This window comes from Cricetulus griseus, chromosome 7 (genome assembly GCF_003668045.3).
Source record: "Cricetulus griseus strain 17A/GY chromosome 7, alternate assembly CriGri-PICRH-1.0, whole genome shotgun sequence".
Lineage (NCBI taxonomy): Eukaryota > Metazoa > Chordata > Mammalia > Rodentia > Cricetidae > Cricetulus > Cricetulus griseus.
In genome coordinates, this window is record NC_048600.1 from 69,377,693 (window position 1) to 69,441,823 (window position 64,131).

A 64,131-nucleotide genomic window follows, 5' to 3' on the forward strand; every position below is an offset into this window, starting at 1 on the left:
TTGGTTTTGGTTTTCAGTCTCTCTTTCCTAAGAGTTTCACCCCAGGCTGGGAGATCTCATCAGTAAAGGTGCCTGCTGTCAAGCCTGATAACCAGAGATTGATCCCTGGGGCCCACTCGGTGAAAAGAGAAAACTGACTCCTGGAAGTTGTCCTCTGGCCTCCACATGCCCCATCACAGCAACAAATAGATAAACAAATGTAATTTTAAAAACTACAAAGAGGAGGTTCACCCAACCCCTTACTGCTCCATCCTCCCCGTGGAATGTGCCAGGCTCCATAGAGCCTGGGGATCATTGTTGTTTGTTTTTTGGAAATTGAGGCTCTAAAAGACAAAGGACAGTTCCACAGAGGTCACATCCCTTGGCAGAGTCCCTGCTGTACCCCAGCCAGGTCCTTGCATGTCTACTGCCTGTAGCTTTGATCATCACACAGACCCTTGGTTGAATGCTGGCCCCACCCTTCATATTCTTGCCCTGAGTCAACTGTGGCCCTGGCTGTGGTTTGCAAAATGTCCTTTCTTCCTTTGTCTGGCATCATCACACCATGCTATTCCTGGTCTGTGGAGTGGCAGGCTGTATTCCGGGGCCTGCAATTGAAATTCCACAGTTTGATTCTAATTTTAGATTTCATCTTGCTAATAGAGCTCGGCTCCCTCCAGGCGAATGAGGTCTGTAAATCCAGAGTGTCAGGGGCTTGGGGGTGAAATCGGTTTAGCTTTCCTCTCCAGATTGATTAAGAATCTGTGGTTAATCTTCAGATCTTTTGGATAGGGGTAACTGGAATACTGGTGTTTGACTCAGGACCCTTCATGTACATCACAGCCCAAAGTAGCCTTGTTGGGTGGGGCGAAGGTATATAGTCTTAACTTGCAACACCACTGGTCAGACAAGAGGGTGAGGACTCCAATATAAGTCACTGGGAGCCAGGCATTTGCAGAGCTGAATTTCAATATGGCACCACCACAAAGCCATTGGGACCATGGACACTGTCCCTCTCTGAGCCTCATCCCACCCTGAAGTAGATACCAGAGTCACATGACTTCTAAAGGCCTGAGGACCAGAGGGACATGGGCGGAGGTTTTGTTTTGTTTTGTTTTTTGTTTTTTGTTTTTTGTTTTTGTTTTTTGTAAATCTGACCAACAGGCCTAGCTCCTTGTGGTGGGACCTGTGCATCCTGTGTGAGAACAGTGGAACCAGCTGAGAGCTAAGTAGAGGGTGGGCTAAGTGAATGCAACTTAGTTACACTTTAAAAAAGTGTGTGTGTGTGTGTGTGTGTGTGTAGGAATGTGCCGTGGCCTAAGTGTGGAGGTGAGGACAGCTTTCAGGAATTGGTTCTCTCTTTCCATATGTGGGTTCTGGACTACCACTCTTGTCTACTAGCTTGGTGGCAGGTGCTGACCCCAAGTGTGACTTAAATGATGATAATATATTTTTTGTGACACTGTAGAATTGAGGTGGGGTGGGTGGGCTTCTTTCATTCTCTGAGGCATAAGGTCTTGGGGTATACCAAATAGTCTAGGGCAATATTAAGGAATGCAGGCATGGAGGCTTGAAGGGATTGAGGATATGGACTGTGTGTGTGTCTCCTAAATTCACTGGACTATTTTGAACCTGGCCTTGGAGTTGCATGTCCGGGCAAGAGTCATCTCTCTTCCTTTTAAACTAATGTAACGGTACATCTTCATGGGCACACTGTGGTGTTCTGGGATATGTATAGACTCTATATTGAACAACTCAGGGCACTTAGATTGTTCATCATTTCAAACATCTATTATTTCTTTGTGACAAGACATTAGAAGTATTCTCTGGCCAAGTGTGATGAAACACACCTTTAGTGCCAGCACCTAGGGGTGCAGAGGCAGGTGATCTCTGAGCTGGAGGCCAGCCTGCTCTATAGAGGGAGTCCCAGGCTAGCTAGGGTTACCTAATGAGACCCTGTCAAACTTTTTTTTTTAAGAATCCTTTTGTAACTATTTTATATAATATAAGATGGCTGATCATAAATAGCCTTCAGTAACAGTCAGAAGTATATTCCTCTGCAGGTACATCGTTACCTTTTGTAATTCTCTGCTGTTACATTGTTACCTTTTGTAATTCTCTGCTGTTACATTGTTACCTTTTGTATCTCTCTGCTGTTACATTGTTACCTGCTGTATTCTCCTGCAGTTACCTTGTTACCTGCTGTATTTCTCTGCTGTTACATTGTTAACAGTTAACCAATATCTCTCCCTTGCCTAGCCTCTCTACCCTTCCTGGCATCCAATGACATCTCCTCTGCTCTCTAGTTTAGGATCCAGGGGTATTTATCTTTCTGTGTCTGATTTGTTTTACTTAACATTAAGATCTCTATGTTGCCACAAATGACACAATCTCATTTCTTTTAATGGCTGAATGGTATTTCACCGTGTCTGTGGCCATATCTATAAATCTGTCCATTCATTCATTCGTCACCTTCCATGACTCCATAACTTGCCTGTTGTGAACAATGCTACAGAGAGTAGCTTCTTAGTGGATTAGGAAACAGAGATGAGGAACTGGGATGGATGCACACAGCAGAAGCACAGATACATACACAGACATATAAATAAAAATAATCCCAGCATGCTGGTACAAGCCTGTAATCTCTTGGGAATTAGGGGTTTTAGGGGGCGGCTCAACTGAGGTCATATAATCTGGACCAAACATTAGTACTCCTTTGTCTTACAAGTTGGTGACTTCTACCTGAAAGGGAATTCATCACCCCACTCATATTCCAGCAGGAACTTCCTCTGGCCTGTGGCTGAGTGTAGCTGCCCTTCACCCCCGTACCAGAATAACAATAATAATCTTGTATATTGGCTTCATCTTATAACCCAAGTTCCAGACCAAGGGTTTCACTTGAGTAGGTGGTATCATCACCTCCCATTTGACAGATGAGAAAACTGAGTCTCAGAGGAGTTATTTTATGGTTAAAGGGACCAAGTTGGGACTCCAGGTGGTACTTTGGTGTGAGTACAGAACTCTTGAGATTTGTCTCGGAAGCAGCTGTTTTATTATCTTTATGTCTACCTGACACTTTGTAGAAACTCAGCAATAACTAAAACCCCTCCTGCAAGCATAGCCTATGTGGTCCAATGCTTGGGAGTTTTGGGTATCACTCAATTCTCCAAATAAAATGTAAGGGCAGCAGAGATGGCCAATTCTCATTTCTTTCTCTAAGGACCCTTCCATTATTTCTTTTGTTTTTCCTCCTTCTCCCATCTCCTTTTCTTCCTCTTCTTCCTCTTCTTGTCCTTCACATGATTTTGTGTAGCCGAGGCTGGCCTCCATTTTGCTATGTAGCCAATCCCGGCCTTTGAACACCTGGTCCTATCACTTCCAACTCCCAAGAGATTATAATAGGCTTGTACCCACCATGCTGGGCTTATTTTTTTTATTTCTATCTTTGTATGTGTGTGTATCTGTGTGTCTGGGTGCCCATGAAGGCCAGAAGAGTGGGTTGGATTCCTTGGAACTGGGGTTATAGTTTGTTATTAGCTGCCTTTGGTGTTGGGAAAGGAACCCTGGAAGAGCAGCCAGAGCTCTCAACTGCTGAGCCATCTCTTCAGTCTCACTATTAGTTCTTAAAAGAAGGCTCTTTCAGTCTCCCAGAGCTGGGTAGAAGAGGGAGGCATAAGGAAGGAGAATTGACATGAAAGAATGATACTCTTAGCCAGTGGTGTTCCTCCCTTTGAGGGTCACCACTGTGCCGTGTATCCATCAGTTATAAAGTAATGATGGGTGAGTCTGTCAGCAGGTGTGAGCCCCGTGTGAGACTGGGTGAGAAAAGGAGCAGGTACTGTTCCTGGGTCACAGTCCTGCCCAGAGAGGCCATCAAGGTTTTCTTGTTTGTTTATTGATTTATTTTTCTGTGTGTGTGTGTGTGTGTGTGTGTGTGTGTGTGTGTGTAATGTGTATATGTGTATACATGTTTGCTTGTGTGTATGCACACAGAGGTCTGAGATTGATGTCAGAAATCAGCCTTGATCACTCTTCCACCTTATTCATTAAGGCAGGGTCTCTCCATTTAACCTGGAGCTGGTCAGTATGGCTAGTCTCCACAGTCAGCTTGCTCTGGTGATCTCCTATCTCTGCCCTTTTTAGCTGGAATCATAGGAGGGCCTCCATGCCCAGCTGGCATTTATGTGGTTTCTACAGATCAATCTTCACGCTTACACAGCCCAGGTTTAACCACTGAGCTACACCCTTATCCAGCAACAGATGTATGAGATCACTTGCAACTGGAGAGAACTTGGGGTCATTTTGCTGAATTGAACTGTGTTGGGGAAACTGAGGCCCAGAGACAGGAAGGGGCACAGTAACTGAAGAGTGGACTTCATGGAGTATCACAAGTGACTGGGATGGAGACAGCTCATGGCAACAGTTGTCAGCCGTGTTCTTTTCAGAGGCCTCCATACAGTCCAGATAAGGGTTTGTGCCTTTGATGAGAAGAACTCAAAGGATGGCCAAACAAAGCAGAGTTAGGTTTTGTTAAGAATAGAGAGAAGGGGTCTCAGAAAAGAAAAGAGGCCCCCAAGAACACAGGTGTCATGGTTGTAGTCTCTCAAGAGAGAGTTACAATGAGGTATCTCTGTGTTTTAAAAATCATTTATTTTTATTTCATGTTCATTGGTGTTTTACCTGCATGTATGTCTGTGTGAAGGTGTTGAATCCCCTGGAACTGGAGTCACAGACAGTGGTGAGCTGAACTGCCATGTGGGTTCTGGGAATTGAACTCAGGTCCTCTGGAAGAATATCCAGCGCTCTCAACCACTGATCCACCTCTCTAGCCCCATGAAGTCTCCTTATGATGGGTTTTTGGTATCTCTTACCTTTCCAGAGGTGACTAAGTATTCCCCCTCCTCTCTTTTAATTGAAAGTAGGCCAAGGCAGTGGTGGCGCACACCTTTAATCCCAGCACCTGGGAGGCAGAGGCAGTAGAATCTCTGTGAGTTTGAGGCCAGCCTGGTCTACAAAGTTACACGGAGAAACCCTGTCTTGAAAAACAACAACAACAACAAAAAACAAAAAACAAACAAAAAATAGATTCTTCTCTCACACAATATATCCAGACCACAATTTCCTCGCCCCCTCTACTCCTCCCCCCTCCCCCCACTCTCCTCCTCTTTCCCTTCAGAAAAGAGCAGGCCTCCAAGAGAAAATAACCAAACCTGACAAAACAAGATACAATAAAACAAGGCAAAAATCCCTCATATCAAGGCTGGACAAGGCAACCCAATAGGAGGAAAAGAGTCCCAAAAGCAGGTAAAAGAGTCGGAGACACACTGGTTGCCATAAAAGGAGTTAGGAGTTATGAGTCCCACATAAACAGTCAGAACATATACACAGAGGACCTGGTGCAGAGCTTTGCAGGCCCTGTGCTTGCTGCTTTAGTCCCAGTGAGACCATGTGAGCCATGCATAGCTGATTCAGTGGGCCATATTCTACTGGTGTCCCCCATCCCCTCTGACTCCTACAATCTTCCCTCCCCCTCTTCTATGGGGTCTCCCTAAGCTCTGAGGGGAGGGACCTGGTAGAGACTTCCCATTTAGACTATCTATCTATCTATCTATCTATCTATCTATCTATCTATCTCTGGCTGTGGCTCTCTGCACTTGCTCCCATCTGAAAGCACTTCCTTTTGTAGACTATGTCTTAAGGTGAATTTATTGGGGGACATTGTTTAGGTTTAGGGAAGGGCTAGCAGCTCAGGGTTCTACATCATTTAGGCACCATGTGGGTTCATTTTATTTATTGCCTTAGACAAGATGTCTTCTGGGAAACATACACTATGTCCTTGGGTAATTAAGGCATTATCAGTAGCATCCAAAGCCTCCTGCCTTTCACAGCAGAAAAGCCCCATGGGGATGAAGGTCTCTTATCTTTCCCATGCTTTCCTTCTCATGTCCATAGGGTTTTCCTGTCTTTCTACCCTGGCAGTTGTGACCCAGCCCTGGGCCCATTCCTACTACCCAAGTGAATGAGGATGGTTGCCTTGTTACTTGTAGGGCTGGGAGGATATCCTCATCCATTCAGCTAGTACTGACTGAGTCTCCCTCAGCTTGGGGTGGGGGAAAGGAGTTGTATGGACATTTCTTCTTGCTTTCTTCAATTTAGCTTTTCATATTACTTATGTTGGATACTAGGTCACTGACATTACCTGGTTTCCTCAAGTCTGGTGAGGGTAGTTTGGGGGCAGGGATAGGGTTCTGTGGGGAAAGATTGCTGGAGGAGGGGCCTGCGCTGTGTCCATCTTGTTCTGCTTCTCCTCCTTGGTGTTCTGCATTGATGTACATTGTCTACTCTCATGGGTAGACGCTGATGATGCTGTGCTGTTGGGCCAGGGTTCCAGAACAACCAATCCGGAGGGAATGTCTGTGTGCTCAAAACCAGGTCTGAAAGCTCATCCCAAAGAAAAGCCAGTGCCCAATGTCCAAGGGACAAGTGCTGAGCTCAAAAAGTCCTTTATTTGGCAGCCAAAGAAAGGAGAAGCAGGAGACTTGCTCAGGAGGTAACCTCTGAGTCAGCAGGTTGGGGAGTTACAGAGAGGGAAGAAGAGGGCCAGGCTAGTAAAGGCAGGGGACATGTATGCTCCTTCTGGGAAGAGTTGGAGACCTTTCAGGAAGTGAACACTATTTCTCCTTGCTTCTCTTCTGCTGTTTACAGCCATGGTGGCCCGTAAATAGTTTAAGCCTTGGAGGGAAGGAGGGAAGATGTTAGACAAGTCTAGGTGGAGTTAACCCTGCATTATACTTAGGGACAAAATATTTCTCAAGTGTCTGCAGTCAGGGCTGAATAGGCTCTGATATGAAGTGTAAGGTCAATGAGACAGATACAATATGATATATGTGCTTTTTTCTTGTCCTGTTTCCTCACTAGGCTTCTGAAGACTAAAATGTAAAGTTGCTATTTAAACAAAAATGGCCTTTGAGACTCTGAAAAGCAAGTAGATAGTTGTTATTGCCATATGCTACATGGCAGGGTTTGTGAGATGCCTCACTGGATAAAGTTGCTTGTGGCCAAGCCCCAAGACCTCTGATTTGCAAGATGGCTCAGCAAATAAATGGGCTCTCCATGCCATCCTGACAAGCTGAGTTTGATCTCCAGAGCCCAAATAAAGGTGGAAGGAAGAGAATCAATTCTGTAAAGCTGTCCTCTGACCTGCACACACACACACACACACACACACACACACACACACACACACACACACCACACACAAACAAAAAAATCATACACATGAATAATCACCAGCTCAATACAAACATACACTGGTGTATCAATTGCACGCATATATGTGCCAATGTATCAATTGTGCACATGTACACACTAGTTTATCAATTATGTACTTATACACACACAGTGTGTCAGTTATGTACATATACCCACCAGTGTATCAATTACACACATGCATATACACACTGGAGAAGCAAGAGAGTTAGGATGAAATTCACATTAACTTTTGAAGCCACATAGAGTTTTTTGTTACACAACCAAAAACTTTAAAGGGCAGATTAAGAATTCAGGAAGACCCAACAAAAGACTGTTAGAAAAAGAGGGGCTAGGATGGCCCCTGTTCTCAGGCCTTCCTGGGGGAGCCACTAATGTTTGTAGGAGGTGAGATATGTTTTTGATGACCTCTGCTTGCTTCTTTTGCCACCTCCTCCTCCTCTCCAGGCCTCTCTTCTTTCCCACCCTTTCCCTTTTGAGACTGGGTTTCACTTAGCCCAGGTTACCTTGAACTCCCCTGCAGTGGAGGATGACTTAAGTTTCTGGTCCTCCTGCCTCAGCCTCCCTGCCTCGTGGAAGGTTTTTAGGGAGCTGGGCATCATGTGTGCTAGGCAGACACTACCCACTGAGCTCCACCCTGCTCTCTTTTTCTCTCTCAGTGCTGTGTCTGGCACACACTGAGTGCCTTTAATGCACTGTATTATTTTCCTGAATCAACTCTTTCAAGAACTGGATGTCTTCTGAAATTTGCAATTGGAATGTCAAGCACTAAAGCCCAGATTTGAGCCCCACCCTCCCACCCACTCACAGAGACAAAGATGGAAGCAGTTCAGAAAATCCTCCCACGTCTGAGTTCAAGGCTGAGAAGCATGTTCTTAGCCAGAGAGCTCCATGAAATGAAGTAAGGGATAGGCAGTTGGAGGCATTTCCCCCTCAGCTTTAAGCATAGATGAATATTCCTTTTTACTTTTGAGTTTCCTTGTTCAAAGGTGCAGACCAATTAAGAGTTGGGGGTAGGCAGGAAGAGGTGCTGTTTGGGATCTAAGGAAAATGGCAGACAGGGTGTGCCTATGGGTGCAGGGCTACTTCAGTCTCCAGTGTTTCCAGGTGTGTAACTCACCCAGAATCCCATGGACATCCACCCTAGGAGGACAAAAGGTAGGGAGTGTAGTGTTCCCAATACGGATGAAGTCCATGAAGTCAGACAGGTGTGATACCATGCCCAAGAGAGGTGCAGAATACCTGGGAAATGAGTCCCTCTGACTCAGGATGCTGTCCAGGTGAGAGATGCTGTGGCATTGCACTTATGACATCTTCAGCCAGGTTGCCAATATTCCCCTTAAGAAGCTAGCTCTTGGGGCTAAGAAGTGTCCGAGACTAGAAGAGCAGAGGTAGTGGGACACACCCACCCACCCACACACACACACACACACACACACACACATGCACTCACATGCGCATGTATATACACACAAACAAATAAATGTAAAAAAAAATAAAGGAAAAACAACTCCAATTGTGCAAGCCTCCTTGCAGGGGTTGCACTTTGTGCTAAGTCCAGCAGGGGGAGCACCATCAGGGTGGAGAGGAGACTATCTTGGCCACCAGAATATATAACATCTCCCCATCAAAGCATGGGAAAGCAGTAGAGACTACACTAGCCCCAAGACTGAAGAAAACGCTACAGTCCTTATTTATGGTGTTGACTGTTTAGAAAACTTACCAAGATCATCTTTCTTCCAGGATGCCTGCCATCTGTGTACAAGTTCCTGAGAGATGGCATGTAACATGACTCTGACTGACACTCTGTGACCAACGGGGGACCAAAAAGAAGCTGTTGGAAAGGGACATGGGAGGGCGAGGGGGACTGACGCTATACAACACTTTCCACACATGCATGAGGCCCTAGGTTCAGTCCCCAGCCTGGCCTTCGAGGGAGTGAGAAAAGAATGTGTGAGGAGCTGCCAGGGTAGCCAGACAGTGGGACTGTAAGCCCTAGTTTTGGAACTGAACAGCTTTGTTGTCTTAGACCGTGCATTGCTTGGAGTTATTTATTCGTGGATGGGTGACCTCCTGGGGACACAGTTCTGACACAGTGTTGCATCCCACATTCCCTATATCAGTACTCAAAGATTTCTGTATGTATTTATTTTAATCCATTGAGTCCAATTAGAGCTCCTTCTGGAATGTTGACTGATCTCACACAGGTAACCAGAGATGCAATGCTGTCATGGGTGCAATGGCCTGTCATGTCCAGAAGTCAGGGTTTCATAGCACTCTTCCCCACTCTCTGGCTCTTACACACTTCCTGTTGTACATTCATTCAAAAGATTCAGGAAATAAGAAAGACTTGGAGTTGATTTTGAACTGTCTTCCAGCGATGATTTCCTAATTAACATTTTCATGCCAATGTCCACATATGCCAGTTGAAGATGCTCCAAAGTCTATAGAAACTTAATTTGAATACCACGGTACTGGAATTATCACACAGGGCCTTTTCATTCTCTTGACTCACAGATGGACAAAATGAGGACCATTAAGAAAATATTTTCCCAGCATCCCACATCCCACAGCTTTCTCTTTGTTATAAATGCTTCACTAATCATACAAGTTACTGGGGTTCACTGTCTTACATACATACATACACACATACACATACACACACACACACACACACACACACACACACACACACACACACACAAGGATATGTGGATCTTGTCCATCTATTCTTCCAGCCTCAACCCCTCTTTCTTTCTCTGTGTAGCTTTGGAGCCTATCCTGGCACTCTCTCTGGAGACCAGGCTGGCCTCAAACTCACAGAGATCTGCCTGCCTCTGCCTCACAAATGCTGGGATTAAATGCATGTGCCACCAACGCCCGGCCTCAACCTCTCTTTCCTTCCCCTCACTGCCACTGCCAGCATACTTCCTAGTCTCTAGAAGTCTGTGTTAGTTACTTTTTGCCGTTGTGATAAAATACCATATACAAACACAAGTGGCAGAGGGAAGGATAAGACCCACATGACAGATGATGTGGGATGCCCTTCTGGATGCTGCCAATATGTTTATTAACATAGGTTAATAAAGAAGCTGATTTGGCCAATAGCCAGGCAGAATAGTGCCAAGAGGGAAATCCAAGCAAAGATAAGGAAAAAAGAAGGCAGAGTCTGGGTGACACGAGCAGTCATTGGGAAGCAAGATGTGAGGTAACAAGCCATAACCCTCATGGTAAAATATAGGCTAATAGAAATGGGTTAATTTAAGTTGTAATAGCTAGTTAATAATAAGCCTGAGCCAGTAGGCCAAACAGTTTGTAATTAATATTAAGCTTCAGAGGTCTTTGCTAGCCATCCCCCATGGCGGGTGGATGAAAGGCCGAGCTAACATGGGGTTATCTTGTTAAACAACAATAAAGCCTCATGCTGTTTGCATCAAGTTTCTGCCTCTGCATGGTGATTGGGGTGGCCACGGTCCTGGGCTATGATCCTGGAAGCCTGAGCTTCCGGAGGTCTTACATTTGGGGGCTCGTCCTGGATTTTCGACCACCCCTCACCTGAGTGGAGTAGATCTTGGAGGTAAGCAGGTACCCTGTATTTTCTGTGTCTTTGTGTTTTTGTGCCAGCTGAAATCTGGATCTGTGCTTTGCAGTCGCTGTGTCTCGGGAAGAGACGAGAGCTCTGGTCTCGGGAGAAAACAGAGTGTGGTCAGCAGACGTGCTAGGAGATCACCGACTGCCACCCTGGAAGACATTCTGGGAAGTCTGTGGGAACCTCAGGGACACTTGGGAGATTCCCGTCTGGGAGCCGGTGAGGGTATGGTAGTTCTCCTGGATTGGGGGAAGTTATACACCCTCCAGGCCGTCTGTATTTCTGGAGTGGTTTTGTCTGTCTAGGTGGAGACAGACATCTGTTAGTTTTTGTCTGTGTGTCTTGGGTTTCTGTTTTTGTCTTATTTGTGACTTTGATGATGGGACCGATCGTAACCAACCCCCCTCAGTCTGACTTTTGACCACTGGATGGACGTTAAGGACTGTAGTTAGTCAGTTAAAGTTATGATACCCCCTTTTGTTGAGTCACGTGGCGCCACACTAGGTAACTTTCTTTTCCAGTCTTTGTTTCTATATGGCTTCTTTAATGCCTGGAGGGTTGGAAGGGGCTGGGTGACTGGACAGTTGTGCAGGTTTGTTATCTATGTTATCTGATCTGTTGCAGTCCCCGCCCTCCCCGCCTGCTTTTCCATGGTGTGTCAGTTCTGTTAATTTTGTAAATATGGTAGCTAGCGGCATCTGTAAGTATGCCTACAATAATTGTTTAGGGCAGAGGTTTGGATGACAGCTTCCGCAGTCTGTAGGAGTGGGACTTGGTAGGACCAAGTTGCTTTCTCCATTTGTAAGGGGACCCAAGTAAGTAGCCCAATCTGTAGGACAGGGACTTGCTGGGAGCAAGTTGCCTGCTCCATCTGTAAGGGGACCCAGGGGGGTCTCCAATCTGTAGGGGAGACTTGGTTTTGGACCAAGTTGATCTCCATGGGGCTAGTCATCTGAAATTCCGAATAGGACCCTAGTCTGTGTTACTGTACTGTCTGTCCACGTTTCACATTTGTGTTGTGTGTTTGTTAAGCATCTTTTTCTGTCCCTATTGCCCACACATGTAGCATGCATGGGTCAGGGGTCTTTTATTGCCCTGAGCACATGGCACGGGACAGGAGTTCTGCCATGTGTCACGGGTTAGAGTGTGTTGTGTTGGAGTACCCTGAGGCTGCTACTCTGAACACCAACCACTGCTGCGGCCCTCACAGCTGAGCCTTCCTGATGTAGGTGAGTCTGTTTTTCTATCTTCACCTGCCGGTCTGTGAGGCATGCGAAGTGGGGCTGTCTCTGCCCCAACTGCCATCCTGCTGTGGGTTCTGGCTTGTGGTGGGAGTTTCCCTGCTCAGAGCACATGGCTGCAAGGCCGCCATCTGCCTAGCTGCCAGGCCTTCTCTGTGCTCCACACATGTGGTATGCAGGGAAACCGTGGGGGTCTTCTTCCCACCCCTGATTTGGCTGAGGGTCTGGGATTACCAGCAGCAGCATTTTTATGTTGACTAAGAAATGAGAGAAAATGTAGAAGACTAAAGTAATAAAGAGAGAAAGGAAAAAATTGTCTAAGAATATCTAAGGAAATCAAAGAAATGAACTAAAGGTATATAGGAAGTTACAGAGGGTTAAAGCAAGTCGTAGAATGTCAGAGGAAAATTGTCAAAGGTCAGAGGAAAGGTTGTTACAAGTCAGAGAAAAATGTAAACTGTTTACTGTTGTTATAGTTTCTCATGTCTACAAATAGTAAATTTTAAAATTGGTAATATAAGTTAAGATTTTAACCATATTAAGTTAATTCTGTTTAAAAAGTCCTGTTTATTTCTCAAATAATTTATGTATGCTTGTTTTAAAATGTTCTGTTTACTGGCATAACCTAAGTTTTGTTACAAGCATACAGCTAAAAAAAATGGTGCAGGTTACCACCATTTTGCAGCCAGCTGCATGGCAAACTGGTTACATGACTGACTGGTAGCCATTTTGCTAAAGTTGAAAAAAAGATACTTAGAAATTAGTGGTACCATCTTAGAAACAAGTTTTTCAGTTTAAAATGTTAATGCTTCTATATATTACAGAAAGACATTAAGGGAATTTAAATTTCTTTTTAAAACCTGTGTTTTTAAATGTTTGTTTTTATTAATGTTTGTGCTTAAAGAGCTTCAATTTAAAATTATTTTTAAGCAAAGCCTGACAATGTTAAGTTCTTGTTTTATAAAAGATGCTAATCTATTATAAGATGTTACAGTTTATGTTTTCAAAAGTTAAGTTTAGGGCGTTGGTGGCACAAGCCTTTAATCCCACCACTTGGAGGCAGAGGCGGGTGGATCTTTGTGAGTTCAAGGCCAGCCTGGTCGGCAGAGCGAATTCCAGGACAGGTTCAAAGTCACAGAAAAACCCTGTCTCAGAAAGAAGTTAAGTTTGAACAAGCAGCTAAAATATGTACATGTAGCTACTGTTTAAGGAATATAAGGTAACTCTATGCCGTTTTAAATTCAGCTGTGCTAAGTTTCAAATATTTTACTAAGTTTAAATCCAGTTACAGTCAGACTGAAAATTAATTACAGAAATAAGACCTTACCTAGCCACCTGTGTGCTTACAAACAGACCTCTAATGCTTCAGAGACCTGCAGAATATGGCATTTAAAATGTTATCGTTAAAGTTTATAATATCAGACAGACTGCCAGTGACCCAAAGTCTCCAAAGAAGATTATGAGGCACCCCATTTCCTGCACCTGGACCAGTGAGCGAGATGCTCAGATGTGATACCTGCTGTCTTCCAGGACCTGGCCAAGACTGTGGACAAAGCTTCTGGACACTGGAAAATTGATTGTACCCCTTTGCCTAGACAAAACAAGGTCAGTCTTTTCCATGTCCCTCTTCCACAGAGAGAAAAAACCTCTCACCTTATAGGCCTGGCGAAGATTGCTGTTCTTTGAGACATCTGCCTCCAGCGATAATGGAGAGAATTGGGTATGGCTAACTGTATATGGACTGGCTTCTAACTGGATTTTGTCACTTTTTAGTAGGTTCGGATAAAATATACCCTTCTCAGATCTCTGAAATAGTAATGGTTGTCAGCTTGACAGCATCAGATAGTCAGATCCACTATAAGCTATAGTCAGTATGTTAGCTGATAAAGTAATGACTATTTACTGTTCAGGCACAAGCTCAAGGTTTTTAGGTTTATTTTGGTTGTCATCTAAGCATAAAGTTAAAGGGCTTTTCATCAGGCCAAAGGCACCTCTGTCTAATCCATATCTGGCTCTCCGGACAGAAGAAAAATGTACATGCTTCTAGACCAAATCTTTATTTTTGCTAGGACTCAAAATTATAAATATGTTCCTGCTGTTTGAACAGATATCCAGATATCTGCTTTTTTCTGCATTGTGGGCTTCAATAAATAAGTTTTAATTTCTGTTCCTAGTTTAAACATGTCTTAAACAGGTTTCTGCTTCTGGCAGATTCATCTGTGTATGAACAGGCTGTTCCTAAGTAGATTTCGAACCCTGGACTTGCTGTGGATGTGAACCAGTCCAGCTGATATGGACATCCCCTGTCTCTGCAACAGAATCTGCCAACCAGAAGCTCCTGATGGAATCCCCATTGCCTAAATTCCTGTTTTTGCCTTTGACTAGCATTTCAGCCTTTTGGGGTCCCTAACTTCGTCCCAAAGTCAGCAGGAAGTAGCTTGGAAAAGAATTCGCCGTCCATTTTCCCTGGTTAAAATGCTAAGTCATGGCATCCCCTTGCATGGGGATGCCAATATCTCTCACTCCCTGATGGGGACAAGGGAGAGACAGCAATTCCATAATTGGAATTTCCAAAAAAGAAAATGGGGGGAATGAAGGGACCAGCTACCCATTTCGGCAGCCATAACAGCCAAACACGTATTTGTCTAACCTTGTCTTAGTCACTAAGGCCAGATGTCTGCCCCTTTCGGCAGCCATGACAGTAACACGTGCTTGCCATGACCTTTACTTGGTCACTAAGAGGTTAGATGCCTGCCTCGTGGCAAGGAACAAGAAGTTAGCTGGTGGTGCTATGCTTTACGGCTCTGGGTGTGCTTTACGGACAAGTGCACAACAATGACTCACAGAGCATAGCAACCACCCTGGCTGGGCCATAACAACCAACTGGCCAATAAACATAGGGCAAGCCCTCCAAGCCTGGAGGCACACCAATCCTGAGCCTGTGGGTACCCCCTAGACATGCCCCTTACGCTGCCCTATAAGATCTCTATGCAGCCGCTTTGAACTGTCTTTACTAGCCATCCACCATGGCGGGTGGATGAAAGGCCCGAGCTAACATGGGGTTAGCTCGTTAAACAACAATAAAGCCTCATGCTGTTTGCATAAAAAAAATACTAAGCTTCAGAGTAGTCATTCAGGAACTGGTAGGCAGGAGAGAAACCTCCAGCTATAAATGTGTAAGATTGTATCCTCCTGATTACTCAACCAATGAGGAAATGGAGGAAGGGGCTTGTATTAGGGCTATATAGAAACAACTCTCTGTGCTAAATCAACACCTATCCTTCTGGCCCAGACACCTGGCCTTGCAAAGATGTATAATAAACACCCCCAGTATCAAAAAAAAAGCATCCCTGGTGTCACTTCTCTGAGTCTCCAGTGCTCTTATTATGAAGTTGGTGTCATTGTTTCTCATCATCACCACCCCTGGAAGCATATGCTCAATGCCACAACTTAGATTCTTGTCACTTAAGCTGCCCCAATCCCAAGAACTTTATGTTAGTGAGACAGTTTCTAGTGCTCTTTTTATTATTTCCGGCCTCTGTAGTACTGGAAGGGACACGGAAGGAAGTTAGAATTGGTGTTAGAGGATACCTCTCCATATCTCACATTCTGTCCCTTCTTATGGCAGATTGTGAGCAAGGACACCTCCAATCTGAGTGAGGGGACATGTGTTTTCACCTGAGCACATGAGAGAATGTGATCAGGGAACTCTGAGGTTAAAATGTGGCGTCACAGAAGGACCCTGGGTTTTGGCACATGTCAGGAAGCATGACTGTGCACAAAGGTCTTCACTGAAGGTCTGGCTTCCCTCGGGTATTGTGAATGTGGGGCAGCAGGCCGTCTGAAAGCAATTTGGAAATGTGATAGTGAGTAGTTCTGAGGCTGACCGTGGGTTCACCCCGTCACCTCCAGAGAGAGATAGTTCTGGAAGGAGGGGAAAGAAAGGCCCAGAGAGCAAGAAGCCTGAGAGAGATGAGCTTCCTTCTACTCAACTCAGAGGGAAGGGTACTGCTAGCAAGTGGAGGAGTTACGATCTGTCTTTCCCTGTGGCTCCTACATCAGTGCTTGGGTGGGACATAGAAAGTATTGCCCTCATCTAAGTGACCAGGGCCCTTTGTCACCATTGTGAGGTAATGCCAGGTCTGCCAAACCCACAGCTGGGGATTTAGAGCTTGCTCTACATTTCATAATCTGCCTGGACCCGACCCCTGGAACAGTCCTCTTCATCTGTGTGTCTTTTTCTGCTAGTTGGCCAGAAGACTGAGAATCAGGCAGCTGTGGGCTGACTAAGAGGTGAGGGAAATGGAGGGATAATGGGAGGGGCAAAACCTGTAAACATTGTCAGCTAAGGTGTGTCTAGAGCAGTGGAGATACATCTCCAATGTGTTCTTGGAGAGCCCCCCAGCACAACCTGACTTTAAAGATGTGTTTTATTATTCCTGTGTGTGTGTGTGTGTGTGTGTGTGTGTGTGTGTGTGTGTGTGTGTGTGCACATGAAGCACAAGTTTGTACGTGCACTCGAAGCACAGATGCTCTTGGACGCAGAGGAGCAAGTTGGATCCCCTGGAGTTGAGTATAGATGATTGTGAGCCACCTTACATGGGTTCTGGGACTGATCCGGGGCCCTCTGCAAGGGAAGTACACACCTAAAGGCTGAGCCATCTCTCCAGCACCCAAATTTGTTTTTATAAATAGCACTTGTTTGAGTTTCCTATTCCTTCGATGGTAACTATACACAGATTTTTTAAAAATGTAAGTTTATTCACTCACAGCATTGGAGGGTGGGAGTCCCAAAACCATGGTGTCCTCAGGGCTCAGTCATTCTTTGCCATTCTTTGCTCTTCAGCTTTTAGAGGCTCCTGTAGACTCTAGCCTCATGGCTCCTCCTTCTATGCTCCCAGTTGGAGGAGACCATCTTCCTACCCCCACTCCCCCCTCCTATATACCCAGATCATCCTGGATAACCCCAGTGCAAGTTCTTTAGTTGAGTCACAACCATAAATCCCTTCTGCCATCCAAGGGACCCTTCTCACAGGTTCTGGGATTAGGAGCCATCTCTGGAGGCCATCATTTTGTCTACGTTAGAGTTTCCTAAGCTTCTTCCCAACTCTGGCCTCTTTCTGACTGAGAATTTTTTTTTGAACATGGGTGTACAGGTATCTACAATACATAAAAGCATCAAATGTTTACTAGAAACAAATCATAAATACATTTACTTTAAAACTGTTCCGTCTCTGGGCATGTGGTGCACACCTCTAATCCCAGTACTCAGGAGGCAAGGACAGGCAGATCTCTGTGTTTGAGACCTGCATGGTCTATATATCAAATTCCAAGACATCCAGGACTACACGAGCAGTGCTTCTCAGCCTGTGGGTCGAAAATCCCTCTAGGGGTCAAACAACCCTTTCATAGGGGTTGTATTTCAGATACCCTGCATATCAGATATTTACACTACAATTCATAACAGTAGCAAAATTACAGCTATGAAACAGCCACAAAAATAATGTTATGCTTGAGGGTTACTACAACATGAGGAACTGTATTAAAGTGTTGAAGCATTAGGAAGCCTGAGAACTGACACAGAGAGACTCTGTCTCAAAAAAACGAAACAAAAAATTTGTTCTTTCAGTCTTACAGTCATCAATTCTGAGAATGTTGCTTTGGATAAACACACAGTATGACATGGAAGAAATATGTGTAGGGTCCTTTCAGAAATTGTTGGGAAATTTGTCTTATCTCGTCAAGACAATGGTTTTTCAAAGTGACACACAGGTCAGCAACTAAATTACAATTTCAAAAGTTAAAAAAAAATGTATGTATTATGTATGTATGTATGTATGTATGTATGTATTATGTATGCATGTATGTGTGTGTGCCTGCTTCCTATATATGCACCACAGGTGTGCACAGGAGCCATGGAGTGTAGCAGGCATTCTTGGACTACCATCCCCCAAATTATGATATGGAGAGGACTTATTAATTATGAATGCTTGACCTTAGCTTTGGCTTGTTTTTAGCTATCTTTATTTTTTTAAAAAAACTTAAATTAGTCCATTTCTATTAATCTATGTGCTGCCCTGATATTCGTTTACCTCATCTAAGTACTGTCCATCCTGCTTTCTTGCTTCCTCCATGTCTGTCTGTCTGTCTGTCCCTGGCTGGCTGGTGCTTGTCTATCTGTCTGGCTCCTCTTTTCTCTCTGGTTGTCAACCCTGCCTATCCCTTCTCTGCCAAGCTACTAGCCATCAGCATTTTATTAGACCAATCAGGTGCCTTAGACAGGCAAGGTAAAATAGCAACACATCTTTACATAGTTAAACAATTATTCTGCAACACATCTTTACATAGTTAAACAAATATTCTCCTCCACAACAATGGAGGGCAGAAAAGAGCATGAGATTCCCTGGAACTGAAATGACTGATGGTTGTGAGCTGCTTTGTAGGTGCTGGGAACTGAGTCTGGGTTCCCTTCAAGTTCTGAAAACCCAATGTTAAAAATTAAAACCTTCTAATCCAATCCAAAGATGGACTGATTTGGCACTTACATGCTGATGATCTGAGGAAAATACTAAAAGTCTTTGTTTTTCATAACTCTGCTTTATGTTTCTGTTAAGAGTAGGAACCAAATATATTGCAGTTTATAAAATATAATGCAAAAATTTGGAATATATCTGAGGTGTTTCAGGCTACATTTGTTGGTGTTGTGCGCCATGACTGTGTACACAGTATGTGTGTTATGTGCTCAGAGCCAATCCATTTGATGCAACCATGGTGAGCACTCACAGAAATGCCCCAGATTCAGCATATCTTTGATTTTGAAGTAAATATTTTTTGTTTACTGCACATTCAGAAAACTTTGGCCAATACTAAGTTTTCACAACTCCCATAGTTAGTTACATGATGCCATACAGGGCTACGACCCACAGTTTAAGTAGCCGTGTTTTACCCCACATGATCCTGATTACCTAGGATAATTCCATTATAATCCTGATGGTCACACAGCCTCTTTGATTCTCCTGTCTCCAATTGAACATAATGTTAGAATGCTCCTCTTGCCCAGTACTTTCCCGACTTGTCAACTTCCCAGCAGGCAGAAAGTGGTAACATTTTGAAAGCTCTTGATATAAAAGAACAAGGCTGATGTTGACTAGCTATAATTGTCTCAGGGGCTCCAGGTACCTTAGGACATGTCTAGTTGTGCTAATCTTGGTTTGGTAGCAAGGACAGGATTGTGCCTCCCCTGGGTCCATGTGCTCTGACACTCCTGTCATTTGATCTTGCCTGCAGGTCAGTGCATGTTGTAAGCTGGTTGCACCCCCTTTTAGGGAGCATTTTGGTATCATGCTCCCTACCCCCAGGCCTGTGTTCCTACAGGATTCACACAAAGTGTGGGAGTGTTGGGGCTGCTGGCAGGACAGTCTGATTTAACCCCAGAATGAATGGAATCTTGAATAGTTTGCATTTTTCCTGGATCCTCAATTGCCATGTCTGTAATTTTAATAGTTTTTTTCTTTTTTAAACAACTGGAAATGGAACCCAGGTACTTCTGGTGGCACTCACCTGTGTTGCATCACATGACATGATCACACACACACACACACACACACACACACACACACACACACATCAGGCAGGTTCTCTGTCCCTGAGCTTCAGTCCCAGCCTTGGCTGTATCTTTAATACTTTGCCATAATGTATCTTCATTTTGTTGCAAAAATATTATCCGCAGTATTTTTTTTAAAGTGCGCTGTCTCCTTTCATGTTCTCAAAAACCATAAGAGTCAAAACCAGCTAGGGAAATAGCTCAGTTGAGAAAGTGTTTATTGTGCAAGCACAAAAACTCAAGTTCTGATCCCTGGCACCTATACAAAAGAGCTGGATGTGGTGGCACTGGCCATCTTCCCCAGTGCTGGGAAGGTGAAGATGGGCAGATCTCTGGGGCTCATTGGACACCCAGTCTAGTTTACTTGGTGAGCTCTAGGCCCAGAGAGGGACCCTCTCTCAAAAACAAACAAACAAACAAACAAACAAACATAAAAAACAAAAAGGTGAGGGCTGGCAGAAGGGCTGATCTGGTACTTGGGGGCAGACACCTCCAGGTCCTGCCGATCTGCCACCGGCCCTTTCCTGATGTTTGCTTCCTCAAGCCTCATTCTTGCTTCCAAGGCCATTTTCGTTTCCTCACTATGGTTGCTCACTTGCTTTGTAGCACAGTCCTTCCTGTGTCACCAGCTCATGGTGTCCTCATGGTGCCTGGTTTTCTTCATGACAATTGTATCTTTTCTCATTGGTGTTCCAATCATTTAATGTTCCAATCATTTAATGAGTTCTTGAATCATGTTGCTGTGGTTTCCAAAAATATTTGAACCTCTAGCAGTGCTGAATGCTTCTGATATAGCAAAGGTCCTTGAGTGGGAACAGTGACAATGTTCTTGGGATACTGACTAAAGGGGGCGGGATGTCTGTGTCCCAGCCACAGTGCTTACTGTCCTGCGATAGCAGCCAGAGCCTGGAAGCTGCTCTGGGAAAGTGGATGCTGGATTGGCCTCTGCCAGTGTTCTGACATGCATCTTGAAGGTCCACACGGTGACTGAATCAGTTAATGTACAAGGAAACTTTGCATGGGCCCAGGCACATTGTAAGATACAAGACCTTTAGCGGAGAGGATGGAAGCTGAGTGTACCCAAGATGGGAGGGAGAACAATGTACCTGACAAGGAGAGCAGATCTGAGCAGAATTCATACAGCATTTCAGGACCCATGACCCTTGAGGGTGGGGCATGGGTAGGGTTTAGGGGAGAACAGAAGTGAAGCCCTACTGTTAGGTGCAGAAGGAGCTATCCAAAATCTCTCTGTAGCATGACCCCTTTAGGTGACAGATCTTATGTGACTTGCAAACAACCAGGGAAGGGCAAGAACTGAGCAGTGCTTCCAACTGAGCTTTCTATTTCTAGTTGGGGAACCCAAAGGGAGCTCAGAAGCCACCCAGTGGGAGTGCTGGGGACAGCTCTGTCACGCTGCAGGAAGTGCTAGACTAATGCATAGTACATTAGGCCAGTCTGCTAATGTGGGGATCTCCGTAGGAGGGGAATCCAAATCTCCCTATGTCTTTCCAGATACCACTCCTGGGTGGGGATCTTGAACTAGCAAGTGTGGAGAGGGACTCTGGAAATTGTATTGCTTTTTCTTTTCCCTTCTTAAAAAAATGGTCTTTCACATTTATTTACTGATTACTGAGTGCGTGTGTGTGTATGTGTGTGTGTACAGAGTATATGCACATGTATATGTATGTGTCTCTTTGTGTGCTATATGGAGTATATGTATGTGTGTATATGATATATGGAGTGTATGTATGCATGTGTATCCGTGTGTGTGTGTGTGTGTGTGTGTGTGTGTGTGTGTGTGTGTGGTGTATGGAGTATATGTGTGTGTGTTGGGGTTGGGGCAGAGGGAAGTCAGATGGTGACATTTTCTCCTGGAGTTGCTCTGTCCATCTTATTTTTTTCAGACAGGGTCTCTCACTGAACCTGGAGCCCACTGTTTTGTCTAGATCAGTTAGTTGCAGAAGAGATCTGGTGATCTTTCTGCCTCTGGCCCCAAGCTCTGGTGTTATGGCATGCATTGCCATGTCTGGTTTTCTTGTGTGGGTGCTGGGAATTTTAACTCAGGCCCTTATTATACCCTGTGAACAATTTCTCCAACACACACCCCTTTAAAAAACTTAAATTGAAGCAAGGTGTCTTTAAGACACCCACGCTGACCTTGAACTCACTCAGTAACCAAACAGGCCTTGAACTTTCATTCTTCCCAGCTCTGGGATTGCAATCTTGTACCACCAGGCCTGGCTGCATGATTCCCCCCCACAAAAAAAAGATGAATATTTGTGATTATAAATGAGTACATTCTCATTGATATACGTTATAAATATGGGGACAGTCGGTGTTGTGCCCCCACCCTGTAAAAGTCGCCTTAGCTATGGTGGTCCCAGAAGTGCAGCCCTTTCTGCTGCGGCAACTGGCGGCCACCAGGTGACGCTGGAGAAAAAGGGTCTGGGAGGAGGAGCGTGGAGCGCGGCAGCACATGACTTGGGCTGGGGAGCCGGCGTCACGTGACGGGCCCGGAAGCGGCTGTCCAGGCGACTAAAAAACGATGGCTAGGGGTCGGCGCTGAGTCTGTGCGGGGTGGGTTGAGCTGGAACTGGAGCCCAGGCCGCACAGGGCCGAGCGGTGGTGAGTAGTGCACCCCCTGCGCCGCAGTCCCGAGTCACCTCCTGTTGTAGCGTCCGGCGCTGCGTCCTCCCGCTAAGCAAATGCTGCTGCTCAGGGACAGGTCACCCGTGGGGTGGGGTCTCCCGAGTCCCTTTGACAGGCGTTCAGTCCCGGTTCCCAGATGGAGAAGGTCTCACCGATGCCCAGCTCCGGTCAACACCACGTTTCCCAGTGCGGCTGGACGAGCCGTGCCCTTGCCTTCAGTCATAGGATTCCAGACTGCAAAGCCCATGCTCCGACAGAAGGGGAAACTGAGGCCCAGGGCTGTGTGGGAGCTTCCTAGATATCCCCGCGGCAGGGTGTCAGCTTCGGCAGCTGTTTGCTTTCTGCCAGTCGCCGCCTGCGGGGAAACTCGCCCTGCGAAGAGCCACTTGTCCCTTCCTCCGTGGGTCGCGTCCTTGTTTAGCTCTGCTCTGCCTGGTTCTCCGCGCCAGACTTGGACTCTGGGTGTGGTTCTGTTCACTGATGGTTTTTTCTTTTTTGCACACTCATCACTCTGTAGGCTTCGTTTCTAACCGTCATGCAGTTTTGTGTAAGTCACACGGAAATATGAAATAGGAGCTGGAACAGGCTAGAGGAGCCAGGGCGTGGAGAAGCCCTGATGTGAACTTGAAGACTGTTTGCTTTGTTTTGTTTTCCATAATTTGGCAGATTTTGGTAGCGACTGCTCATGTGGATGGATTTGTGGTGGTGTCGGGGAGCTTGTTGAAACAGAATAGCAGCATAGTGCCCTGAAAGGAACTGACACGGGAGAATCACATAGTATGTTTTAGCTTTTGCCTCTTGTTTGTCGCCTAAGGTGACTCCGAATCCTCAGCTGGATTTAACATTTTTCAGTGTATGGTAACAGGGCTGATTGAATCTCCTGGTGTCCTTTTGTTTTGACATTCTCATCATTGAGGTCTGTTTGTTTGCTTTCATTCGGAGACATTTCCTACTGCTTGTATACAAGGACTAGATCTCCTTCTGGAAGGAATTTTACCTGTCCTCATTCCCGATTGTCTTGAACGCATCCCACTCCCACCCCAGCCTCCATTATGGCTAAACTAGACACTGGCAACTTATCTTTCTCACAACTAAGAACTTTTTGGGCTCTTGTTTGCATTCTAATTTATAGTAACCAACAGGTATGTTTAGTGTATAGGTTTTTTTGTTTGTTTGTTTGTTTGGATGGATGGATGGATGGATGGATGGATGGAACCCAGGGCCTTGGGCATACTAAGCAAGCACTCTTCCATTAGACTACATCCCAGGCCTTAATTTTCATCTATGGACCATGTTTCTTTAAAGAGGTTCTTGAGGTTGAAAGTAAGAGTGGAGGCTGCAGCGCTTGGCTTCAACTTGAGGCTGTTTCTGCTCTGGTGACATATGTGCTGGCTGCAGCAGCCTCTTTGTTTTTATGTCTCTGTTCTCTCTTTAAGCCCTGTGGCTGTTTGTTTGGCCTCACCCATAGCTGTCTTTGTCTATCCCTGAGTTTAGGAGAGAGGGATTTGTTTATTCTGTTATTCTGGAGACTAATTGAGAGCAGTGCAGTAAGGGAAGTGGTTTTGAACATGAAAACTTCCAAGAAATCAGTTCTCTTTTGTGTTGGACACAGTGTGGAGTTCCTTGTCACCACATGGAATTGTCATTGGGCATTTAATTGATTACCTTGGGGGATGTTGCTGGTGAAATGGCTGTGTTAGATAGAGAGCTGAACTAAATACAGTTGTGTTTTCCTTCTCTTTCCCCCTCTTCTTTTCCCTCTTTCCAAATGTCTTTCCTCTTTCTAACCCTTCTCCTTTCCCTGTCTCCTATCTCCCTCCATTTAACTCTCTCTCTCTCTCTCTCTCTCTCTCTCTCTCTCTCTCTCTTCTGTGTGTGTGTGTGTGTGTGTGTGTGTGTGTGTGTGTGTGTAAGTCAGAGCACAACCTTAGGTGATGTTTTCCAGGCACTATCTACCTTTGCTGAGACAGTCTCTTTTGCCTTGCTGATTGGTTAGATTGGGGTGGCCATGAGTCCCACGGATTCTCCTGTCTCCACCTCTCCAGCACCAGGATTATGAGAGCATCATTGTGCTGGCATTTTCATTTGGATTTGGGAATCGAACTCAGATCCTTGTGCTTGCAAGGCAAGATTTTACTGACAGCTAGCTTGCCCACGCCCTGTTTTCTTCCTTTTTGCCCCAGCTCCCACCTCATGATCGTCTCAGCTCTTAAGCTTCCTAGCTTCCTGTTACTTCTTCCTATCTTGAAGCCAGACCCTGTGCTGGGCTGGTGAATGGCTTTGTTTCTGCTCTCATTGGCCCCAAAGCTGCTGTTGACCTTTTCTTGAACCATGTTCCTAAAGTGACTTTTCTTTTTTCCTATGAAGAAGAGTCATATTTATTCTGTTGACCTGAACTCAGGCCTTGGAGATCTCTTGCCTCCTTCCTTTGGCCAGATGCAAAATGCAGATCTCAGCCTCACAGATTGGCACAAAAGGTACATAGTGTGGAAACCACAGGATGCTGAATCTGAGGCTCAACACTTTGCTCTTGAAAATCTGGATACCCAAGCCAGGATTCAATGACCGGCTCCTGTGTATGTGTGTGTCCTCTGTGCTGCTTTTCTCCATGAATTCAGCAGTCTGTCTGTGTGGGACATTCCAGGACTTTGGCACTTAGCTTAACATATCCAAGTTAGGGACCCGTCTCAGTCTTTGTCCTAGTTTGATTTCTGTTGCTGTGACAAACATCATGGCCAAAAGCAACTTGGGGAGGAAAAGGCCTTATTACATCTTATAATGAATGGCATGAGGGCAGGAACTCAACAAGGCAGGACCTGAAGCAGAGGCCATGGAGGAACACTGCTTACTGGCTTGCTCCCCATGATTGCTCAGCCTGCTTTCTTATACCAACCAGGACCACTTGCTCATGGGTGGTACTACCTAGAGTGAACTGGGCCCTCCCACATCAATCATTAATCAAGGAAATGCTTCATAGACTTAGCTACAGGCCAATCTGATGTAGACATTTTCTAAATTGAGAGTCCTTTTTCCTGGGTGACTGTGATTATCATTCTTTCTTGTCAACTTGACTACAATTGGAATTAACCAAAACCCAAGCAGCTGGGTACACCTGTGAGGGATTTCCCCCCCCTTAATTAAATCACCTGAAATGGCAAGACCCACTTTTAATCCAGATCTTTTGAGATGGGAAGATCCACCTTTAGTCTGGGCCACACCTTCTGCTGGCAGCCTGTATAAAGGATACGGAAGAAGGAAGAGCCCTCTGCCTGCTTGCTTTTGCTAGCAAGTCCATTCCTTCACTGTAATTAGAGCCTACTTCTTCAGGGTTCCGAATACACTGAAGACCAGCTGAGATATCCAGCCTGTGGACTGAACAGCTACTGGGTTCTTGTCATTTCTGTTGCTCTAGAGAATCCCAACTAATACAGTGATACTGGCTTGAGGGGCCAAGTTGACAAAAATCTGGACAATCCAGTAGAGTTTTAACTGGGAAAAGCATTGCAAATTTTGTGTAAAGAATCTTTCTCTGGTCCAGAGTATCTCCATGGTAACAATCACTATCATCACTGAGGGTTCACTGTGTGCCAGGTAACGCGCCTGACTTTTATCTTATCTTCCTAACAATATTACAGCTTGGTGTACTAGGGACATCTATTCAGGTGAAGGAGTCCAGACAAAAGTAGAGAGAGTGGCTTAGCTGGAGTTGCCCTCCTGATACCAGCCTGTATATATCATGCAGAATACCCTCTGCCTACCCAGCTCTGGGACCAATTTGGGACTTAGGTATTTTAGATCATGTCCCATCTGGTGGTAGAAGGATATTGGTCTTGTACTGTGGTTTGCTGGCTTGGAATCTCAGGTGACCTTTCTGCATCTGGTGGCTGGCTAGGGCCATCTCTGCATATCCTTTAGTTTGCCTCTGGATGAGGAGCTGGAGTAGGCTCTTCTGAAGTCACGCCTGGCCCTGGTGTGTGTGTAAAAACTGAGCATGCTTGTCTGTCCCTTAGCCACCGTGCACTGCTGACAACAGCAGTTGTCCTGTGGCTGCCGCAGCATGGGACTCCTTTGGGCATGAGGCTGGATTGCAGAATACACCCTGGTGGCTTTGGTGGAGTGCCTCCTGATGCCTTTCTAACTGTTCTTGTAGATGTAAGAAGTTTTCACTTCCCTCCTGCTAGACCACATTGGGCAACCCAGTCTGTGTCCTCTGTTCATGTCTTTAGAATTCTAGCACCAGAGAAAAGAATTCGCTGCTTGCTCTGGATTCCAGAGTCCAACTCATGGCCTTAAAATAACAGACTGTACTTTTAGTAGTTCTCTTCATCTCTCCATGGTGGGCTGGAGAGATGGCTCAGAGTTTAAGCTTCTCAACCCAGAGGGCCAAGCTTGGTTTCCAGCACCCACATGGGAGGGACACAGCTGCATGCAACTCCAGCTCCAGGGGCTTTTGTGCCCTTTTCTGACATGTATTCACACAAAATACACACACATACACATCAATAAAATAAATCATAAAAACTATTTAAAAAAAATTACCACCACCTTGGCTGGGCGTTGGTGGCCCATGCCTTTAATACCAGTACTCGGGAAGCAGAGGCAGGTGGATCTCTGTGAGTTTAGGCCAGCTTGATCTACACAGTGAGTACCAGGATAGGTTCCAGAGCTAACAGAGAAACCCTGTCTTGAAAAACCAGAAAAGCAAACAAAAAAACAAAAACAAAAACAAAACAAAACAAAAATTGCCACCAGCTCCTGACTGTGGTGGAAGGTGAAACCTGAAGCATAGGCATCATGATAAGATTATATATTTTGAAGTACTTTATGTAAATTTCTGTGATCAGGGTCACTTAGGAAGCCCAATAAAACCCAAGCTGCTGAGTGTTGGGGTGCACATCTGTAACCCAGCACTTGAGTGGCCAACTTAGGGCAGTGGAGTTTAAGACCAGTCTGGGTTACAGAGAGAGGAGAACTTGAGTCCAAAAGAAAGTAAAATAAAATAAAATAAGGATTCCTTGCCTTGGCTGACTAGTGCCAATAGATAAAATGCACATTCTGTCTGATTTCTAAATTTAAGATAATAGCATTAAAATCTAGCAAAAAGAATACGTTTTCTTTGCAATTTCTCCATCTGATCTTAGAAGTCCAAGAAGTAATTTTTTTCCATTTTATTATTTAGCTGAATATGTTCCAAAGTAATATTACTGTAACACATAGACAACACAAATTACAAATTCATGAAGCATCGTGTCATTTTTAGTTCAGTGTTTACAGGGTTCGGCTTTGACTACTGAGTTTGCTTTGTCTCACTTTGTAGCCCATCCTGACAATTCTGACTCAGCCTTCCCCTGGGTACTGTGGGGTGGAGATTTTGCCTTGTATTGATGGACCACACAGAATCTATAAACTGTTGCTATACTCAAGAACCTGAAAGACAAGCCTGCTTCAACTTTCATATTACACAACCCTCATTTCACGTTAACAGGCCCCATTAAATCTCCCAAGGGGGCAGGGGTTGGCAGTTACTGTAGTTGGTGTGGATGCCAGGCTTCCTCAAGGGCACCTAGAGGGTGGGTGGCACAGCAGGGGAGCAGGAAGAGGAAGGGGAGGGAGGGGCCCTGTGTAGAATGGGGTGTCTGTGTCCACCCTCCCCAGTGTTCTGCTGAGAATGGGCCGCTCCCCAGCCTTGCCAGAGATGGAGTCTCTTTGTCCTGTCTCCCCCTCCCTCCTTTTTTTGTCTCTGAAACAGGGTCTCTTGTAGCCCAGGCCAGCCTTGGATGACCTTGAACTTGTGATCTTTCTTGTCTGTATTTCCTGAGTGCTAGGTTACACACCTGCACTCCCACACTGGTGCTGGTGATGGAACCAGGGTCTCGTGCATGCTAGGCAAGCCATCTACCGGCTGGGCCCCAGCCTAGCCCTGGGAAACATGTCTTCTCCCAGACTGGTCTTGTCCGTTTGGACAGCTGTGCAAATATAATAGAAGATTCTTCCCAAACAAGCAAGTACCTCCCTGGTCCTTTCCACCTGTCAGTCTCAGTGCTGACAGATCTTTAAGGTCCCAAAGAAGTCTAACATATGTGGCAGCCCTTAAAGACTGCTTCTGTCGCCTGGCCTGGGGGTATAGGCCTGTAATTCCAGCTACTTGGGAGGCCAAGGCCAGAAAATCTCAAGAGTGAGGTCAAGGGCAAGACTGTCTCAACAACAACAAAGTGGGCTGAAGGAGGGAGCCGGTGATAGAGCCCAGTGGTAGAGCACTTCCTTGTCTGTGTGATTCCGTGGATTTGATCCCCATCACAAAAAGAAAAAAACAAACAAACCAAAACAAAACAAATGTAGCTCTTAAGGCTGGATGTTCTCATTGCCTTCTTATTTATCATGTTTCTACCTTTTCTTCATGATTCTTTTCAGTGTGCTGCCTGGAACACAATGGAATGCATGTCCAAGCCACATGCTACTGTCTGCCTGCTTCTCCCCCTTGCTGGTGCAGCCCCGAATCACCTGCTTATTTAGCATGTGTTACTATGTTATTGATTTATTTTAAGTTTATCATTAACCAGTGCCTATAAATGGCATCTCCCCAGTCATCAATATGCATACAGTTGCTAAGCCACATCTCCCATATCAGTAGTCAGCCATTAGACCCGAGAACTAGAGATTTCAGTTTATTTTTGAGCAGTTAGCTTCATTCTCCTGTGGGTAACTTCATTTTTTTACATATGGCAGAGAGACCTCCTTACAGTGTCAGGGATAAATTGAGGATCTGTGCCAGAGGGGTTTCTTTAAAATAAACCTTCTGTATTTTATTATTAAATTTTATTTCATTTTTCTTTTTTTTTAGACAACGTCTCATTATGTAGCCTGGCCTAGCTGGGACTTGCTGAGCTCCACCTACCTTTGCCTCCCAAGTGCTGGGATTAAAGGCATGAGCAACCACATCTGGCTTAATTGGGTTTTTGAGACAGGGTCTTACTGTATTGCCCAGGCTGGCCTTGAATTTGTAATTTGTCCCCCAACTGCTGGGGTTATAGGGTGAGCCACCACACCCTGGCTACAGTGGTATTGTGGTGGGTTGGGGTTGGGGTATTTATCATCATCCTGTTTTGTCTCTGCCTTCAGTAACATTCACAGTTCACACACAAGGTTCTGTTTAGGCGTGTTGGGTGTGTCGGAAGAGACTAGAAATAAGATGATGTTCACATAACTAATTATATCCTTTGATTGGAACATCAGAGCTACAGAGGAGCACCCAGTCTGCACTTCCCACTCTTCTTTTTTGCATTTGCAAACTAAGATCTTAGGAAAGGAAATTGTTCAAAGTAACCAAGCAAATCGGTGACAGAGACCAGCTTCACATCCAGGCCTCCTGTCATGCTCATCAACTTATTAGCTTTCGCTTGTGTGACAACAAGGTTTTCAGCTTTCTGCATCAATGTAGGTTTTCTTTTCCTGGTCCACTGTGACCCAGATGTGCTTGAATCTCTACATCTCATGAGTAAGTGGAATCCTTAGACTCTCAGGGGAGCCTGTGGAAGTGGAGCAGGGAGGTTCCTCCCTGGGGTTGCAGGCACTGTTTGGATTGAATATGTTTTATCTACACCAAAAGTCATATTGAGGCTCCATCCCCAAGATGATGGTGTTGAGAAATGTTGGGGGTCTTTAAGAGACCCACGAGACTCTACTCTCAAGGAGGGATCGATGTAGTTTCCCAGCAAGTGGGTTACTAACAGTGGGAACAGACAGTTAGGAAGTGAGCATGGCTCCTCCCCTTGGTCTCTTCTCACCTTGTGACCTCTCCTCCTCACTCTTGTGACTTCTCTTCCTCACTTCCCCGCGGGTTTCTGGTTTTCTGCCATGCCTAAAGCAGTGTGAGACCCTTGAGGGAAGCTAGTAGATACTTGAACACCAGAACTGTGAGCTCATTTTTCTTTCCCTCTCTCTCTTCCTCCCGCCTTCCTTTTTTTTTAAAAAAAAAAGATTTATTTATTTTATGCATGAGTGTTCTATCTGCCTGTACACCTTTATGCCAGAAGAGGGCATCAGATCCCACTAGAGATGGTTGTGAGCCACCATGTAGTTGCTGGGAATTGAACTCAGGACCTCTGGAAGATCAGCTGGTGCTCTTAACCACTGAGCCATCTCTCCAGCCCCTGCTTATTTCTTAATAAAAAGTACCTAACCTCAGATAGTTTGTTATGGCGACAGAAAGTGGACTAAGACAGGCCCTTTACTGACTTTCTACTATGCAGTTCCCTTGTGGGGATGCACAGATCCTTTCCTGGCTTGCAGTTGGTAGAAGATGTGTCCCTGGATCACTCTTGTGTTGCAGGCAGAGCTACTTTTGAGGCATCCCCAGAGGGGAGCCCGGAGCAGAGAGACATCATCTGGGCAGCTGGTGTTGGGGTGGCAGTTGGAGAGCCAGCTTCTCACCCTGAGGTAGCATCTCAGAGCCAGGCTGGTGTCGACATGCTGGGGGAAAGCCTGATGGAGAAGGGATGGGTTTTCTTCATCATTTTTATTGCTAATGTACTTCCCCACCCTAATTTGACTGCAGATTCTTGAATGATAGGGAGTTGGCTCTTTTCCATTTAGTTCCCGAAGCACCTGGCACTGTAGACATTTCCACACCAATAGACAGTCAGGAGGGAGATGTGCTTCCCGCCTTGCTGCTGCTTAACAGTAGCTGAACAAGTTCCTCCATCTTTGGGGAAGAGCCTTTATCTATGCAATGAGGGACTTGAGGTGACCTGTGAAGGCTCCTGAGCACTGGGCTAGGATTTGGGTGGCTTCCACACTTTCACCTGGCTGAGAGAAGCCCTTCCCTCCTCTCTTCCCCAAAGCCATGTAGAGAGGACACATCCTCATCATCCCTCATCCGTACAGAACAGGGAGGGTACTTCTTTCACCATCTTTTAAACATGAGCAAATCTATAAAAATTTAAGAGAACTCATAGGGCAGGAAGGGTGTGACACTGTCCTCTCCATCATGAAGGTCACAGCCAACACTCTGTAACAAGGCATGTTAATGAAGGTGCAAGTGTTTATTTAGACATTTTGTGTGACCGGGAGCCTTCAGAGAAGAATATGGAAGGACCAAGGAGAACAGTGCACCTTGAACTCACATTCCCATTTGTCTGCTCTGGTTTGCTGAAGTATATATGGGCAGCTGTGTGGAAAGGCTGGTCACAGAGTGTGTGGCAGTGGAAACCAACTGAGCTACACTCCAACAGTCCGGCCACTCAGATCCTTTCTGCCTCTACATGGAACTTTCCCTCCTTCCAGGACAGAACTAAGAAGGCAAAAGGCACAGAGTGGCCATTTTAGGTTTTACGGCTGCTTTGGTTTTTGAGATTGACTTCAGGGACAAAGGTTGGCAAGGAGGCATGGGACAGGAGAAGGTCAGCAGACTTTGCTGTTGAGGCAGTCTCTGTGGACTTCATGTCTCCTTTAGTTCAAAGGGCTTGGCATGCCAAAGCTGCACTTTTTGTACTGTACTTTAGGATATCATTTTATAAGCCCCAATACAGCATTGTGGAGAGGAGCTACTGAGACAAAGATGGGGTGTCTCATGGTCTCTCCTACTCCCATTCCTCTTTGTCTGAGCTGTGGTCAGCCACCGTATTCCAGCACTCAGGCTGGTGGCAAGTAAAGGGTTCAGGGTGAGGAGATGAGCCTTCCTGATCTCTGTGTCCTAGTTTCATCCCTGTGGCTGTGGTGAAAGGCCCTGATGCCAACAAACTGAGAGCAGAAAGGGTTTATTTTAAGCTTATAATTTTAGGTTATAGTCCATTTATTTCAGGGTTGTCAAGGTGGCAGAAACTTGAAATAGTTAATTGCACCCACAGTCAAGAGCAAAAAGAAATGAATGCAGACAGGCTCACTTGCTTGTTTGTGCTCAGCTCGATTTTTCTAGGGGATGGTGTTGCCCATAGTGGGTGGTGTCTTCCCAGATCAGTTAACTTAATAAAGACAGTTCCCCCACAGACATACCCACTGGACAATCCTGATCTAGTCAGACCTTCATTGAGATCCTCTTTCTAGGTGATTGTAGGTTGGGTCAAGGTGATAATTAAAATGAATCATCCCAGCTTCCAAAAACTAGGAGATAGGCTGGGCTCATGAGCTCATGGTGGTAAAGAGGGGGTTGTTTGTGGTCTGGGACTCTGTGGAGCTGGAGCAGAATTGGGTGACCCAGAGGGGATTTCATGACTACAACCTTGCTCTCTGCTGAAGGCAGAGGATAAAAAAGGACACCCAAAGAAACATCCAGGTTCATGTCACCTGAGAGCTCGCTCTTGGGGAAGGTGTGTGATTTAACTACTGTTTGAGGTCCAAGAGATAAGGTCAGAGGAGGGGGGTGGTGAACCCAACCAGAAGGCCAGGGAAGGCTTCCTGGAAGTGCACGTTTGCATTACCCTGCCCGGCATTGCCTCACTTATTTGTTGCTCAGGTGCCCTAGGATGAATTTAGATATTTATGAGTGTGACACCATGTGGGAAGGTGGGGAGGCAGAGGCCAAGCAGGCCCAGTCTGCCCTGTGGACTTCGTGCCTCTTGCATTCTCCTGGGTTGGTACTGGGCACTCTAGTCAGACTCACTCCGTAGTGCATCTGTCACTGGGAGCAGTTGTGGCAATGGCTACCTCTGTGTCTGAGCCCTCACACTTGGAGATGAAAGCCCCAGTTCCTGGAGGTCTTAGCACTGCCTCTGTTCCCCCAGCTACCATGTCCACACAGAGACTTCGGAATGAAGACTATCATGACTACAGTTCCACTGACGTGAGCCCTGAAGAGAGCCCATCCGAAGGCCTTGGTAACTTCTCTCCTGGCTCCTACCAACGCTTAGGGGAGAACAATAGCACTACGTGAGTACTTGTGACCTCCTGCCATAGAGTGGACTTTCCTGTCTCCCTTGGAGGAGCTTGTGCCTCCATCTTCCCATTTAAATACCCTGCCTGACAGAAGAAAGCAGGCTGTCTACCAGCAGGACCAGCAAGGGACTCTGCCCCTCCCTAGTCATTTCTTATTCCAAAAGACTGGAGGCCAGGAAGAGCTTTGACTTAAAAGCCTCTAGGGGGATAATCTTTTGGGCTAGAACCAAGTGTCAGATACCTCCTGGCCCATTAGCATCTCCTTGGCAGAGTCTCCTGGGACTCCTAGCCCCATCACCAGGCTTAAGAAGTGGAGGGAAGGAGTGGCAGCTGGGTTTAAGAACCCTCTAGAGTTGGTAGGGAAGATATCCACTCTGTGTTCCTTAAGGAGGCTGCTGCTTGAACCTGGAAGCTGCAGCTGTCTCATCTTTGGCCCTCTTTGGTCTCAATTTCTCCAGATAGAAGGACCAGTTGAGAAGCCCACTGGGAAACCGAGCTGGCTGTGTGACATTTACTCCTTAAACTGCAAACTTCAGAGGGAGGCGTTCTTTTCTGAGTTTCTCAGCATGCCCCTGGCCTTTTTCAAGGTCCCAGGACCCTGTCCTTGGCAGCCCTGTCATTTATCCCCATTCTCAGCTGTCACCCTTCCTGTGTTCCCTTGTGGGTTAGCTGTGACTTACTGAGGGCTGCACTGTGTCTCAGTAAAATGGCTGCATGTGTCCACTCTCCATGTCTGCTCAAGGGAACTGTGGAAGTTGTGGGGATATCCCCTCTGCCTGCGCTCTCTCTTGGAAGGGACGTTTCCCCCTGTGAACTGAGGTGGGCATGGAAAAAGGTCTGTTCTCATGATTGGCTCCTTGCCACTACTAACACAAAGATTTTGACTTTTAGCTTATCTCCCATACAGCACACTGCTATAGATTCCTGATTTATTTGCAGATTTAGCTGGTGGAAAAGATTGCTTAAGATGCTGCTGGTAGCAGCCAGGACCTCCTCCCTTTCTTCTCTTTGGCCTCATCTGCCCCATCAATGTCTCCCAAGGAGAAGTAAATCCCTTCAGGGGTTGTGAAATACTTCTTCCAATCATCATCTTGTTTGCACAGTGCTTTCTGTGCACACTCTAAATTTTCACTTTTACAGAGACCTTTTCTGAAACGCAAGACTAGCTGGCTGGTTTTTCCAGGTCAGCCATTCAAGGATGCATGCCTGGACTGTCCTCAGGGTTGCTTTTATCACTTTCTCTGGTTTCTTGGAGATCAAGCCAGGCAGATAATTCCCTCCTTTGGCTTGAACTTGGACATTTTCTGAGGTACAGGGGCAAGTATTCATTTGGGTCTTAGAGCATTGGTCATTCTAGCCTGAGGATAGGATCTACCCAGGCATTTATTCAGGAAACATGCTAGGTGAACCAAGGCTGATTGGGGACCCTTGTTTTATCTCTCCTAAGTAGTGAGAGGGGACTTGATTTGAAGCCTTTATACTTCCTTGTTTTCTACTTTATTAAGGAGCAAAGTACCTTGGAAGAGCTGCTTAACCACACCCAACTCTTCTAGAAGTTAAAAGACCATTTAAAAGCCCAAAATAATGAGTGCAATAAAATAGAGACTTTAGGCATTTCTGTTTCAGAGTGTTGGGGATTTCCCCTGGTGCCATGGAGTTGTTGACAGCACTGACGGGCAGCCTCAGTTAATGCTGTAGGATGGGTTACACATAGGGCACTTTACACAAAGTAGGACAGTTTACACACAGTAGGGCACATTTTCCTTTTGTTGCCCTGTTGAGTACTTAGTAACAGCTCCCTATCCCACCTCAGTGCCCCCCCCCCCACCCGAGACACCAGCTAGCTACCTCTTGGTCTTTGTTGACTTGGACTAGCCATTTGCCAAATATGGTCTGCAGAGCTTTTGGGGGCCCAAGACTGTTTCTCTTCCTAAAAGCGCTAAGATGTCATTTGCCTTTCATCCTGTTCACATGTGTGTGAGGATGCAGGATCAGCGTGTGTTTGCAGCTGCCTGCCCGTCACCCCCACACATGTACATTGTCCTAGTCACGTGTGAGTAGAAGGAGGCCAGCTTCACTTAAGATTATCCTTGACAAAGGCTGGGGCTGTAGCTCAGGTGGCAGAGTGCTTGCCTAGCATGCACTATGCCCTGGGTCTCATTCCCAGTAACACACAAACTCAGTGTGGTGGCACTTGGGAGTTGGAGGCCAGAGGATCGGAAGTTCAAGGTCATTCTGGACTACACAGTTCAAGGTCAGCTTGGGTGGGATCCATGAGGCCCTGTCTCCAATAACCAAAAAGGTCCTTGATTAGATAGTGAAATTATTAATTCTTATTAAATTGCAACCCTTAGCATGAGTCTCTTAGTAGTAAAAAATACCAGATGCCAAAGTGTGAATATTGGCAGTTGCCAACTGAACTAACTGGAGTTTTCTTTTTTTTTTTTAATAGAAAAGGTTTATTTTACTAGAAAGAACAACCAGCTAACTATGTTTTGCAGACCCTAGGACTTAGCATTTCCTTTGAAAAGGAAAGAAACGAACCCATTAACTCAAGAAAACCTATCAACAATATTTTTGTGGCTCACATGCAATTTGAGCTTTCAAGCAAAATTAGAAAAATAAAACAAAACAAACAAGCAGAACATCTTGTGTCCAGCACTGTGCTCTTACAAATGCTTTCCCAGGGGTACTGACAAATGCTTTCCCATGAGGTCAAAGCTGATATAAATAAAGAGGTTAGAATTTGGAACCTCCACATATGTTAAGGAATTGTGGGTAAGGGTCCCTGAAGACAGCTGTAAGGGATCATGGGAGGTTCAGAGTCCACATTGCAGCTAACTGATAAAGAGCCCATGCATTTCATTTTGGAGTAATGTCACAGAAGAATTGCCACAGTTGAAGAGGCGGATACAGTGTTCCTTCTTTTTCCAGCTACATGTCTAGGGAGAGCACACTTTCTCATAGACTTTCACCCAGCTGTCTTCTGTTAGATGAGACATTTAGGAGATATTTTAAAAGTGATGGGAGAAATGGTGCTGGAGCGCAGGCTCAGTAGTTAAGAGTATTTGTCACCCTTACAGAGGACCTGAGTTCTGGTCCCAGCACCCACATTGGGCAGCTCACAACTACCTATAACTCCAGCTTTAGGGGATCTCATACCTTCTTTTGGCCTTTGAGCACAGTCTCACTCGTGTGCGTGTGTGTGAGTATGCATGTTTGCTCACACACATACACATAAATAATTTTTTAAAAATGAGTGGTTGGAGATCTAGATGGTTGCTACTGCTCCAGGGGACCTGAGATTGATACTCAGCCCCCACATGGTGGCTCAACTGTCCATAACTCCCGTCCCAGGAGATCCGACACTCCCTTCTGGCTTGTGAGGGCACTACACTTATGTGGTTCATGACACACATGCAGACAAAACACCCATACACATAAACTAAACAATTAATTCCCATATTTAAGTTTAATCATTAAAGTATTAGTATGTATTAGACTTACTATTATTTTAAATTATACATTTTAAAATTTGAGCTTTAGTAATATAAGGTATCTGCAGATAGACCCTACATAAGCAAATATATCAGGGGTCCTCAATTCATCAGAGAATAAAAGAGGACCTGGAATTATATAAAAAAAAAAGAAAGCCTAAAAGCTACTGACAGCACAAATGAAAACTAGAGGGACCTAGTAGGTTTCTCCCTTCTGTCTTCAGAAGCTAAGTCACCCTGTGGCTAGAATGTCACAGCCTTGGAGGCAATACTAACTATGATGCCCACGTGGTGTTGAGGGGACATCATCTTGGGCAATTTTGACCCTTGCTCTAGAATCTTAATGTTTCTGAACTGAGGGGACTTCAGGATCACCTTCCCTGGTCCCCCTACTTCACTGTTCAGGTGAGATAAGAATTCCCAGAATGAAAGTGAATGGCCATGCAAAGTGACAGACAGCCAAGTTGAGGCCAGGAAGCCCAGCACCGTGGCATTTTGGGAAGACTTCATGGTGGAGGGAGGGTGTGGTACAGACTTACCTTTGCACCCAAGTGGGTTAAACATTTGTTTGCCAAGATAGAGGTTTAATAGGCCCATTATCTCCTGGCTACTGGCTGCTGATAATGCTGTTGGACCTTTGCAGGACTCTGGGCCGTGGCCCCAGAGCACAGGGGGCACATCTCTGCTGGGAGTCAAGGGCCATTTCTTGATGTTCCATCTTGTAGATGCCAAAACAGCAGGTAGATCAGATGACCTTTCTGGTAGACTTGAGGGGATGGCCTTTGTGGGCAGCAAGTGCTGTTGGCTTTTGATTTCTGCCAAATGCAGGTTTGTGTGCAAGTGCCAGTTTTGAGGGATCTTGAGGGCTGTTTGTGCAAAAGGATTTTTATGTCCAGGGCCGAGTCTTGAGTGATTGAAGGCACCTCACCTGAGCTGTTTCCTACGCTGTCATGGGGAACAAAAGACAAAGAGAGGCCACGAACGACACACTCCTGTGCAGTCTGTCTTCTATATAGAAGGGGAGACGCCTGGCTCACCTCATGTGATCCTTGTTTCTCAGCAGGGTCTGCAGCCTCCCCTCAGCTGTGGCAGTGACCCCCAAACACTCACACTCACACACTTCTCCTGGCCTCAGGTCTCTGCCCTCCACTCTCCTGCCTCAATTCTCTCTGGTTCTATCACCTCACCCCTTCGTCTCTTGTTTCCCTTGAGATATTACCTATCTCTAGAGGCTGGCTTTCACATCTGACTCATCCACATCCACAGGAGTTTTGTTGAGTGAAAAAAAGTGAATGAGAACACATGAGAGGCTTTACATAAGGCATAAAACAATGAGGCAGTCTGTACAAATTTAGAGGGACTCCTGCCCTTCAGGCAAACCCAGGGACCCATTAAAGAGGACTCCTCTAGTCCTGGGCCCACAGTAGCAGCTGGTTTCTATTTCTTCAAACACAAAGTCCAATAGGAACTTTTTGTTGTTTTGAGACAGGTTCTCTCTGTTTAGTCCTGGCTGTCCCAGAACTTGCTCTGTAGACCAGGCTGGCCTTGAACTCACAGAGATTCTCCTGCCTCTGCCTCCCAAGTGCTGAGATTAAAGGCATGTGAAACCATGCCTGGCCTAGTAGGAATGCTGAGTCCCTTATGGTATTGTAGAGGGATTGGACTTTATTTTATTTAGTTTTTTGTTTGTTTTTTTGTTGTTTGTTTTTGTTGTTGTTGTTTTGTTTTGTTTTTAAGACAGAGATCCGCTATATAGTCCTGGCTGGCCTAGAACTGGCTGTGGGGATCAGGCTAACTTTGAACTCTTGAAGACCCACCTGACTCTGCCTTCTAGGTGCTAGGATTAAATGTTGTCATGAGCACACCCAGCTTGGACTTTACTTTTTGATACCCCCATTTTCCCACACTGAGTTCTACCCTTCATAGTTACATCTTGTCATCTTCTGTGGCATTTTGGGAGTCATCAGGGTGGTTCACTCAGTAGTCAAATCCAGCCCTGAATACAGCTGGAAAAGATGGAATGCCTAGAGAGAGCCTCCATTATCCCTCTGGACTGGCTTCTAAGAGAGGAGGGCTCAGGGAATGCTTTCCCTGGGAGGCCTGCTTCTTGGAGAAGTCGGTCCATCATCTGTGAAATAAAACATCACAAGATTGTTTGGGAAATCAGATAAGATACTGTACATAGGCTCTTCATGCTGGTGCCATGTGGATAAGCATTGACCTGCATTGTAACTAACGCTTCCCACTTGGCCTTCCTACTGTAGATGGTTCCAGACCTTGATCCACCTGCTAAAAGGCAACATTGGCACCGGACTTCTGGGGCTGCCACTGGCAGTGAGAAATGCAGGCATCTTGGTAAGGGTTTTAGACATTCATGTATCAAAAGCTGTGCATTTGGGCTCTCTGGGTGCCAGGCCCTTCCTAGGCTCTGAGCCTGGGTCAGTGACTTTAGTTAACAGCCTTGCCTTCCCTTTGACTCACCACACATAGTCTGCTTGCCCAGCACGGTGGTTTCAGAGATACTGGCCATCCAAGTGCTGACCTTGCTGATCACCCTCAGGATAACCTTCCCCCTCTGCATCCCAGAGCCTGCCAGCAACTTCTGCCCTGTGGATCCACTGTCCACAAGATTAACTAACTGTCTGGACCAGGATGAGGACACACAGAGATTCAGTCTACTGGATCATCTCTCTCTCTCCTGCCAGCCAAAGCTGTCCCCAGAAGTGCCTTAGTAGTGTTTTGTCATCTGCGAATTCAGTCTCTTTTGGGCTCTCTCCTAATTCTGTCTGCTTTTCTTTTGTCTGCCTCCTTGGTCCCTAGTTGGGTCCTCTCAGCCTGCTGGTGATTGGCATCGTGGCTGTGCACTGCATGGGTATCCTGGTGAAGTGTGCCCGTCACTTGTGCCTCAGGTGAGAGCTCCGGGTCACTTCCGGGGTGTGTGTGTGTGTGTGTGTGTGTGTGTGTGTGTGTGTGTGTGTGTGTGTGTGTGTGTGTGTAGAGATTGCCAGCATGGTCCTTCGTCAGCTCATCTGGGTTCATCACGTAGCTGGGGATGGCTGTTGTCACTGTGGTGTTGCTTCCCCTGCTTATTACTCTTTGTTTTTTAAACCTTTTTTTGGGCTCATCTGTTAAATTTACAAATGTCCAATGGGCAGAGACCACATTCTAATCTTTGTGCTTGTTAGTTTATTGTGTTAAAATACCCAGGGGCTTTGTGGATTCCATGCCGTTTACTCAATACCTGTGACCCAGGGGTTGGAAGAGGGCTCATTTGGTAAAATGCTTAAGGTGTAGGCCTGGACATTTGAGTTCAGAAACCCCAGCAACTGTGTTAAAGAAACAAAAAGAAGCTGGGTGCAGAAGTGAGCTCCTGCAGTTGCTGCACTGGAGAGGCAGAGACAGGAAGTTTCCGAGGCTTCCGGGACGGCCATTCTAATAGTGGGCAAGCTCTGGGCTCAGAAAGAGGCCCTGCCTCAAAAAGTAAAATGGTAGAGAGTGATTGGGGAAGACACCCAGCATCCATATCTGGCCTCCATGTATGTGTGCACCTGTACACACATGAACGTGTATGCATGTACATACACATCCGTACATGTGTACATCCGTACACATCCCACATGTGGTCCCTGAAAGGCTCAAAGGTCCCCTAGGGTGACAGGTGGAGAACTGGCCCATGTCTCAATGTCTCCATTTGTTCTTTTACTGTTGCTGTCTAACCCATACATTCTGCTTTTCCTGTATCCCACCCCCACCCACCCAGAATGAACAAGCCCTTTTTGGACTATGGGGACACAGTGATGTATGGACTAGAATGCAGCCCCAGCTCCTGGATCCGGAGCCACTCCCACTGGGGAAGGTAACTGACTTTCCTGTTCCTCTTGGCCACAGCTCTCAACGTGGGGACCAGAGACAAATGGGTGATGTGGGGACAGAGTCCGGAGTGGAGAGTGGTGTTGGAGTTAGCTTTACAAATGGTAGACCATGAGCCCAGCCTTCGTTGGGCCTCAGGTTCCTTATATTTAACGCATGGTGCCTGACCTGAAGGACCTCTGAAGTCCGTGAGTGCTCTGAATTGTTCAACAGATGTATTTTATGCCGTCTTTCATAAGTGACACAAAGTGGTTCTAGCTTAGGAAAGGGACTTCCCTGGTATAAATTATGTTGTCCCCACCCTGCAGGGGCTTGTGGCCTTTGTAGGGTGACAGATGCATGGAAAGGGAAGAGAAGCCAGCAACAAGACAAGAGGTCAGGAATGGCGTGTGGATAAGAGTCTGGAGGATGAAATCTGGCCGTGGGGATGAAGGGCGCGGGTAGGCGAGGGCAGTGTGCAGAGCAGGTGGAGCGCTTTGGGGAATTTCTCCTGACTTCAGGAGACTGGAGAGAAACAAACCACTTTTTGTTCCTGTCTAGATATAGAGTGTTCGCATTGTCAAGGGCCTGAATATTACTTTGGTTTTAGTGAAGAGGTTGCTTGCTGTCATTATAGCTCCACCCTATGCTATGGTGTGTGTCTTTCTTCTCCTTTCCTCTTTCCTCCCTTCCTTTACTCTCTTTCTCTCTTTGGCAAAATCATCTGTTGAGGAGCAGTCAGGTTGCTGAGTGTCCACCATAGTTTGTCTGTCTGTCCCTTCCTCCTTTTCCTCTGTTCTCCCTCACACCCTTCCTTATTCTCATAGGAAGAACATTGTTTGCACTTGGCAAGAGGACACAGTTTGAAAAATAGAATTGAATATTGGCCAAAGTCCAGTGGTCTAGGTACCCTTCTGGTTCTTCTGGAACTTTCTGTATACATATAGACATGCACATGCTTTTACATTTACTCCTCCCCCCCTTTTTTGGCAAGTGGCTCTTCCTGTGTGTGCTGTTTGAAAATTGCTTTTTCTCCTTTGATACCTTGGGTAGTTTCCTACAGAAATGCTTCCAGATCTGACCCATTCTTTCTAATTGCTGTGCTATGCTCCATTAAGAGAGGTCTGAAGCCTGTTCATCTCGATGGGGTTTTAGATCGTCACCAGCTGTGGCTGCAGTGTTTCAGCCCAGGACTGCTCTGGCACAGCCGTTTCTGCATATTTACCTGCAACTAGATCAGTTCTTGGGTCCTGGTTGTAGCAGGAGGCTGAGAAGGGCTCTTTCTGCTCTTTCCTGCCAAGGGCTCTCTATAGGGTTAGGAAAGAAGATGAGTTCAGTGGATGGGCAGGAGAGGGCCAGGGGCCGGGCTGTGCTCTCGTGATGGCCTGAGCTCATGCATTAAGAGCGAAGGAAGGAATTTGCAGAGTATAGATAGCCCTTCCCCACACACCCCAAAACTGTTCTGGTGACACTGGCATACTGTGTCCTCTTACCACAGCCTGTCCTTATCACCTGCTCCTCAGATGGTCATCTCCTTGGAAACCTTTGGATCTGATGGTCTTTGTACTCCTCTGTCCCCTCTGCAGGCACATCGTGGACTTTTTCCTCATTGTCACTCAGCTGGGATTCTGCTGTGTCTACTTTGTGTTTCTGGCTGACAATTTTAAACAGGTAGAGTTCTTCTGAAAAACAGGGAAGGGTGAGAATCAAGTGGAGATGTTGTTCAAGGCTCTTCCCAAGCCAAAATGTTTGGGTTTGAACCTTGGGTGTTTGATTCTCCTCTGAAAACCTGTGGTATAAAGAGACCTTGTCTTGTCTTGCCTGTGTTGCCATCAGCTGGCTCGAGGTCCTTTGACTCTACTTGGCTGATGTCATCCCTACATAAGGAAGAGAAGCTCTCTTCAAGGGCTGGTCTTGGGTAGCTTTTGTAATCCTTAGCAGCAGACTGGAGGAAGCCTCAGTAGGTGGTGCCCTTTAGTGTTACTCCTGTGGAAGCCTTTAGTAATGGAACTTTATCTGTAGAGTGCACAGCTCTGTTGAGGCTGCTGGGCAGGCTTAGGTGTCAGGATCCCTCTGCCCTTGACAGAAGCCAGGGTTGTATCTCTCAGATATGGGGTGTCGAAATCCTTAGCCCTAAAGGCTGTGTTAATGGAGTTAGGGTCAGAGCCCATGCCCTAGCTCTTTAATAAGCCAGGTAAAGCCACCTGTCCTGAATAAGTCAATTAAAAGGGTAGAATTGAAGATGAAGAGCAAAGAAAGACTTACTCAGTATGGCCTCACTGGGAGGAAGGATTCATGGATCCCCACCAAGGGTCCTGACAGGAGATTAAATAGAGGGAAAGAGATAATTATAATTAAGTAGCTTTGGCCAAGGTATGGTCCTGTTGTCACTGGCCCATCATTGTCCCCCCTCCAGTCTCTCCTGCAAGGTTGTTTGATAGGTTGTTTTGTTGGCACTGTGTGGAATCCCTTCCCTTTTCCAGCAGACTAGTTCCCTGCCTGGCCCCTCCTGTTCTCAGCATAACATTCCTGGGGCAATTCCAGTTGCCTAGGATTCTAGAGTCCAGATATGGAGAACGAGGGACACAAGTGTTTTTTTGTTTTGTTTTTGTTTTTTGTTTTTGTATTTTTTTGTTTTGTTTTGTTTTGTTTTGAGTGTCCACCTTCATTTCAGGCATGCCAGTTACAGCTGGATCAGGGCCCGCAGGCTCTCTTCTCTGCTTCCTGAACACCAGCAGGAATGCTTAGGATCAGAATGGGAAGAGCTGACCATGGAATTTCCCTCATCTGTCTCCCACATCCTTCTGTCTTTTGTGAAACATGATCAAACCCAACATAGATGGTTTGCAGCAAGGAAGACTCCCAGGAAGGTTCCTCAGCCATAGGTGCCTACATAAGATGCCAAGTTCACACACCTGATCCTGTCAGAACCCTCTCCAGCTGGATACCCACAGGCTCTGTCACTGAGGGCTTTCCTCCTTTCTTCTCCTGCCAGGTGATAGAGGCGGCCAACGGGACTACCACCAACTGCCATAACAATGAGACTGTGGTCCTGATGCCCACCATGGACTCCCGACTTTACATGCTTGCCTTCCTGCCCTTCCTGGTGCTGCTGTCTTTCATCAGAAACCTGCGTATACTGTCCATCTTCTCCCTGCTGGCCAACGTCACCATGCTGGTCAGCCTGGTCACAATCTACCAGTTCATCCTCCAGGTACAGTCCCAGGCCCTTCCCCATCCCGTGGAATATGAGAAATCAAATGGAGCCGTCATACACTACTTACACACAGCATATTTAGATTAGATGTTGCACAGTTTCCTGGGGAGATGGGAACAAATGTTTACTCCAGATAGGCCTCTTGTGACAGACCAAAGAAATTATCCCACCTAGGTCTTTCTAACATTTTTCTTGAGCTTTTATGTTATCAGTATTGTTGTAGAACTTTCTCCACTTCCCTGGTTGAGTTGTAGATTAGCATCGTCAGCACCAGTCTGTCTCTCAGAGAATGGAATGATGGCTGTCCTATCCACCTGTCTCAGTCACACAGCACCCACAGCTGTGAACTGTGAAACTCCCTACTCACGGCTCCACTTGATCGATAGATAAACCTGGTAGCTGTCGGTCACTAATCCATGGGTAGCACCCGTTTCCACTATCTTTTCATCTGTGACTCAGGAGTAATTTAATTCCTAGGTGATCTTGTGCTTAGTTCTCATTTTAGAGCAGAGATACCTATTTGTGTCTATATCCTGCATGCTAAAATGCTTCTTTTTTTTAGAGTCAAATTTTAAAAATTAAAATTATACATATATGTGCACATGAGTACAGGTTCTATAGAGGCCACAAGAGGGTGTCAGATCCTCTTGGAGTCACATAGTAGTAGTAGTAAGGCACTCAGTAGAGGTGCTGGGAATTGAACCTGGGTCTTCTGCAAGAGCAGTATGTGCTCTTAACAACTGAGCCACCACCCTCACCCTCAGCTTTGACTTCTGTGTTTAAAAAAAAATCATTTTGCTACCTTTCCTCAGCATTCCTCAACATTCTTGTGCTTCTTGATAGTTCTAGGTCTAATTGATGAAAAGAATAAGGTGGGGGAGGAAAAGACTAGTCTAGAAATCATGTCTTCCATCTTTATCTCTGTGGATGTTTGCATAGTTGTATCATGATTATTATATAACTTTGAGGTTGTAGTTGGGTTTTTTGTTTGTTTGTTTGTTTGTTTTAGACCAGGTAGCCCAGGCTGGTCTCAAGCTCATTATATGTTGTAGGTTGACCTTGAACTCCTGATCTTCCTGCCTCAGCCTCCTGTCTCTAAAGCAATAAACATTTCCTCAGGATTATTTCATAGTCAGTTTTTCATGTTCTTTACTATCTCACATACAGAGTCCAAACTGACTTTGAATCCCTGATCCATTGCCTCAGCCTCATACTAAAGTGCTGGCTTTACAGGCATGCACTCCCGTGGCTGCCTTTAGCTTTTACTTTTTATATAGTGTGTAAAATTCTGTGATATGTTCAGCATATGGTTAATTGATCTCTTCTTTTGGAGTATTTAAGATGGTCTTCCATTTCTTTGCTAAGTAGCTTTGTTCAATTCTTCTGTCTCTTGAGTTTCTTCTTTTATATCAAATGTCTGGGGATGGGATCACCAAGGGAGAAAATGGGGCTTATGCAGGCATCAGCATGTGGGCAGTTATGGTACACTGGGCAGACTTTATCCAAAGCATGGAGGGGCTTCCCAACCCGAAGGCAGAGAAAGGTTGACTGTTCTCCCTTGATTGTGAGTTAGTGTCTTCCTTTCTTTGAAATCTTGGATGTAGGAGGAGGATTTCAACTTGTGTTTCAAAGCCCAAATCTCTGAGTAGCCCTTGGCTTTGTCGTCTTTTCCAGAGAATCCCGGACCCCCACCATCTCCCCTTGGTGGCTTCATGGAAGACCTACCCATTGTTCTTTGGCACTGCAGTTTTTGCTTTTGAAGGCATCGGCGTGGTAAGAGGGGTACTGTGGATTGGGCCTGAGTGCTCTCTGGCACCACAGTGTCCCCACTGTCTGCTTTAGTGCATAGGAAACCCCGTCGGAAATTATCTCTTGAGCACATGCCCATTATCACAGCACTTGGGAGATGGGGGCAGGGAGGATCAGGAATTTAGGGCATCACTGGCTACATAGCTAGTTGGAGGCCAGCCTAGGTACAGGAGACCCTTCCCCTCCCCCCACAAAAAAATTAAAGAAGGGAAGCTAATGCTTAGAAAAAAATCTGTAGGCTGCAGTCTCAAGACTAGTGTCAGAGTCTAGCTGGGGACCACACTGCTGTGAGATAAAGGGCAGCCCCAGCCTCTGACTTTTCATGTTATCACTCCTGGTTAGACAGTGGGTTCTGAAGCCCTTTGTATGCCTGAGAGTATAGCTGCTGATAGAGTAATGATTTCACTGTGCACTAAAGGAGAATATACTTGGGGATCTGGCAAGAAAGATTCTATTAAGATACTTTGTGTGTGTGTTTATGTGCATGTGTTCATGAGTGCATGCAAATGTGTGCTTGTGTGTGTGTGTGTGTGTGTGTGTGTGCATGTTTGTGCTCTTTTGTGTTTGGAGGCTAGAAGTCAACATCAAATGTCTCTCTCTGGCACTGTTCGTTTTTGGACACGATGTTTATCACTGAACCTAGAATTTTCTGCTTCAACTAGACTGTTGTGTGGTCAGTGAGGTCCATTGATCAGCCTGTCCTCCCACCCCTCCCTACCTCTGCCAGGTACTGTGGTTACAGATTCATTCCACCACAGCTGGCTTTTTTGTGGGTTCTGAGCATCTGAACTCAGGTTCTCATGCATGCAAAGCAAGTCCCCCCTGTCCGCTGATAGTGCTACTTTTGTGGTATGTCCACTTTTCTTTCTCATGTGCTTTCTTTCCCCTTAACCCTTTTTATAGGTTCTACCCCTTGAGAACAAAATGAAGAACTCACAGAAGTTTCCATGTATCCTGTATTTGGGGATGACTATTGTCACTGTACTCTATATCAGCCTGGGGAGCCTGGGATACCTGCAATTTGGAGCTGCTATTAAGGCCAGCATCACACTCAACCTGCCCAACTGCTGGTATGTGTGGGGGGGGAGGGGCAGGAGGAGATTGGAAACTTCTAGAAGGTGATAGGTCAGAATACTGCTTTTCTTTGTCACTTGGCTCCCCTGAGCTTGTGATTCCTACAGCAGCTTGTACCAAATTCATGTGAATCATCTATTTGCTAAGGCATTTCTCCTGGGAAATACTGAGCCCAGAAGGCCGGAGTATCCACTCTGTACCTAAAGTCATTCTAGTCATTCTCTCTTAGAAGGAGAGCAGGCCTGTCTGGGCAGTCTCAGGCATGCTGTGCAGACATCTCTCTGTGGACTGCTGGCTCTTAAGAGTCCTTCCTCAAGTGTCTCTCCTAGGTGGACATGCTCTAGGGAAATGCTGAGACTTGTAGAAGTGCCTGGATGCCCCAAAGCATGCACTAAGCTGTCTCTGCTTGGAAGTTGAAAACCAGAAAGAGCCAGAGTCCTACAGCAGTCTTTCCATCCAGTCTGTTGTTTTATGGCACTTTGAGTGGTGAGACTTTGAGTGGGGACAAATAGAGAAAATGCTGGCTCAGTGGGTCAGAGCTTAGCACAGGATCCCTAGCCAGCAGGCATCTGAGGATTAAGTTCACTGCACTTCCAACCAAATGAGCTGCAATTCAGAGCGATTTCAGTCCTTCACTCTGGACTGCTTCTAAATTACCGAATGTGCCTTTGAATGCTGGCTGGGGCTTTGTCCCTGTCCCCAAGGGCTGACCAGCTCAGGAACACCTGACATAGCCAGCCTATACTATCTGGCCCCAGAGTGACTCAGCTGCATTCAGCTTGCCCCTGTGCATTTACCTGGGTGTCCCGCCGGGGATGCTCCTGACTCCAGATTTAGCAGCTCCCTGGTGGGCTCAGGGTCTTAACTCAGAGCACCGCCAGCTAGCTGTGTTGTTTCCCGTCCCTCAAAGAGTTTTTCTTGTCTAGATTTAGCAAACGAGACTTCTTACCCATACTGTTTTTTTCTAGAATGTTCTTACAGCTTAAGAATTTCATGTAGTTATTTAGTTCAACTTCATCGATGGCCTGTTCTCATTACACACATAAGCCATTTAAGTCAATCCCAAGAGTGGCCAGTGGTTCTCCATGCCATATGCACAGGTCTTGATGAAGGTGGAGTTCTGCCGAAGACAGAGTGGCCCTTCCTGTGTGTGCTGAGTCAGGTTAGAAAGCACTGTGCTCTGGGGAGGTAACTTGGTGTACCCCATGTCATGTCAGTGGCATGTCAGGGAGTTTCAGAGATCCGTGGTAAAAGGCAACCCTGTTGGGATGGGGAGGGGCCTGTGTTCCTTTCCAGCCCCTCCCCACAACCTGATTCTAAGATGCCCTGAATTGCATGGGAAGAAGAGAATAGGCTTGTTGGAGTCTAATAGTTATTTCTGAACGTTATTTGCTCCTGTGCACAGGGCAAAGATCCAGATATTCAGGAGTACAGAGAACATTTTACTGCACCATGGGGAAACAGTCTCTACATTCATTCTGTGTCAATCTGTGGTGTGTGGATGGGGGGGTGGAGGAGGCTTCTTTCTTTTTTCTTTTACTTTGTTTTGTTTTTATTTCTTCTTCTTTTTTAAGTTCTCACATAGCTCAGACTTGTCTGAAACTCCATATGTAGCAGAGGATGGCCTTGAACTTTTGATCCTCCTGCTTCCTTCTCCAGAGTTAGGGTTGTGATGTACCTGGCTTACCTCCTCATTTTGAAGAGCTACGTGGGGGCACTGTGACTTGTTTAACCAATTATCTGTGAATTCACATTTTATTTTTTAGTCTTTGCTTACATAAAAGCTATAGAGGACTGTTTATTAAAATTAATTTGCATCTATTGTGTTTTGGGGGGGTGGGAGGAGAGGAGAGAGAAAGCAGACCTAAAACTTCAGAGGCTGAAGGCCATGTGGGTTGTCTCCAGGGTGCAGCAGAGATGGCTCTGGCCTCTGTCCAGGGCTGTCAGAGTGTACCATCAGGTTCTTGAGAGCACCCATTCTCTGCAGGTTGTACCAGACTGTGAAGCTGCTGTACTCCATAGGCATCTTCTTCACATATGCTCTCCAGTTCTACGTTGCAGCTGAGATCATGGTTCCAGTCATTGTGTCCCGCGTACCTGAGCATTGTACACTATTGGTGGACCTTTGTGTGCGCACTGCAATGGTCTGCATAACATGTGAGTAGAAGAGATTATTTCTGCATTTATTTAAAGCAGCAGTTCTCAACCTATGGGTCATGACCCCCACAGGGGTCACATGTCAGATACCCTGTATATCAGATGTTTACATTGAGTCATGACGATAGCAACATTCCACTTAGGAAGTAGCAACAAAATAATTTAATGGTTGGGTTCACCCCAACATGAAGAACTGTATCAAAGGATCACAACATTAGGAAGGTTGAGAACACTGACATGTTCCTAAAGGACATCTGAGTTGTTTCCATTGAGAGCTTAGCACACAGTCACAGTGCTGGAGTTGAAGGCCTGAAGAATTGGTTCTCAGTGACCCCCAAGAACTCAGAAGTGAGGACAGTAGTTTATAGATGAGTTCTAAAGTACAATAGGGAACAAAGACATGCTGTTATTGTCCCAGCCTAAATGGGAAACAACCTAAAAGCCACTTCAGAGAGTTGGGGATGTAGTTCAGTGTGCAGCGTGCTTACAGAGCGTACATGAAGTCCTGGGGTTCCATCCTCACTCAGTACCACATCAGCTGGGTATGGTCATACCTGCAAGCCCAGCACTGGAGAAATACAGGTAGGAGGATCAGGGTTTGGAGGTCAGCCTGGGATACATGAGACCCTGTTTCAATAGATGATAGATAGATAGATAGATAGATAGACAGACAGACAGATAGACAGCTAGGTAGATAGATGACAGATAAATGGCTGGCTGGCTGGTTAGATGGAAAACTATATAAAAAGGTGGATGGGTAGATGAACTGATGGTTGGATAGATGGATAGCCACTTCAACCACATTCATAATGAGGACTGGGAACTTTAATAGAAGGCATTGTTACTATTCCATCTAAAATAGGTAAATATCTAAAAGGCACTGCAGAGGCCTGGGTCATATGTCAATTGGTGGAGTGCTTGCCTAGCACACATGAAGCCCTGGGTTCATCCCCAGCACCATATAAACTGGGTATGGTGGTACACAACAAAATTTCTGCACTAGGATGTTAAAGCAGGAAGGTTAAGAGTTCAAAGCTAGCCTGGGATACACAAGACCTTGTCTCTTTCAGTCAATCAATAGCTAGCCACTTTGCCTTGTCTGTAATGAGGATTCATTAGTTTGATAGAAGGTATGTGTTTGTTGTTTTAAAAATCTGTCAGAGATAATCCTAGGTATTTTTGGTCTGTTCATCTTTAAGCATCTATTGATTAGCCTGGCTGTTTACCTCTTTTTTTTTTTTTTAATTCCCCTTCCCCCTATCCTGAGCCAAGGATATGAGTTAAACATTAAACATAAGATCACCTTATGTTCTGTTTGTTGAAAGCAAGGTCAATTTTTAAAAATTAACTTTTCCTCGTTGCCTCTGTGAGTTAAACCAGGGAATCCCTAACCAACTGGTCCCTAATTTCTGATTTGGGTTTCCAGGAGATTAGCAGTTTTCCAAATTAGGCTTTTGTGTTAGTTTTATTGTTTTGGGGTAAGCACCTCAATGCTTATCATATTAAGATTTCCCTGGAAATATCCTTAAATTATTTAGTTCTAGCCTGCATTTTTGGAATTAAGATGGGTCTGTATGATTTTTTTTCTCCCCACTCAGGAGCATCCATATGTATATACAAATAGATATATATTTGTAAACTGAACTGGAGTTGAATGTTTTCTTGTTTTACTTACTATTATATGCATGCATGATGGCATGATCCATTTAGAGGTCAGAGGACAACTTGTAGTGTTAAATGACCTAGAAGCTCTGATCTTACTCCTGGGATTACAGGTGGGACCCACCACACTTGGCTCATCATTGTTTTCCTGCAAGGACAGTGGGTAGAAGGAAAGCCTTCTTGGCATCTATGTAGAAAGAACTCTCTAGAACTAAGGAGGTGACCTTGATCCTCTCACTTAACCTTGAGCAGCTCTCCTAAGGATTTCTTATAACCTGAGTCTGGTCATCATGGATTCCCCAGCGCTTTGGAGAGCTCACAGTACTGAGAAGTCTGGCTTTTCCTTCTGCTCTTTGGCATACTCCAGCCCCTCTCCTGGTGGAAACAGCCCATGAGACAGATAAGCCAGGGAGGTTCTAGAGCAATTATACAGGCTCCATTTTGATCTCACACTCTGTAGTAGTTCCTGGTGCACAGTAGGCTGTATATCCTCCAAGGATGGATTAGCTCAACTGTTAAGACTACTTCTGTGTGCATAGTGGCTTGTTTCATCAGCTTTGAGGGCCTGCTTCTTGAATCTAAAGGGTTTTGCAAGACAGGATTTGGAGCACTCAAATTACTTGCCTTCCCAATATGGACCCTACAGAAAAAGTATGTCTGTTTCTGCAGAATGTCCCAAAGCATAGGACCTGCTTCCCGACAGGCTTGTTCCTACCCCATCCTTCAGGAAGTGGCAATCCCTATCTCCAGACCTCAGTCTTAGATTCTCTCAGTTTTTTTGTTTGTTTGTTTGTTTGTTTGTTTGTTTTTGCTTTGCTTTTCCTGGCTTCCTCTGGGCCTCACTCTCCTTTGTATTGAAGGACACTCACAGGGCTGGACTGTGTTTGATCTCAGACAGTATATTCTACTCTCCCATCTCCTGTGATCTGTTCTGGTTAATTGTCCTATGAAAGGAGGCAGCCCCTTCATCTCTGCCAGCTCCATAGCTTTTCCTAGCTTCCTTGGAGACTTTGAAGTAATTATGGGAGGCAGAAGAGGCCTCTCGGTAGCACCAACTCAAATGTACTTGTGTGGGTTCATTTTGTTCTTTCCTCTTGGTTTATTCAATTCTTGTGGCAAAGTTGATTGGTGAATTACTTTCCATTTTATGTGACTGTTTTCAATTATACCTGCACACTTTATTGGTAGTCTGTTTTTATTGCTGTCTCTAATGTTTTATTTACATTTCCTCCTTTTCCTCAACTCATATCAAGAAAAATAGGGAGATTTCATTCCAACGTCTTACTTTGTTTTAATTGTATGTATGTGGATGTTCTACCACCTATGTGCCTGGTACCTGGGCATCAGTTCTCCTAGAACTGGAGTTATGAACATCATATGGGTGCTGGAAATCAAACCCAGGTCCTAAGGAATAGTGGCCAATGCTCTTAACCACTGAGCCCTCTCTCCAGTGCCCAGCCTTCTTTTATTTAAAGGATTTAATTTTTAAGGTGCAATGCCCACAAGGGTCAGAAGGGTTTCCTAGATCTGGATCTGGAGTTATAGGCAGTTGTGAGCTGCCTGATTTGGGTGATGGGAGTTGAACTTGGGTCCTCTGCAAGAACAGTAAATACTCTTACCTGCCGAACCACCTTTCCAGCCTCTGTAGCATCATATGTTTTTAATTTTTGAGACAGGGTTTCTCTGTGTAGCCCTAGCTGTCCTGGAGACCAGGGTGGTCTCAAACTCACAGGGATCTGCCTGTCTCTGCCTCCCAAGTGCTGAGATTAAAGGTGTGCACCACCACTGCTGGGTACTTTGATTTTTTTTGTTTGTTTGTTTCATTTCACTGTAGAGATCTTTCTCTCTCTTGGCTATAACCTGGTTAGGTTTATTCCAAGGTCATTTATTTATTTATTTGACACTTAATCATTCTCAAGTTCTTGATGTCAGTGACCCCCTTTGGTCACTGTTTGGTAGTTGGGGACCATAAGAAGTAATCTTCTGGTGGGGGGGCTGAGAGATGAAACTGGGCACTCCAAGGTCCTATACCCCCAACCACACTTCTGTCACCCTCCCTGGGGTCAGCTCCCCAACTGCTGCCTTGCTTATGTTTCTACCCTGCAACTCAAAGCAGTTACTGTGATGCTGACACAGGCAGAGAGCGACTCAGACCCCAGACCCCTGAGAGGGCAAGCAGTTCAGTCCAGAGTTTGGTACAGCAGTTCCTGCAGTGCCCCGTGGTGGGAGCAGCCTACTGTGCACCCCTCCAGCTCTCATCCACCGCAAGGCTCATGGGATGTCACCAACTGGCTCTTAACCCCAGTTTTTGCTTGCAATACCAGTTCAAAATCTACACTGTACACCGTCTCAAGACTGACATGGCTGGTTGATATGGTGGGCTTTCCTTATAAGGCAATCTTCAGGCAGAACCACTCCCCTGCACTCCATGAAATTCTCAAGGGTTTAATCATGGTGTCTTCTGGAAGAGGAAGTGTTGGGAATGTATATTCCTTTCTCTGTGGCACTTGAAGACTGATATATTTGTGGCTCCATCAGCGTAAGTAAGTAAGTGGTTTCTCAGGAAGGCCCACCCATTGTTCCCTACCCCACCCTCCCCTTTGGGAGAGACTCAATAGAGGACCAACTGGAAGAGCAGTACACAATTGTACTGTTGAGGGGCTGAGGCAGGAAGATCTCCAGTTCAGTGGCAGCCTAGAATATATACTAAGGCAACTGTGACACAGTAACTTGTGGTGGTGCTGTCACAAGTCAGGAGACCATAGTAATTCTACATCTCTGATCACATATTGCGCAGAGATTGGACTAAATAGTATCCTGATTTCCTTCAAGCTCTGTATTCCAAATGTGGTCCCAGGCTGATTTTTCTGGCCAGCGAGCATAGTCTCAGGCATTCTTGACCAAAGATGTCCACTCTCTCTGCAGGTGTCCTGGCCATCCTCATCCCACGCCTGGACCTGGTCCTCTCCCTGGTGGGCTCTATGAGCAGCAGCGCCCTGGCCCTCATCATCCCGCCCCTGCTGGAGGTGACCACCTTCTATGAGGAGGGCTTGAGCCCCCTGACCATCGCCAAGGATGTCCTCATCAGCATCTTTGGCTTCGTGGGCTTCGTGGTGGGGACCTACGAGTCTCTGTGTGAGCTGATCTTTCCAAGCCACAGCAACACCTCTACCAATTCCACCAGTGCCTTCATATAAGGATCTGGGTGTGTTCCCTGCACCTACCCAGCCCCACCTTGTGTGTCTCCCAGTAGTGTCCCCACAGCCTCAGGAGAAAGGCTGGGTTGCTGTCTGGGCACTCCACTTGGCATTGGACCCTTGGGTACCCTGGGCTAGGTGAGACTGAGCTGTGGGGGATGGTGGGGAGCAGACACTCCGCTTGTGATGGTGCAGTCACTGCTTTCCTTCATCGTGCCCCTCCCTCGGGACTGGCCCCCCTCACCTGACCTGCCACACCTAAACTATCCCCAGCACACAGCTCACTTTATTTACAAGGTAGTATCCTGCTCCTGACCTTTTCCCCTTTCCAGGGCCAGGGCTAGATTAAATAAGTGGAGACTCTGACGTTTTACAAAGCCAGGCCTCTTTCTCATTGGACTCCCAAATGCTGTACCTCACTCTCCCACCCAGCTGAGTCCTGAGAGGCTTCTGGACCTCCCAACTCACAGGCCACACCACCTCTTCTCTCATTTCCTCTGTATAGGCCATAATACTGCCCTCCTGATTCCTTTAGCTCTTAAAGATAATGAGATGCTGCCCAAATTGGAGGTATTTATAATTTATTTAAGCTTAGGTTTTGGGATCTGACTTCAGACCTGGCATCATAGTGGATTACTTCTCCTTCATCAGCTTGCACATGGCTTCTCCTGCCACACAGAAACCTGCTCCAGGGGACCATGGTATATATCCTCCACCCTCGTGGCCTAGAGGCCATTCTTTTTGTTTGTTTTTTATTTTTATTTGTATTTTTTTGAGACAGGGTCTCATGTCACCAAAGTTGGCTTTGAACTTGCTATGTCAAGGGTGACCTTGAACTCTTGGTCCTCCTGCCTCTGCCTCAGGTATTGAGATTACTAGCATGAGCTGCCACACCCAGCTGGCTCAGAGACCTTAAGCAGATCATGTGAGCATGCACCCCCTCTAGGACTTCCATTTATGAGACTGCAGCCATATGGGCATTCGGAAGTACTTGTCAGGGGTGCTGGCTGAGGACTGGGGTGTGGGTTCTGACGTAGACACTACGCACAAGGGTCATTGTTTACAGTTCCTCGGGAGAGAACAGAAGCCCTGCCTTGCCCCAGGCTGCCTCTGTATCCTGGGCTTCCAAGGAACCACTAAACACTAACTGTGTCCTATGTCCATCCCGCATCATGCGTCCTGTAGAGTTACATGGCTTCTAGATCTGTCACCTCAGTGTGGGCCTTTGAGGCAGCTAACAAAGTCTGTGGCTTGCCACTGTGCCCCTCTTGGTATAAGAAGGATTTTCAAAGGGCAGTCATTAGCTCCTCGTCCCAGAGTTGTGTGTGTGACTGCACACATATGTGCGCATACACACGTACATACATGACAGAGTGGTTCATGTGTCCTCCACTCTGGTTACCAGGCTCTTATCTAGAGATAGGATTTGCCCTGAACCTTGGTTCAGAGAAAGGAGCAAGAATTTAACAGGGTCTTGCTTTTGTGTTTGACAGAAGCTAGAAGGGCTGTGACTCAACCTTGCAGCCAAGCCCTTTCCTGCTGTTCTGTCCAGAGTCTGCCGAATGATGTCCAGGTCAAAGAATGGGAAGGGTGGCCTCTGGTCCAAGCAATGAGGCTAGGAGGAGGCACTGCTGTCTTGCAGGTCCTCAGCCCCTAGGAGAGCAGTGCTTTTTACCCTTTCCGCTCATTAGCATCTCCACAGGCGCTTATGTGTCCAGGTGCCAGCCAGCTGGACTTCACAAATGTTGCTTTCTGAAGTCTCCAGCTGGAAAATGCCCAAAGTAGGTTCAGGTGCTGACCTGCTATTTCTGGACTTGGGTTCCAGCAACCCAAATGTGGGCCTGGCTCTCTCCTAGAGGCCACCTGAACATGGCTTCAGGACACTGTATTCAGAATTGGTAGAGGCACCCCTATCCAGGTGTCAAGACCCAATGCACAAGGCCAGCTGTCTTTTCAGGGCCCCTGGCCTGAGACTGTGTGGAGTGCCTTGTTTAGCATGAGGGCTAGTGGCAGCTTCCTTGGTGTGATCTCTTGCTGTGATCCCAAAGCACTGGTAGTTTGGTGGCTTGACTCTTTCAGGAAGATCAGGACCTTTCTGGATGGACACCAGACAGCTGCTAAGCAAATAGTTCCAGGTGGAAGAGGAGGCTGGTCGTCTGCTGCACACAGCCTACGAGTGCAGCATCCTCATGCCCTCTCCTGCTGTCAGTTGGGAGTTAGCTGGCCCCTGGTGAGAAAACACTCAGAACAGGAAGGCTTTATGAAGAGGAAACCTGCATCCAGATGCCCCAAGGGCAAACAGGCTGCCTGATCCTTGCCAGTCTGTACCCACAGTTCAGAGACCCGTTATCCCAAACTTGAATGTGAGTACTTGCTGGGAAGATGTGATCCAGCCTGTGCAGCTCACCCTGCCCTTACAGGTGGCATCATTTGTAATGTGCTGCTGTCTGAGTCAGGAGAGGAATGGGTTATCTTAGCCCCACCCACCTCACCTTCTTAGCCACCCCAATGGGAAGGTGCTCACCTTTGGAAGTCATGGGTTAAGTGTGATCAGTAGTCTGAAGGCGGATCCCAGAGCTTGTCCTTAGGCTCTCTTTCATCCTCAGATTTCTCCTTCTCTTCAGTGTCATGTCTTGGACACTACTGTCTCACCTGATCCTTCCAGGAAGTACGGAGCTTTGATCATGTTTACAGCATTCCCTGTCCTCTGTACATTGAGGGCACTAGATATGGGTTTGCTTTCTCTACTGGCCAGCCCCAGCCACGACTCCCATCAGGACACTGAGACTTGCTTGAGACCTGATACGGGAACCAGACAGAGTGGTGGGACGACGTGGCAATAAGGAGGGTGGCGCCAAGTCGACTTTAGAATTTCATTTTCTAAAGTACATTACAAATCAGAGGCCATTAGGGGAAAGCAAGCCATCTGGCTCGTCTTTGAAACTGTGGTCAATACTTGAAGGCACTTTAGTCCTGCTGGTCAAGCCAGCTTCTGCCTGATTGGTTTCCTCCTTTTCTGTGTATCCCGAGTCATTCCTGGTCAGGGACATTAAAATGTGCTCATAGACAGTTATCAGGGAAAAAAAAAAGTGGACAATGAGGCTGGAAGGTGCATGGTGTTTGCCCTGTTCTTTGATTTAAATCAAGGTGATGTTAAAGAAACTGTTTTCTTTCTTTTTTAATGAAAAATAAAATTCCATATCTGTGTTGTAAACTGTCAGTGGATGTGTGAATCAAGGAACTAGAGAACTGCTGTACAGAGAGTCTTGAGAGCCAGACAGTACTGTGTGTCTCGTACCTCCTCTGATGTGATCTCAGTAGGGTGAGCGTACACATGGGGGCATGTCAGAACGTCTAGGTCTCAGTTGGGTTGAACCCATGGACCTTGTGTTAAATTTCCACTTCAATAAATGAATTTTATTTTTTATTTTTGAGAGGTTGTAATCTGTGTCTCTGTTTTCACACTTCAAAAACAACAACAACAACAAAACAAACAAACAAACAAACAAAAGCTCCCAAAACATCACTCAGGATAGGACAGTCTGTTGAAGGAAGAGGGGGTCTGAGAAAGGGATCCGGGATTTTATTTTGTTTTTTTCTGTTAAACAATCCTGCATCCCTAAACCACCTCAGCATTCCCCTGAAATCCTGGGTAGGCATTTCCAATGCCTTCTGCATATACCAGTGGGTAGTTACAGGTGTCAACTTGGCTTCTGACCTTCCACGCTTGACTGAGGCCAGCCCACCCTGAGAATTTTACTCCTGTCAGTCACAGCCAGGCCAGCTCTCTGAAATCTGTTTTTATCTATACACATGAAGAGTTTGCTTACACTAACTGAGATGGCTACTAATTCACCATTGCATCTATGATGTTGCTTGTCTGGCACATGGCTGTGTGTGCGCACATATACTGAGTCAACTCAAAGGCCCAGAGACAGTCTTTACAGGCCTCCAGCTGGCACAGGGAACTGCAACACATTGGGTTTTGGTGCCAGAATTCAAGCACTTCTCAAGGTACTGCCTCTTCTCTTTTGCTTACAGCCTGAGGTGGGGTGGGATGGGGTGGGGTGGTGGGGGTGCTGTGAGGGATTGTTGTGGGGGAAATGGGAGTATAAAAAAATGAAAGGTTTAGAGAATATTTCTGAAAATATTAATTGAAGGAAACCAAAACACCTGTTTACATAATCTACATCAAGGTGTCATTCATACCTAATGGCTGTAATCACACTCCTAGATCTCCAGGTCCCACATTAGCCCCTTGCTCTGATAGAAACATACATCTGGGTAACAGCAGACTGACCATGGCTTTCTTGGTAGACAGCTTCCCCTTTGTAGATGTGCTTGGAGACCGGGAACCTTGAATGGTGCATTTTCCTAAATGATGGCCATTAGTCTCCCTCACCTTTCTGGAAAAAAAAAGGAAATGGATTCTAATCTACATTTAGAAAAATTTGCCTGTTTTTTGGTGAACAACTTGATGAGTTGAGACCATCTCAATAAAGATGTACAATATTGCCTTGGTTGTATTTGTTTATTTGTTGTGTGTATGGTGTGTGTGTGTGTGTGTGTGTGTGTGTGTATTCACACCTAGGTGTTGGACATCCTGTTTACTCCCTGAAGATGGCATTTCTCACTGAACCTGTAGCTAGGCTGGCAGCTAGGCAGACCCAGGATTCCTCATGTCTCTGCCCCTATGACACTGGGGTTAAAAATATGTACATGGCTACTTAAGATTTTTATGTGGGTTATGGGGATCTGAACTCAGGTCCTCATGCTTGCTCAGCAGGCATTCTTACCCACTGAGCCATTCCCCGAGGTTCAGCATTTTGTAATCTGCCTGTCTCCCCATTACAGTCTGCCCTTGGCCTTGGAACAAAGGTGTGTGGCTATGGGAACTACACAGAGACTGCTTTTTCTTTTCCTTTTTTTTTTTTTTTTTTTTTTCTGAGACAGGGTTTTGGAGGCTGTCCTGGAACTAGCTCTTGTAGACCAGTCTGGTCTCGAATTCACAGAGATCCGCCTGCCTCTGCCTCTGTCTTCCAAGTGCTGGGACCAAAGGCATGTGCTGCCACCACTGCCTAGCTCAGAGACTGCTTTTTCAATGGTAAAGGTAGAACAACATGTTGAGACTTTTTTTTTTTATGTCAATAACAGTCAACAGTTTTCTATATAGCATCTCACTTAATACTAAGAACCACTGAAAGAAACTTCTGGCAATATGCCCTTGCAAACAGAAACATTAAGAGATTTTAAAAACTTACCCAAGATGCACATTTTCTAACTAGCCAGATCTCTCACCTCATGTCCCCCCACCCCCAGATCCATGGCACCTGTCTCCTGCTTTCATCCCTTCTCATCTGCTTTCCTTCAGTGTGCACAGAGAACCCCGCACCCCTACCCCAGACCTACTGGGTACCTAGGCCATCCACACTGTGCTCTGATCCTGGTCTGTTCTGTTCACACACCCTCATTCAGCCTCCATCTGTGAGATCACCCCTGCTGTCTGCATTCTCAGTCACTAGGCTTCAACATTGCTTGCTCCTGACCTAACTGGCTGCCCTTGTCTATGTCCAACCTGGGGCTCAACTCTTAACACCCAGACCAGACGGCTGCTTGTCTCTGGAATCTTCCCTGGCTAGTTTGGTGGGAATGTGTGGCTCCTTCCAGGGTGTGCTGCTATCTGGTGAGCCTTATACTTAACATGTGCTAGGGAGATGTGGCTCCAGCAACTCGTCACGGTCTGTAGGTACCTCGGCTGCAGATTCAAGCAACTCAACATAGGAAATACTAGGAAATATTACACTTAATTTTGAGCATGTACAGATTTTTGTGCTTCCCTCGAGTCTCACCTGCATGATCTTAGATACGAGAAACAATCTGGAGAGAATGTACAATATGTAGGAAGACCTGTGTAGGCTACAGGCAAACAACACACTGTTTTGTATAGGGGACTGAAGCTTCCAGAGTTTGGTATCCTCAATGGGCCCTAGAATCAATGCCCCGTGGATAATAAAGGGCACCTTGCCCCTTGCCTAGCTCCTAAGCTGCTGAGAGCATTAGCTAAGTGAGACTGCCTCCCTCTCTCATTGTATGCCCTAGGGGCAAGCCTGTTCCTGAATTAGTTGGGGACTCAGTGAGTGGTGTCATGGACAGGTAAATTGCCTTTGTTATGCTTTTAGTTTCATGTTAATCTCACCAAACCGTTTCTCCTTGGCTGGACCTTGGAGGCTTATTGGAGAATTTGAGAAAATATTAGACTTGTTTTTGCCGAGCTGGGTCCCAGAGGACACTCCTGCATTTCAGGAGGCAGCCTAGGCTGTCAATCAGCAGCACCAAGCAGCCCCAACACGGTGGCACCTGGCTAACACTCCGTGTCCGCAGTGTCAGAGACTGTCCTTTTGTACTGAAGCCTCCGAGGGCCCAAGTAGTTTGATGGGAGGATTGGTTCTTAAGGTCAGAGCGCCCCCTGGTGGCCAATCTGGAAAGGTGCCCAAAGGAAGGGAGGAGTTTGGGTCATCTTCCAGTGCTTCTCTGTGGACCTTGGAGTAAGGTCCATGGTTTCAGTGTTTCCAAAACACAGTTCTTTTTATCTGAATAGGAATTTTTCTTGTGTTAGAAGAAAATAACTGGTAGCCTGGTGTAACCCACCTGACTGACGGGTGACCTGACACTCTGTCCCCAGTACTGCATAAACAGAGTGTGGTGGTAAAAGTAGGATGATCAGAAGTTCAAGGTCATCTTCAACTACATAGTAAGTTCAAGGCCAGCCTAGGCTGCATAAGGCCTTGTCTAAAAAAATTAAAGAAAATTAAAACAACTCTTGATGTCCTTATGTAACAGTTGTTATGAACTAGCTACCATTGTTATTTACAATGGTTAACCTTCATTGTCAACCTGGCTAGATTTAGAATTATACAGGAGACACACCTCTGGGCATGTCTTGGGAAATTCCAAAGCGGCTTAAGCGAGGAGGGAAAAACCCACCTTGAAGGTGTCTTTAATTCCAGATCCCACTGAGTTGACAACATTAGCTATCACAGGAACCAATATGGTACTATTGACTGACTTTGTCTACTGAAAAAATAAGAAGCACAGTATGACTTTGGTAAAGAAGCAAAGGGAGTTATTGCTGCAAAGATGGCCTTTTCAACAAGTGGTATTGCAGATTAGGTATCCACATCTAGAGAGCTGAGCTAGATTCAGATCCAAAATAAGTAAGACATAAAACCATAAAGATATCATAAAACCATAGAAGATATCATACAAAAAATACAGACCATCTTTGGTATGACAGTGACTTTTTAAAAGAATAACCCAGGAGACATACTGGGCATGTCTTTGGGGGGGGGATTTCAAAGAAATTTAACTGAGCAGGAAGACCCATCCTGACTGTGGATGGCACTATCTCCCGGGATGGAGTCTCAGACTGAATAGAATGGAGAAAGTAGAAAGCCAGCGGGGTAGCAGCATCCTACTCTCTCTGCCCTCTGACCCACCCAGATGTATGCATCTGGGTACTTAGGTAGAACACCTAATGTACCACACATGAAGGAAAGAATTACTAAGTTAGACTGCCTTAAAACTAAAACCTGCCATGTTTTGTAATGTGTGCTGTAATTCCCGGTATTTGAGAGGCTGAGGCAGGAGCAAAGTTTGAGGCCAATCTGTGATACACAGGTAAATTCAAGACCAGCTGGGCCAAGTGGTGGGTCTATTTCAGAGAAAGAGAGAGATAGACAGAGACAAAGAGACAGGGAAAGGGAGACATTTTCTGTGAACTACACTATCAAGCTGTCAGGTGAAAGTTGGAGGAAATATCTACAAAAACCCTTACTGAGCAAAGGATTGTTTATCTAAAATAGGTAATGAACTCGTATAATTCAACAATAAGAAAATATACAATCTGACTTTTAAAACTGGGCCAATGACCTGAACAGCCATCTCACTAAAGGAGATTTGAAGATGGTAAAAAACAACTCAATGACTCTCTACACCTTGTGTCATCAAGAAAATACATATTTGGAACAACGTGGAGGGAGGCATTGCATGCTGAGGAGAACGGCCCAAACTAAGGGAGGCATTGTGTGCTGAGGAGACTGGCCCAAACTGAGGGCAGGAACATTCATGCATTGCTAATGGAAATTGTGCAAAATGATACAGACACTTTGGTAGCTTCTTATAAAGCTAAACTTATTCTTATCATCTCACCATACAAACAAATAACTACACTCTGAAATTTACCCAAAGGAACTGGAAACCTGATTACAGAAACACCAGCTCATGAGTTTTTCGTGGCTAAAATGTGGGAGCAACCAAAATGTTCTTCAGTTGGCCAAGTGGATGAACCAACTGCCATATCCAAATCATGGCATACATGTTAAAAGGAAATATGCTGTCTAGCCACATAGAGAAATGGTGGAAATGTAAATGCACGCTACAGGACGGAATGAAACAACCTGAAATGGCCACTTAAGGTGTGGTTCTGACTCTGTGGCCTTCTGTCAAGGGCGAAACTGTGAAGACAGGTCACTGGCTGTCAGGGGCTAGGAGAGGGGGTGACTGGCAGGGCACAAGCAACTCTAAGAGCAGCTAAGTTGCTCCATATGATAACATTGTGGTAGATATCCTGTTACAACACCAGGAATGAGCCCTACTGTGTGCTGTGGACTTTGGTTAGTTGTGGGCCTATGTTGTTACTGATGTAAGAAACGTGTCACTCTGGTGAGGGATGTCCATGTATGTGTAAGGGGCTTAGACAATAGCTCTGTGTGCTGTGAGAGGCCTACTGAGGTCCTCTCTGACAAGAACTAGTGGTGTGACTCAGCCGGTAGAGTGCTTGCCTAGCGTGCATGAAGCCCTGGGTTCTATTACCAGTACTGCATAAACCAGGCGTGATGACCAACACCCAGCACTTAGGAAATGGAGGCAGGGGGATGGAAAGTTTGAGGTCATCCTCGGCTGCATACTGAGTCAGGCTGCTTCATAGCCTGGGCAATCAGGGGTCTAAAAAGAAGCTCTCAAAGCAAGTTTTTAAAACAAGAGTCAAGTGAAAGCTGTTCAAGAATGTATATTAGTGTGCAATGGAGCTGGGCAAGAAGCCTGCCTGCCTAACTCCAGAGCCACCAGTCCACCTGGGGTGTCTCATACCAGCCATCTATGACTGACTGGGCTTTCCAGTCTCAGGTCATGACAGCTCCCAGAAGTGCCATCCAGCAGTGGGACAATAGTTGTTGGCTCCCCCAAACTTTGATAGTGAGGCCCCTGCTGCAGGCATCTCATGTGGTATCAGGAACTGAAGTCTTGAGCCTTGGGCTTTTGGCATGCCTACTGTTTACAGCCTGTGCCCCAGAACCTTAATTTCCTCATCTTTAAATTGAGGAGCTTGGGGCTGGTGAGATGGCTCAGCTGGTAGAGGCACATGCCACCAAGCCTGATAACTTGAGTTCAATCCCTGGGAACTATGTGATGGAGGGAGAGAATTAACTCTTGTAAGTTGTCTTCTGACCTCCAAACACCCAAACAAATAGATTATAAATAATAATAATACTGAGGTTCTTCTTTTAATTGAAGAACTTGAGAAGGGATATTTCAGAGTCATTTCTCCAAATCAGAGGCATTTCTCCAAAATAGTGTCCAGGGCCCTACTCAGACCTCTCTGACTTCTGGTATCTGGTTAAGCTCAAGAGTCTAGCTTAGCAGTTATCAGGTGATGAATCCTTTGAGGTCTAAATTCTTTATGAACCTGGACTTGGACACTCTGTTGAACTGAATCTGACCCAGCCTGAAGCATTCTAAGTGACACAGAAAATAACAGTAAAAAAGATATTTATTGTTAAAAAAATTAAGTGGCTAACAAAGCCACTCGTGCAATCACTCACAACCACAGTCACACATGACACACTAATGCATCCTCCCCACACAGCTGTCTTTGTGAGCAGCTCTGTGGGTGAGAGTCTCTGCGGCTCTTCCTTTGACTTCTGACTCCAAAACCACACGCGTGAAAAGGCAGTGGACCAGAGAGGGACTGGTGGAGGACCGAGTGCTCAGGCCACTAGAGTCCTCCCTGGCTTCCAGTCTCTGCTACTCCGAGCTATGTAACTTTCTACACATGTGCACATACACACTTTCCATGGGTATGTACATGTGTAGACATGTGCCCACACTGACTCTCCATGCATAGGGCCGAGTCAGTGTGGGTAACACTTGATTGGCAGACATCTGCAATGAAGAAAAGGGAAAGGGCAGGGTGTCTGGGCTGGGTCTGCTGGCTGGCTCTCCACCTCCACCTGGCCCTGAAAGAGAGTTGAGTTCCTTGTGTCTAGACAAGAAGAAACCCTTTGGGAAAACACATCCAGACAGCAAGGTTGAAAAGTGCCTAGGAATTTTTCAAATGAACTACTTCCTTCTTGCTTTTGGCCAAAAGTGCCTGAGAAACTTGGGACAATTAACTCAGCATTACACAAGACCTAA

At 45.9% G+C, this 64,131-nt stretch overlaps 1 protein-coding gene across 4 annotated transcripts; it reads left to right on the plus strand.

Annotated features, from left to right (window-relative positions):
• Positions 1–22,147: 22,147 nt before the first annotated feature.
• Positions 22,148–57,095, plus strand: LOC100766093 (proton-coupled amino acid transporter 1). Of its 4 annotated transcripts, XM_027427456.2 has the most exons (11): positions 22,148–22,306; positions 33,049–33,193; positions 38,961–39,051; positions 39,517–39,605; positions 40,457–40,552; positions 42,132–42,216; positions 43,541–43,759; positions 45,437–45,535; positions 46,475–46,641; positions 48,633–48,802; positions 53,390–57,095. In XM_027427456.2, the coding sequence occupies exons 2-11, from the start codon at positions 33,054–33,056 to the stop codon at positions 53,659–53,661; spliced, it is 1,428 nt and encodes a 475-aa protein (XP_027283257.1). In that variant the 5' UTR covers positions 22,148–22,306; positions 33,049–33,053; the 3' UTR covers positions 53,662–57,095. The 4 variants fall into 4 exon arrangements, with proteins under 4 accessions (XP_027283257.1, XP_035303534.1, XP_035303536.1 ...); XM_035447643.1 differs by lacking the exon at positions 33,049–33,193 and having other exon boundaries at positions 22,182–22,306; XM_035447645.1 differs by lacking the exons at positions 33,049–33,193; positions 39,517–39,605 and having other exon boundaries at positions 22,182–22,306.
• Positions 57,096–64,131: the final 7,036 nt, after the last annotated feature.

Excerpts from the sequence above, each read along its gene's own strand:
- LOC100766093 (XM_027427456.2), top strand. The coding sequence starts at position 33,054 with ATGTCCACACAGAGACTTCGGAATGAAGACTATCATGACTACAGTTCC. Across the intron at positions 33,194-38,960 it reads GGGGAGAACAATAGCACTAC|ATGGTTCCAGACCTTGATCC; the intron begins GTGAGTACTTGT and ends TTCCTACTGTAG. Across the intron at positions 39,052-39,516 it reads TGAGAAATGCAGGCATCTTG|TTGGGTCCTCTCAGCCTGCT; the intron begins GTAAGGGTTTTA and ends CTTGGTCCCTAG.